The following is a 72,089-nucleotide window of genomic DNA, read 5'->3' as shown; positions in this document are numbered from 1 at the left end:
ACACTTGACGGTCATGAAGATTGTTGTTTAAGCCTTCAAAAATGGTACACGAAGTATTTTGTGCGTGTATGTGGTAAGTGCGCTGAAAAAATCAAATCAGAAAATAATTTGCTCATTTTGAGTTGATTAGTCTTGATGTGGTGGTTTACCAGTATGGCCCAATTGATTACTGCCAAACGTCATGAAATGTGACCAGTTAACCATCACACAACACTTTAATTCAATAGCAACTATTGCGGAAGAAAGAAAGAAGTAATTTAGTGTTAAACGTCCTATCGACTGCAAGACCATAAGAGACAAAGCAGAATCTACAGCACTCAAATGTGGGAAAGGAAATAGTGGCATTTCAAGGGAAAGGTCACAGCATTTGCATTGATCAGTTTAAGAAAAAAAAGGAAAATGTAAACCAGGGTGGTTGGGTGGACATTTGAGCCATTGGGCCTTAACTTCAAAAAACGAAAATGTATGGTCCTGAGAAAAAAATGTACAATCAGAGGCTAATGAGTCCTCGGAATGTAACAGTATGCATCTGGTGTGACAAAGGTCTTTTGTGCTAAGAAATTGTTCCCAGGGATATGTCCATAGTAGTTAGCATCTGTTGTATTCGTGGTTGTCTGCAAATAACTTCATTGTGTCATTTGAAATAGTAATATGTGCTCATCAAACAAAGGAGAAAAGTAATTTTGATTTTTATCGCCTCTACGTGTCTTGTCAACAATGACAGGTGGTGTTGATTTCAACTGTGTCACACACAACTTTTCAAGCCATCATTTCAAGTTAAGACATGTCACTCGTAGCAACTGGCAAAAAGGAATTCGATAATAAACATTTTCTTGTGTGCAGTCAACAACGATGATGCATGCAGGCATGCAGCATGCAGGCTTAGATTCCCACTCCACACACAACTTTCTGTTAAGTTATTTCCGTTTCAGACATGTGCACATCTCGCTACAGCTAAAGTAAGCAGATGTTTAATGTGTATTTGTGGTTAGAAAACAATATGTGCTGGATTCAAATCCCAGTAAAGGTACAAAATTCTTTCTCAACATTTCAGATTCTCATCTTGCTATATTTGGATATGTAATGTATTATTGCCCTTAGTTAACAATCCTATTACTTGCTGGGTTTGAATAATCTAACACAAAACTTTATGCTATGTCATTTCAACAATTGCACACACATGCTTACATGTGGCCAAAATGATATTTAAGATCTTTCATACTTACTTAACAGAGACAGTAGTTGATTAATTGGAATCCTGGATGCTAGTCTAATACAAATGTCTTCGTCATGTAATTTCAAGTTGAAACTTAGTTTCTGGAATGACATTTATTGCAATAAACTTGAGTTTACAAGTGCTGAAGACTGTCACCTAATTATACCAGGTTTCGTGATATTTACATTATCGTGACATTAGTCTGATTGTGGACTCAGTGTTACAGATCAATTTCTTCAAGCAGTGTCTTGTAGTAACCATTTTGTAGAGTGAAATGCCCGTACCGAAAAGAGATCGGAGGGACTGTAAGACTGTAACATTATGTGGGTGCATACAATTTAGGTGGAGTGGAATTCAGGCCATTTGGATAGATTTGATGGTGATAGTACCTGAGCTGACCCCTCCAGTAATTCTGTAATTGAGTTTTTGCAAATGTTGGGCATTGTATGTACCTTCTGACTGCACTTTGTTTTGAACTACCTGTTGTATCATGTTCGGCGATTGCCGTGGGAAGCTCGGGTGGTGCAGCTGATAGTTACTAGCTTACTGGTCATTCATTTGTATTAACGGGAGCCCTGTCCCCATATGTGGCACATGTCGTCCATATAGTTGCCAGTGTGTGGATGGTCCCTCAGTAGTGCTGGCCATAGGGAGGCACCCCCAAATCCCCACGAGGAAACGCCAGCCAGCTCACATCCTGCCTCTCTGTATGTGCAGCGCACCAGTCGTTACAGAGCTGAGTACCACAACCAGAACCACCACCACCTCCGGCGCTGCCGCTGCCGCCAACTCTGCCAGCGCACCTCGCCAGACACCTGCTGCTGCGCGGCCCACGACTCCTCCACCTGATGAGGCAACTGTCTCTCGAATGCGGTGAGTTCCATCATCACACACACACACACACACACACACACACACACCATTATATGGTAGATCAGACATAAATACTGAAAAGCATCAGAACATACATTCATGGGTGGTATCCTCAGGACTAGATCATTGTATCATGGGAGAGAGGTTAATTAAGAATAGGTTGGTAGAGAAAATAGTTATTGTCAACAGCTCAGTAACTTATTCTCATCAAGATCAGCAAACCAATGCCAACAATAATTCATGCAATGTCATACACAGAAAATTTAGTGGCAGGTAGAGTATGAGTGCACTGAATGTGTGACACTATGTCAAATGAGATAATTGTATGTTACTCTAGATGTATTGCAATGGTCTAGCAGAGGTCACACATAAACACATATTTATGAGACCGTTTTTGGTTCTCGTCAGGAATGAGACAGGAAAAATAACCCAATAATTTGCTATAAAGTTTCTGTTAGTAACAAAAAAATACACTCTGCAAGCACCAGCCAGAAGCAAACGTCAGCAGAGCCTTAGCTTGTCAGGGAGTGGTCCACCTTGGTTGCCCCACTGCTGTAACACCAGTCCCAGTAACCACAGACATGCAAAGGGGAAACTCTGCCTCCTGTTGACAATGTGTCTGTCTGTGTGAGCAACAGATTTATAGTGCCATGAGCACCCAGAATCCAGTCATTTGTGGTAAGCATTCCTCTCTCTGTCTTTCCCTTCAGTTTTTAACCTCAACAACTACCTCTAGTGCCACAGCAGTTATTCCCTGATGCCTTCAAATATAACTTACTATGCTGACCCTCGTACTTGTCACAGTTTTCCACATATCACACTATCCTCACCTGTTCTGCACAGACGTTCCACAGCTCTGTTAAGAGTTCACCTAGTTTAAACATCCTTCTATAGCACCGAATTTAGAATGCTCCGATTCCCCTCTTGTTTTTTTTCCATAATCCACGATTAATTTTTATACAGTATTGTGCTCCAAACATACATTAAGGGACATCCAACACAAATTAAGGCCTATCCTTGGTATTACTAACTTTGTTTTACAAGGAATCTCCTGCTTTCCCATGCAACGTTACTCCTTATAACAACCACGCTCTGTCCCTCAGTGTAAATTAGCTTCATGTGTAATAGTCACTACAAGCAGTCTACTGTGTGGTCCTTAATTCTGATGTAAACATTGCCACCAATGTTATTTCTGCTACTCCGCAATACTTTCCTCTTTCTTCCATTCATTAAACCTGAATCAGTGTTCATTCAACTATTTATTACATTCATAAACTCTCGTGATTCATTCGGACTTTCAGTGAGCACAGAAATATCACCAGTGAGTTTTATTAAACGAAATCGTTTTCACCTTCAGTTTTAATTAAATTCCTGGAAGTTTCTTCAATTCAACCAGTGATTCTTCAGTGTTCATCTGAACATTTGTAGAGACTACCTGCATCCTTTTCTTTAATCATCTTTGATTCAGAGTACCAATTCTTGTTGATTATTGCTCATATTCTGTGTTATCTGCTGTTCCATATACGTAGCTTTTAGAAAAAAAAATTCACTGATTCATGCTGTCAAATGTCATGTAAAGATCGACAAATCCAATAAATATCTCTTGATTTTTCTCACACATTCCTGCCACTATAAGGTTGAAGTTCGAGTTGACCTCCCTGGATCCATTACTCCAAACTTAGCATCCTCAAACAGATCATCAACTTTTGTCTTCCATTCTTCTGGATGTTGTTATTTTTGTCAGTAAGTTGTATTCATGAGCTGTTTAGCTCGTTGTGTGTAAGCTATCGCACTTACCAGTGCTTGGTCACTTCTGTAGTGTTTGGATGTCTTTTTCTGGCTGTCTGTTGTTATGAATTGTGTCTCATCGATTATATAGACAAACGTGAAAATTCATTTGATCGCCATTCATTGTCGCATTATCTAGAGACTCATAGAAGTTAAAATTCACATTCCATTCCTGTGTACTTCAGTATCCTATTTATTTACACACTGAATTCTCGTAACAACTATCTTAAAATTTACTTCACTCATTGTCATAACTAAATTGTGATCTGACTGTGTGTCTGGTCCTGGTTACACCTTAAAATCCAATACCTGATTCCAGAATGTGTGTCTGGTTGTGATGTACTCCAGCTGGAAGTGTCTTTACCAACTAAAGCTCTGACTCCCTCCTTAAGAGCTGAAAATGCCAAGATACAGAATGAGCCATACAAATGTCACAGAATATAGGGCACAGCCTTGCAGCAAGTCAGCCATCCACATGTGGTGGAATGGTGCAGGAGGGCTCCTCCAAAAGGAGTGCTTGTAATGGTAACACAGACCACCATAAACGACAGTCAGTGATTACATTAAACCTCTCTGAGGAATTTTTGAGAAAGTTGTGACCGTGAGATAACCTAATGGGAACAGTATAATCAATCTGTTTGACTGGGATTTATTTCCAAAACACTCCAGCAGAGTATAACCAACACTAAAAAGATGGGTGAGGAACAGATGTTCTCCAGCACAAAAGCAAGTCGTAATATTACGTATTAATATGTCACCAGCCTAATTAGGAATTTTTGTCAAACAATGTAATAAAGCTCAAGGCAGTGCTAAGGCTAACCTAAGTTTCCTTAACGCCTACTAAACTCTTTCTTGATATCTGTTTGCACTACAACACAGTAACCTAACCTTGCAGATAAATGTGGTACTAACTTGGAAGTCAAGACGATGTACCTTGAATGAACTAGATGCAGCAGTCAGTACAACCAGTCACCAACACACATGAAACTAATAGCATTACTAAAGAGGGCAGAGCATGAAATGAAATGATTCTGATTTAAATCGGGGTTTATTATGATCATACTCTATAACATCATTGCTTAGTACAGTTTCTCTATGCCATTACACGAACCAGGTTGCATTAAAATAGCTAACACAGTAAATATTTCTTTCTTGAGCTCAGTTTGAAGCAATTAAACAGAAAGCAAATCTAACTACACTGGCTCTGGAGGGACCTTTGCTTTGCTTCATTAACCAACTAACCTAGCACATGAGGGCTATTAAACTTTAATGGTTTGATGAACCATGCTCATTAACAAAACTACACAAGTGTGTATGGGAAATGGTGAGTATTCTCATGAATAATTATTCATTAAGTGAAGCACAACAAACTATAACTCTTCAAATAATAACTGTGCTTTGAAAAGCAGTCTTTTAACCTTCTCAAAATATGGTTGTGCAAATGCCAACACAATATTAAATTCAAGTTCGAACACCAACTCATAAAATGAACAGTGATAAAGCCTTGTAATTCTGATCAAAGTGCATAATTAATAATCTTTTTTTACTTCTATTCAATACTATTATTCTTTTAACTAACAACTTTACTATTTACTGGTACCTTTTTAAGTAAGGCAAATTATTTAAGAATATGATTGCAGATCGATTTAAAAACGGCCTGGCAGTGTAGTATTTCTCAAACTATAAAACTGAACTTTAAACACATCTCCACACATCAGAAAGCAATCAAAACTATTTTTACAGCTGCTGAATAGTCTTTTCATAATCAATTAGCACACTCGGAATTAAATTCACTAGGGTAGGATTCCTGGTGAGGTTTGTGATTTGGGATAATCACAGGTGCAAGATAGAGCTTTTAGCAATACCACGATTATTATTAAAATCGACCAAATTTCACAAATACCTGGTCCATTTACAGAGTGCCAAATATAAACATTTCGGTGGAAAGCTGGTGGCACTGGTGGCATGATTTGCAGTGGCTGTTAACATGGCAGTGATGTAGTCATGGCAGTAGTGTTGGCCTCACCCTGTTATAGATCTTCTTGGCATCGGAATTATATTTTTGCAGGGCCAAAAGCAATGCCATTATAATGATATCACCAAATGCAGCATCCAAGGTCCATATATAACACTCTTAAGTTCCTCTGCCTCAACACTCCAAGAATATGAACTACAATGTTCCGCTACTGCTAGCGAGATATTAACCACAGCACTGCTCTGGCCAGACTCCTTAGCCGTCGCAAGGGACGAGTTGCCGCTTGCGTGAATGACACCTTTTACATTCTGCCAGGCTACTTCCGTAGCTGCAGGGATTCCCCACACTTTTTACATTCAACCCTGCATTCCCTAACTATGGACAAAGTCATTTACAGTACATCACATAATAATAATTCCAGTAGTTCTTTACATTAACAAGCTTAATTTAAACTTTGTTCCAAAAGTTCACATAACTGAAATATGTATACGTTATCAAAGAATTTCCATGACAGATAAAACACTCTACATATGACAGATACAGCACTCTACATAAGCAACTCTACAAATAGAAATATCAATACAAAATAGGTCAAAAATGGATGTTACATATGCCCCATGGTTCACTGAAGATTCCTGCTAGGCAAACATCAATAACACCTTAATGGTACCAAGCAGTCGAAAATAATAATCACCTCATCCAGAGTGGAGCATGAAAAGAATACATTGCAAAACACATTAAAACACTATACTCTCTATACACTTCATTACCAAAACAAGACATAAGCAACATTATTCAATTATGTACACCTGTCATAACTGACTCTCATTTTGTGAAACAGTGAGTGGAGTAGTAAGCAAAATTTATCTGTATTGCCGAGCATATTGAGTAGCATTTTGTAAGCATTCAAGAAATGTAGGTATACACACACAAGTATACCCCCTACAAATATCACAAGCAATTTGACATTGTACATGCAACACATCCTATAGTATGATTTTGAAGTTACAAAGGAGGAAACTATCAATTCTGATTCTAATAATAGTAGTCCATTCTTTAATATTTACATAAACAAACATATTTAAACTGAACCTACTATTCTTTTCTTACTGCATTTAATTAAAACACAGTCCCTCTTTGAAAACTGTAGCAAAACACATACAACACTAACAGATATGAAAATAAAATAATTTTGTTACCTGCAATAGCAACTTGCACTGCATTTAACAACATTAACAAATTACATATCACATTAATCAATTGGCTGCCCATTTTGGGTTTTGGCAGTCTACTTTAGACAGTTTTTTTGCCCCCCCTTGGCAAGTCTTCAGTGCTGCCCATTCTGTATTTAAGGTATTCCACATTTCTTTTCAATTTGGCAACATTTGCTCTGTAGCCCTTTCAGTACAGGGTTTCACATATTTTACAACAGGTTTTAGAATCTGAAACTTCTAAGATAATAACAGCAATTTTACATAGTTAACAACATTTTTATAAGAACATAAATTACAGTTAAATACAGTATAGTAGCTTCATAGGATAGATACATTATTTCATCTACAGCATAATATACATTTTTAGTCTGGTATGATTCCTTCATTTATTTATTCCTAGGTACATACAGTTTGAGATCCAGTACATTATGGACATCAAGGAGCTTCTTCGACTCTGGATATATTAAATAGTAGGCATTGTTGTGATGTGTGTCTTGTACTGTGAATGGCCCATTATATATACATCAATTCAGAAATTTCGTGGTTAAGTTCACTTGATTATTCATGGGTCTTCAGAAGAACATAGTCTCCAATTTTGAATATGGCAAACTTCAGGTTGCTATTGTGCCTTTTAGATCTCGTTTCGGCTTTGTTTTTTCTTTTACCAATTCTTTCTTCTGGGTTAATCCCAAATCTGTAAACGTTGGGAACTCTAGTTTTTCCTCAATTAAACATTTGCTCTTAGTATTGAGCAGAATTTCCCCAGGTGTAAACTCAGTAAACCCATGAGGCAAGGTCTTCATTAAACTCTCAAATTCACATACAAATCTGCCCTACGCTCAGTGGTTGTGGTGACAATAGGTCCTACATAACCACCCTATTTCCCTCGTATACCGTTCAACAGGGTTGCTGCCTGGATGGTAGGCCGAAATATATTTAGTTTCTACACCATTCTGCTCCATGCCATCTTTCCAGGTTTTGGAATTAAACTGGAGCCATTATTGGGCAGTACTGCACTGGGTTTTCGAATGGTTCTCAAATACTGAGTCAACCTATCGAATACTGACATTGCTGTCACCTTTTTCAGGAGATACAATTTTATGAATTTAGAAAATACTTCCAAAATCACTAAAATACATTTACAATTACCAGAAGTTGTGGGGAGGGGTCCATACAGGTCCACAGACAGTAAATCCATGGTATCTTTAGGTAATGTGTTCTGCATTGGGCCTTGATTAGTTCTATTGGTTACCTTAGCTCTCTGGCAGATGTCACAAGACCTTATACGTTCAATTTCCTTTCGACTCGTACTATTGGCAATCACTATAACACTAGCCAATTTATCTAGACACTCCTTTGGCCCAATGCTAGTGAAAATAATCTGACATCTGTATCAAATTGGGTAGGCCAACACACCATCCATTCTTCAGTAATGAAGCCTTTCCTCTTATACAAGATACTTTTAAAAATCAAAATTTACTTTCACAGATTTCCAAGTTGGATGCTCATTTTGATGATATCGCAACGTTTTGCAAATCTGTTCAAATTCATTTTTGCCTGAACTTCTTCCTGTAATTAATTTGGAAAGTTCCATCTCCATTGCATTCCTTGGGTACATCAGTACCATTGGGACAATTCATTGCCACCTAATTTTTGGTACCCTTTACATAGCAGATTTCATAATTAAATTGTTGCAAGTATAAAGCCCATCGGGTGAGCCTGCCGTGTAGAAGGCAACAATCTTTAAGGAATGTTTGAGCTTTGTGGTCAATGTGTATTACGATCTTAAAACCCCACCAATAATCTATAAATTTCTTGAGGTCCCATAATATGGCCAAGGCTACCTCCTCTGATATGGTGTAGTTCCTTTTGTTTCCTGTCAATGCCCTGCTGGCAAAAACTATAGTTCTATGAGCTAAATTTCCTGTACCATTTATCTCCAGGAAAATTTCAATACCAATCCCATAGGTGCTACTGTCAGTATTCATATTGAAAGTCTCTGACAGTACTGGGTGATGTAAAACATTATCATGTCAAAGTTTAATCTTTCAAGATTCACAATCCTGCCGACTCTCATCTGTCCAAACAAAAGCACTAAATCTTTTTATAGATTGTTCAAGTGTGGATTATTCAAAGGTTGCCCCCTTAACAAATTTTCTGTAAAATCCACACCAACCTAAAAAGGCTTACAACTGTTTCCTATTTTTTGGTGGGGGAAATTTTTCTAAGGCATGTAGCTTTCTCCAGGTCCCTATTAATGCCGGCTCAAGAATTTAATTTCTAATTTTACAAGTTCATATTCACTATAATTTTAAAGTGATGCCTCCTGCTTGAAGAGCAACAGTTTGGAGCTTTTTTTGCAAGTTTTCATTGGATATAAATAAATCATCTACATAAATAGTTAACCTGGAACTCAACTCCTCCCCTAACACAAAGTCCAGAGCTCTAATAAACACTGCCAGAGGTGTATTCGGTCCAAATGGAACTACTTTGTATCGATAACATTTCCCGGTAAACAGGATTGCTTTATATTCATACGATTCTAGACTTAGTGGGATTTGCCAATAGCCAGCAGTCATGTCGAAGCTGGTTAAATACCTCATTATGAAATTTTTGCAACATTTTGTCCAGATTTTCAGGCCTGTCCACCTCTCTTTTTACTTTGTTTCGAGTTTGTGCATCAATGCCAACATGTACTCCTCCATCCTTGTTTACAATAAGTGGACTGATATATTTGCTGTTACTGTGTTATATCACTCCTCATTCCATAATCTTATCTGTTTCATTCTGTACGGCCTGTTGTTTAGAAAAAGGTACCGAATACGGTTCCACAAAGATTGGATCATGATCGAGAGTTGCAATACAGTATCCAAAATTTCGAGCCAGTCCGGGTTAGCCGAAAATGATCTACTGTTGCTTTCTAAGATAGTAATAAATTCCGCTTTCGCAGGGCCAGCAAGAAATTCTGTACACGTGCGGTGCTCCTGCACATGTGCAACTTCTGGGTCACAGCGTGCATGCCGCAGTCAGCGTTCATGTAGTGCATGTTTCTATGCACAGATGTTGCTTTATCCACATGCTGGGGTACTCTGTACCAGCGCATTCTAGTGCTCTTTCCACAATTTGCAAGCCAACCATGGGAAGGTAATTTACATATTAAAATATTTAAAATACTGTCACAGTCTACTCATTGAGATGTCTACTTTTACGTTACCAGTTTAACCCAGTAAGACAAGAATACAGTTATCAACCATGGGTTTTTATTAAAGCAGCTTGACTGACGGCACGCAAATACGCGTAATGTTTTCGATCTAGTATTTAAGAAAGAGAGCAGTCAGCGACTTCCAGCGAACCTTATTCATGATTTCAAATAACATTAAATTAATGCAAGGTTTTCTATAACTAATTCTCGGTGCCCTCAGTTACACCCACAGAATTTCTGTCTCACTGACCTCTGAACAGAATGATAATCGCAGACCTCTCGATCACCTGCTGTTTCAATACCATTATCAGTTCCGTCTAAAATCTGCATAATAACAGACAATTAGATGAAGGTTATTGTTTATCTACTTCAGCTGAGCGTAGCCCTTCACACATTAAAAAAAAAGCACTAAATGTAAGTGTACATTGGAACAATCGGTTTAATGAGCAATTTTCCTGATAATAATGTACCATGGAGCAGAATGATGCAATAATGCACAGTTAATAAACAATAATTTTTAATTATGAAAGGAATAAATCCAAACACGTTTATCACTGGTCATGAGGAATGATATAGTTAATATCGGGCATGAAAGCTCAGCTCGTTGGCGAACGCAAGCAGTTGTGAAGATTTTCATCACTTATGCTTGATAGAAACCTTGATTTATTCATTTTCATCACGCTGAAAAACATATCCCAAACATATGTCAACCCGAACATGGACATACGTCTCGCGGCACCTTTGTGCAAGTATGGAAATTCTTGTTGTGAAAAATGTTCGTAGAATTCTTCTGTACTTTGCACTGCAAAGAACTCGTCCTTCAGTCTTGCACTGCACTGTAGGTCGATCAGTTCCATCTGTAGATCATTCGGAGCATCTTCAACTGACGATGAGAACGGTCGAGCAAAGAGGCGAATGGCAGGAGACAAACTCGTATCATCTGCAAATTGTGCTCGAAATTGTTCCTTAATTTTTACAATTATTGATACGTATTCTTGAAATCTAGCACTTTCATGGACCTGTTCAAGAGTCTGGAAATGTGCAGTGTTTTCTGTTGTTAGCTGGCGCTCCCAAAGCGCAAGCTTCCTTTCAAAGTCATTTACTCTTTCCAACATGTCAGAAATTAAATTATTTTCACCTTGCAAACTGACATTCAGGCTGTTCATGTGAGACGTAATGTCCACAAGAAATGCAAGGTCTGATATCCAGCAAGGGTCTTCCAACATAGGTTCACTTTTTCCCTTGTCGTGTAAGAATGTTACTATGACCAAACATAAATCAAAAAATATTTTCAGCATTTTTCATCAACTGATCCAGCGTACTTCAGTATAGTACGCTATGTCGCCGTACTCCGCTCCTAATTCCTCCAAGAACTGCCGAAACTGGCGATGCGTATGCCCATGTCTCTTCAGGTTGTTTACAGTATGCACAATAATTTGCATGACATTTGCTAACGTTACTGATTTTGCACGAAGCGCCTCTCGATGCTGAATGCAGTGAATTCCGTATGTCTCATTTGTGCGCCCTAGCTTTTGGCTCCATCTGTGGTCACTGAGACTCACCGATTCCAATCCATACCGACACCATCAATCGCTTGCTCGACAGCTTGGAGTAAGTCCGCACCTGTAGTAGTCCCTTTCAAAGGTAGTAAGTCCAAAACGTCTTCTGTTACACAAACTGTGTTATCGACACCTCGTATGTATATCACAACCTGGGCTGTATCTCTAAGATCTGTTGCTTCATCGAGCGCAACGGAGAAAGCACCAAAGACTTTAACCTTATTTATTAGCTGCCTGTGCACATCGCCGGCCATGGCACTGGTACGTCGTGTCACTCTTTGGATAGACTCATTTCTTGAAACCTGCTAACGTTCGTGGGAGACACAAGCTCTGCAGCATCAGTCAGACACCCTTTCACAAACTCCCATTGGAAAAGGGTTTCCCAGATTGTGCAATTCTGATTGTGCAATTCTTAATGCAATCTTAAACCTTGCCCACAGTGAAGATTTAGTGTGTTTGTCATTCTGGAAAATTGAAAACAGTACATTGTACAGCATACAGTAAAATAGACATAAATGTAACACAAGAAACTAAGAAGTATCAGTTACTTTGACGTACTGTAAAATCGAGTTGATGTGTCTCATCCATTTTCTTCAGGACATTTAATTTTGCTTGACGTTCTTCACTGTTGAGTACGCTACACTCGTCTTTGTGATATGTATTGTAGTGTCTTTCAATTGAAAACTTACGCTGGCTGCCTATATTCGGTGGCACACTGAGTTTTCACCAATGGCTACAAAAAAGAATTGCAGTACCCAGTCATTTTTAAACAACTGAGAACATAGATCTACATCTACATCTACATACATACTCTGCAATCCACCATACGGTGCGTGGCTGAGGGTACCTTGTACCACAACTAGCATCTTCTCTCCCAGTTCCACTCCTAAACAGAAAGAGGGAAAAAGTACTGCCTATATGCCTCTGTTTTTTTTTTTTTTTTTTGTCATCAGTCTACTGATTGGTTTGATGCGGCCCGCCACGAATTCCTTTCCTGTGCTAACCTCTTCATCTCAGAGTAGCACTTGGAACCTACGTCCTCCATTATTTGCTTGACGTATTCCAATCTCTGTCTTCCTCTACAGTTTTTGCCCTCTACATCTCCCTCTAGTACCATGGAAGTCATTCCCTCATGTCTTAGCAGATGTCCTATCATCCTATCCCTTCTCCTTATCAGTGTTTTCCACATATTCCTTTCCTCTCCCATTCTGCGTAGAACCTCCTCATTCAGGCAACACCTGCACTTTTTTCCAGTCGCTCGGGACTTTACATTGGGCAAGAGATCTGCGATAAATGCAAGCTAAGTAAGGAGCCAATGGAGTAGAGTACTCTCTGTAGAACCGAATTGGAATCCCATCAGGACCTGGCGATTTATTTATTTTCAACCCATTCAGCTGCTTCACATCCCCATGGATGTCTATCACTATGTCCTCGACACGGGAATCTGTAAGAGACTCAAACGGTGGTATGTTTGTACGATCCTCTTGCGTGAAAGATTTCTCAAATGCTAAAGTTAAAATTTCAGCTTTCGTTTTGCTGTCTTCGGTTGTCAGGCCAGACTGATCAGTGAGTAACTGGATGGAAGCCTTCGACACGCTTACCGATTTTACGCAAGACCAGAATTTCCTTGGGTTTTTAGCAAGATCTTTTGCTAAGGTATGACGGTGGTAGTGGTTGAATGCTTCGCGCACCGCTCTTTTTACAGCAGCACGAATCTCTAACTAACTTTTGCCTGTCCTCATTCTCCTGATCTTTCTTGTACCGTGAGTGCAACTTCCTTTGCTTCCTGAGAATTCTCCGAATTGCGCTGTTAAACCACGGTGGGTCTTTTCCGTCCGGAACCCACATTTTCGGCACATACTTGTCCAATGCGTGATTTACAATGTGTTTAAAATTTGCCCGTAATACTTCCACATCCATCGTACCGGAAGTCAATGAAGTTGGTTCATTTACTAAGTGGGATGCTAACAACTGCTTATCTGCTCTTTCTAGCAAGAATACTCTGCTAGCCTTCTTGACCAACTTTTTAACTTTCGTAACCATAGTTGTAATGACATCATGATCACTAATCCCTGTCTCCACACTGACACCGTCGATGAGATCTGGTCTGTTCATGGCTACCAGATCTAAAATATTTCCATTACGCATTGGCTGTCGATTTAGGTGCTCCAGACAGTTTTCGGATAATGTGTTCAAAAGTAATTCACACAACAGCTTGTCTGTACCACCTGTAATGAATCCATAGACATCCTAGTCTATACTAGGTAGGTTGAAGTCGCCTCCGACTAATATAGCACGATCCGGGTACTTCTTTGATACAGAATGTAGACTCCCTTTGAATGATTCTAGAACTGTCACGGTGGAACCTGGTGGCCGGTAATAACACCCCACAATTAACTTTATTTCCCCTATCCCTGTTAAATGTGTCCAGATAACTTCACTATCACACCCTACTTTGACCTCAGTAGACACAATATTTTTGTCAACTGCAATGAAGACAACACCTCCTACGGTGTCTAATCTGTCTTTCTATTACATGTTCCAACCCTCACTAAATATTTCAGAACTTCCTATCTCAGGGTTCAGCCAGGTCTCAGTTCAGAGAATAATTTGCGCGCCACACACTTCCTGGTGGGCAGTAAATTCAGGAAATTTATTCCTAACACTCTGGAAATTTACTGCTAATATCTTGATAGCTGAAGTGTCTTTACACAGAGCGCGTCCTGATTTCTCTGCCTGCACGTAGACTGGTGAGTGTTCATCAGGACACCTCGCACTACTGCCTAGCCTAAAAAAAAACCCACGTGCATGCCACAAGTACTCTGCTATCCGAGTAGCCACTTCCTTTGTGTAGTGCACCCCTGACCTATCTAGAGGCGTCCCACAATTCCCCATCCAATAGCGCAAGTCCAGAAATCTGCAGCCGAGACCGTCACAGCCGACGAAGCCTCTGGTTGAGACCTTCCACTCGGCTCCAAACCAAAGGACACCGATCTACTCTGGGAACGATGCTGCAAATAGAGAGCTCTGCTTGCACCCCGCGTGGGAGGCCAGCGGTCTTCACCAAATCCGCCACCCGCCCGTATGAACTGAGTATTGTCTCGGAACCCAAGTGACAAATGGCAGGCATCATTGGTGCCAACGTGAGCAACTACTTGCAGGCAACTGCACCCCGTACGCTCGATAGCCGCAGGCAAGGCCGCCTCCACATCTCGGATGAGGTCCCCCAGCAGACAAACAGAGTGCATGTTGGATTTCTTTCCAGCCCTGTACGCTAGTTCCCTAAGGGACTCCATCACCCGCTTAATGTTAGAGCTCCCAATAACCAGCAAGCCTTTGCCCCCTGTGCCTGCTTGGGCCCTGCTGAAGGAATGGTCACCTGCCCGCTGACAGGACGAACGGGTGAGGCCAGCCTCCACATTGGCCCTCCGCCTCGAGCGACGCGAATGCGTTGCAGTCCGCCACTCACCCTGAGGTGAGTCCTCTGCTTTTTCACAGTACCTGCCATTTCTCAGTACTTCTCTGTTAAGGTTTCGGACACCAGGGGTAAACGGGACTGGGTATGTTGCGGTCTTGCTTGTACCACATAGCCGGCCAGAGTGGCCGTGCGGTTCTAGGCGCTACAGTCTGGAACCGAGCAACAGCTACGGTCGCAGGTTCGAATCCTGCCTCGGGCATGGATGTGTGTGATGTCCTTAGGTTAGTTAGGTTTACTTAGTTCTAAGTTCTAGGCGACTGATGACCTCAGAAGTTAAGTCGCATAGTGCTCAGAGCCATTTGCACCATTTTTTGTACCACATAAACAGGGAAGTGGAGCCGTCGCCGTTCATTTAGGACACATGTCTAATAACAGATGTCACTGTCGTTTGCTGTCGCACATGTGCGCACATGATCAGCACGTCCGCATGTCTGCAGTCATTTCCACTTTGACCACCTTAATACATGACACATGGTCGTGTGACTGTTTTCATTTATGAAGAAGTCCTAAGTACGATACATGTGAATGCTAGGCTTTCAGTTTGTCTTGTTCTCATCGTGAAAGCTGGTTAGTCCAAAGACTGTGTTTATGTATACATTTTCTGGGAATTACCTATCATTTTGAGTAAAGAGGTCCACGTGACAGTTTTCGATTGTGCTCCGGTAGCGCCGAATATAACCTGTTGCGATCCCGCAGTTGCTTCACTCAAATTCGTATGTTTCATGCTGTCCATCCACCCTACACTTTTCGTCAAACTCTTTTTCCGCGCCGTTTATAATGTTGTTGGATGGCAAACCTGGCTCAACCAGCACTGCTTAAATTATTCATTTCTTAGGTACGTTATACATTATCACTGAATGACCGTCAACCCGGGCGTCCACCTATATTCCGCCAAGTGTCAGCAGCTCGTGGTCTTGCCGTAGTGTTCTCGGTTCCCGCACTCGGAGTCACGGGTTTGATTTTCGGCGAGGTCAGGGATTTTCTCTGCCTCGAGACGATGTGTGTCCATCATCATGTCGTCATCATTGGCGTCAACTGAAAGGGATTTGCAATACGGCAGCCTCCCGCCCAGCGCTGCCAAATGATCATTTCATTTCATTCCGCCATGTCACTAGAAAGCCAGCACACTATCTACAAAATCACGAAACCAGCACCATACTTGAATAGTGACACATTACTGATTGTGAGCACATTCAGACATTAATCACAAATTCACGTGGTAGTAATGCAGAAGCCGAGTTGACTTTTCCGTTAATTCCCCGTCTAACGCAGCCCACAGACCTTTGTCGCTAACTCGGCGAATGATTGTTGCCGCTAGCGCCGAGGAAAGTTGGAATTTTAAACTCTCCCGCAAGGACCAAAAAAACTCTTAAAGTTAGTACATACTCTTAGCACTGCGTAGGACGAAGTTCGAACATAATGTAAGAGGTACGACTGGCAGCTTGCATTACCAAATACAATTTTTTCTGCTGTTTGACACAGTTGCACTCAAAGATTTTGATTTGTGGGGACAATTTCTACATAACATTGTCCATCTCAAACACGTGCCTCAAACAATTTATAGCTGTTAATGTGATCTTCACAAAATTTTTCATTCCAGAAAAATTAGACGTTTCCCATTGGTGTAATTAACATTGGACTCTGTCGTTGGAAATGCTAATGTACAAACCAATTAGGGCACGCGTATATAATAGCAATAACTGGTATTTTAATATTTGTACGGATTAGTAACGCTTATTCAGGTTTCAGTAACGTTACTAAGACAACTGGTGTAAGTTTCATCTAAACGTACTTGTTATACAATATACTGCGTACGACATTGCAGAGCCCGTGTTATTCCGAATCACAGTACGAAGTTCCGCTGCATATGCTTGTGTCTCCAATGGAACAGGCACTACGGCGACTACAGCGTGTACTCGTACATCTTAAAACGTCCCCTTTGAACAATTATACATGACTGTGCTTAAACTGACACACAATATTTTGTTAGCGCAACGCAATCTGACTTTCAAAATTCCCTACAAAAGAATGGCCCTAACTAACATTAAACTATACCTTTCACAAATCACTTACCTCACAAAAATCTTCGCTGCTCAAGCTACTGCAATACAGCGAGCGCCACTACTGCCAGCTAAATAAAAGATTCAAACTATGGAAGGCACTAACTACTGATAGGGATAGTTAGCAAATGAAAGATATTAATAGAGAACAAACAATGTATTTACCTTGATATCATCATATATAAATATAGCAGTTCATGACAAATTTCAAAACTCCGCCATCTGTCTCCCCACATCCACCACTGCTGGCGGCTCACCTCCAACTGCGCAACGCTACGCGCTGTTCACAGCCAGCTGCCTAACACTACAATGGCGAGTATTACAACAATGCAAAGCAGCCACAGACTGCACACAGCGCAGCCAGTGATTTTCATACAGAGGTGGCGTTGCCAATAAAAAAAACTTAAACAGCCTACTTACAATCTGTACAGGTGAGACATTTTACCTGGAAGTCGTTTGCTTGATGTCGGCGAATAAATACGATATTGCGACCGGTCGCGATAAGCGAGAAACACGGCTTCGAGTCCCGGTCCGACACAAACTTTCACTGTCGTCATTCCACTGTACATCTGATGGTTGTCCGTATTCGCGACTGCGGAAACGTTTCTCGTATTTCATAGCACCTGTAGTCGCCGCTTTGCCCGTTCCTTCGGAGGTGCACAGGAACTTTGCATCGTAATTCGGAATACCACAGGCACTGCAGTAACGCAAGTAAATTCAATGTTAGTCTGTATCCGTAAAGATAAGATTGTGGCGGTAACTCTGTCATTGACGCAAACTTCCGATTACCCTTCCAGGAAAAAAAGTCAAATGTAAATAAATACAGCCCATCGAAAGGAGGAGAGCAATGGGCAATTCCGTTGAGTTCTTACTACTCAAAGTGAAATCAGTGAACCGCTGTATCGTAGATCGTATCTCTGCTTAGCAACATAAACAGACGGGGTCGGGTGTTCCTTTATTGTCGGGGCACAAAGTTTCCAATACCGGCTCCATGGCCATTGTTCGGTCTTCACAGCTGAGCTCTTTGCCCTCTACCAGGCTGTTCTTTACATCTGCCGCCACCGACATTCTGCTTATGTCATCTGCTCAGATTCCCTGAGCGCCATCCAGAGCCTCAGTGATCCGTACCCGGTTCACCCTTTTGTACACCGGATCCAACGCTCTCTTCAGCAGCTGGTGGACGTCGGTACGCCGGTTAGCTTTATGTGGGTTCCTGGCCATGTCGGTATCCCTGGGAACGAAGCTGCAGATGCCGCGGCCAAGGCTGCGGTCCTCCAGCCTCGGACAGCTTCTTGTTGTGTCCCTTCGTCCGATTTTAGCAGGGTCATTTGTCGGCGCGTTGTGTCGCTGTGGCATGCCGATTGGGCTGCACTTACCGACAACAAGCTTCGGGCCTTAAAACCTCTTCCCGTGGCTTGGACGTCCTCCTCACGCCCTTCTCGGCGGGAGGAGGTCGTTTTAGCAAGGTTAAGAATTGGACACTGCCGGTTCAGCCATCGCCATCTGCTGACGGCTGCGCCGGCGCCGTTCTGCCCATGTGGGCACTTGCTGACGGTTAGACACATTTTAATGTCCTGTCCTGATCTTAACACACTGCGCCTCGATCTTAACCTGCCTAATACTTTCGATGCCATTTTAGCGGATGACCCACGAGCAGCTGCTCGTGTTCTTTGTTTTATCAATTTGACACACCTCGCTAAGGACATTTGATGATGTTTTTTAATCCTATGCCTGTCAGTCTGTCTTTTATTGTGTTTTCCCTTTTAGTTGTTGTCAACTTGTGCCTCGCGGTGCATTCTTAGAGTAGTCAGGGCGCTAATGACCATTGAAGTTGTGCGCCCGAAAACCACAAAAAAAAAAAAAAAAAACGTAAACAGAGATCGCAGTTTGGTTCGCACTGCTAAATAATTAAAAAAATATATTTGTATTACGGACAGTTGTGCTTTGGGCGGTGTCCATTATCGTTCATAGCCTTTCGACAAGCAATTACACAAACGTTTCGTTTGTCTGGGACCAGAATAGCGGCTTTTGCGGCCGCCCTGACCGGGCGCGCTGTGGCGCTTCTGTTTGGGTTTTAAGACTTTACATCCAGTCTCTGCGTTACAGTGTTGTGTAAAACTGATTCTGGTGATGCAGCATTTTAGTTTCCTCGTTTTCGCGAGCTGTTAACTGCTGACATGGCAACCATGTTTCCCAGAAAGCGTACCCCAAGATTTGGATTTGACAAAGCAGCCCGTAATGTTCAGCCAAGTTAACTGGAAACTCATGACTGGATCGTTGACGTTATTGGCGTTACTTCGGACCAGACGCACACTGCTTATTATAACTTGGAGCAATACTGCTTTTTTGTGAAGCTGCTTTCCTCGTTGGTGCTGGAACGGGTTTTGCAGAAATTTGAAGGAAAAGCTGAATTCCGCCATCGCGATAATTCGGTGAGTAGAGTTACCATTTCAAATGCTGATGTTGATTATAAACAAGTCAGAGAATGTAATTTGCCCCCTGAGGTAGAAAACTGCTGCTTAAAAGACGTATTATCTAAATATGGTGACATCAGACAAATTTGAAATGAATGGTGGTCAAGCCAGCATAGATTTGTTCTGTCGATATGCATGTCAAACAGAACATTCCATATCATATTTTGGTTTGTGGCTACAAAGCGCACGTTATATACAATGAACAGACTTTGATTTGTCACATATGAAAGTGATCATCTCCGGCAAAACTGTCCAAAAAAAAGTTTGTATTGCAGAATAATTTACAACAGCGTGAAAGGTTAACACTGGCTGATCTTGTGACCGAAAATCAATGACGGGTGGCGATCTTTCCAGCATTACGGGAAACGTGGACGACGGGCCACAAAATACTTGAAGCATTTCCACCTTTACTCAGGAAAGACACTGCAGACAATCCGGCTGGAAAAAGTAGAATAGCCACTAACAAGAGACGTCGAACTTGTAACGGCAGTAGCACAGATGAAGAAGATATCAGCCTGTCGCTGAAAGCTGTAGGTGACATTCAGAAAACAGTACTGGAAACTACTGTTTCAGACAATATTGTCAGCATGGATTCAAACTCTTGAGTCAAGTGCATCAGTAGACAAATGGAATCCGCCACCATCACCCGAACAGGTCAAAGTGACACTACAGTCCCACTCTGTAGCGCTGGCCGCGCCAGTAGATGGCAATGCGCTCGTCTCGGTGACGCGACAGCCCCGCGCTGCAGTAGCCGTACGTCGACCAGCGCAGACAGATTCACTCGCAGATGCAACTGAAACCAAACGTGACGAGGTAGCGAGTGATTGTCAACAACAGGCGACGTCACAGCCCAAATCCCAAGGCGAAGAAACGGAGTTTTACAGCAATAGCACACAAACAGCAAACGAAAGTGATCATAGAAGTGACGGGGCATTGGAAGAACGTTTGCAAACTGCGTCTGCGCCGCCTTTGGCAGACGAGATGAGATGGTGGCACACGACTGCCCCTCAGATCCACCGACACCGCCCTCAGTGGAAAACTGCTCAGGGGGTGGGCGTAACAGACATTCGGTGAAGGCCAGAGTCAATGCAAATCGCAAGAAAAGTAAAAAGAAAGGGTCTAATGCAAACCGGGACGGTGGTCTCCAGTCAGATTCTCAGGAAGTGTCCGGCATGGAGTGGCATGAAATGAAATGATAGACCAGCGGGGAAAAAGGTCACTTCCCTATGTTAGTCATATACGATTACCATGTTAAATATTAATAGGATACAGTCGGATGTTAAAATAGCTGCTCTGAAACAGTTTCTGTATGAGTCAGCGACGGATATTGCTCTCCTACAGGAAGTGGTATTCCCACGATTAAATTTGTCCAATTTCGTCGATTTTTGCAATATTTCCACTGAAAAGAGTGTTGCACGGCCATTTTACTTAGAGAAGGCATCCCCGTACATAACGTTGATAAATTGGAATCGGGGTGAGGTTTTGGAATAAACGTAGCAGGAGTCACTATAGTCAGTTTATATGCTCCTTCTGGCAGCAGTAATAAAGCTGCAAGAGCCACATTCTTTAATGAAAGCGTAATTTCTTTACTGAGGAAAAACCCCATCCAACTTAATAGGGGGAAATTTTAATTGTGTATTGAGTCGAAAGGATCAAATCCCCAACTTCAATTACTCAACTGACTTGAGACGTCTCGTTGTAAATTTAAAAGATGCGTGGGAAATAAAATAACCAACAATGGTGAACTTCACTCATATTGTTGCGAATTCATGTAGGAGAATTGACAGAGTTTACGTATCGGAAAATTTAGCAGATAAAGCACTGAAAACAGAAACTGTTCCCGTTAGTTTTTCCGATCACAGTGCGTTGTTGACCTGCGTAAATTGAACACCACAACCTACCAGAAGAGTAAGAACCCAGTGGAATCTAAATATTTCGTTATTATCAGAAGAAGACTTAGAAGATGCCCTAACCAGAGCTTGGCAAATGTCTCTCCATTCACTGAACAACTTTCCAAGTGAGATAGAATGGTGGACCCAACGAGCGAAACCGAAGCTAAGGAAAGTTTTAATATCTTTCTGTGTAGATATGGCCAGAGAATGGAAACAGACTGTAGAAGTCTACTACAGCGTGCTAAGGGAACTCTACGATCAGACAGATGCAATTCCTACAAGATTAAAAGACATCAAGAAAATAAAAGCAAAGTTAATAAGCCTGAAACGTAAGAAAGTGGAGGGACTTGAAATGAAATCCAAAGCAAAGTCAGTCACTTGTCAGACACGCCAAGAATAGAAGTAGTTTCGTGGATAAACTTCAGATCGATGATGGTACCATAATCACCACCCAGAAGGAAATAATTACAGAGACCTCAGCGTATTACGAACGTATGTATGCGTCAGGGGAAACAAACGAAGACGAATACGATGAGCTCTTTGGTGCATATCTTCCACGAATATCGCGAGATGATAACATTTCTTCAGACATCACCAAGGAAGATGTATTAGAAATCGTGCGCAGCTCCCCCACTAGGAAATCTCCAGGATCTGACAGACTGCCCATTGAATTCTATAAACGATTTTGGACCCTAATAGGAGAAAAGTTCACCGAAATTGTCAATGAAGTCTTACAGGGGAAGCCAGTGCCTGCAGAGTTAAACAATGCAAAATCGTGTTGATCCCGAAGAACAGAGGCTGCAAAAAAATAAACAACCTACGGCCGATTTCGCTTTTAATTTCGGATTATAAAATTATAGCTCGAGTAATTAACAAGCACTTTACACCATGCACCGCTGACAACATAGGCCAACAGCAGACTTGTGCTTTCAGAAGGACGATTTTACAAACTGCGGCTTTGTATCGCGATGTCATTGCGCTAGCACAGGCAAGTAACATAAAATGTGGACTGCTTTTCATAGACGTCCATAAGGCATTCGATCAAATTAATCACAAATACCTGATAGAGACAATGCGTCGAATGGGCTTCCTGCCAAGAACCATCTACATCCCCGAGAACGTGGCTATGGGTGTTACTGCACAAATCTCCGTTAGCTGTCAACTGACAAAACAAATTGACATAAAAAGGGGTGTTACCCAAGGAAGCCCCTTATCCATGCTCCTGTTCGTTATATCGCTGGAACCTTTCTTGAGACAGCTACAGCACAGGCTCACAGGCATTACCATTCGAGGAACAAAGACTGTGGTAGGCGCTTACGCTGGCGATGTGGGCGTAATCATCAGAGACCAAACAGATGTGACGCAACTAGAGATGGTACTCGCAAAATACTGTTCCGCATCAGGTGCGAGGGTAAATGAAAACAAAAGTAAATTTCTAGATATAAAGCGGCTTGCTAACTTGCGCATTGAGTGGGCGAACCATGTTAATGAACGCAAAGCTCTTGGAATAGCATCGACAACTCCCCTTTTAAAAATGATAGCAATAAGTTGGCGGGAGGTGGCAAGAAAGATCAAGGGAGCTTTGATTGAAAACTGTCAACGTAGCATAGACCAGTTCCAGAGAATACTTTTCATCAACATGTATATTTTATCCAAGGCCTACTACATAGCACAGGTTCTCCCCATTCCATCAATGGTGGAGAAGGCGATCATGTCCACCTTAGCAAAGTTCTTGTGGAAAGGGGAATTGTTTCGAGTGCCGGTGAAGACAGCAGTTTTGGATCCAAGCAGTGGAGGAATGGGTCTGACATAAAGCGTAAAGCGATGGCATTGTATGTTAAACGAACATGGGGCATAATGTGTAACGATCCAGGGTGCACTACAGCAAAACTATACGAGATTGTCAGGCCAGAAAGTGTAGAGCCGCCGATAAATATACAAAAAATAAGTTTTAAACTAAAACACATTAGGGAGTATAATCCGTAACTAAGTTATCTCAGCAAAAAGCTTTTAAACTCCAAAAAAGTTACAGCAAAGGTGATTTTAGCTGAAAGACGGAAACATGAAAATATGGAAAATGAATTCGAGAAAATACTGAAATATCAGAATCACAATAAGAAATGTAGTAACATGCTCCGAATTGTCTTCAAAAGAATGGGTATTGGTTAGGAACTGGATTCCTAGTAGAGAGGGAATGGGTTGGGTTCACGTTCCCAACCTCACCTGCAAGTCGCACATGAAAAATAAATCAGTAGTACAGCAGATACAAGAATATGACGGCAAACATCTGGTGTCTGATACAAAGAAAGATCTTGAACTCCCCAAGGATGCGTTTAGAAGGCTGGAACTGACAAACATAAAAGGCAGTGAAGGATTTTGCGATGTCGCTGTTCGGGACTGCTCCTCTGTCCACGTAATTTACCCTGGAAGGAACACACGTCAAGGATTTACTGAATGATTAATTTGGGTCCGGGAAATGATGATGAGGAACCTCAGGCTGCAGAAGAAGAAAATGTGCGTGCTGAACTGCCACCGGTTGAAGGTAACAGTGAAGGTGCTAATTTGTGCTACTGCTAAAGACTCATTCTTTGAACACTGTAATGTATGACTGCAATTATCTGTCACCTCATTTATGTCATTCCTTTCTTCTTGTACAACAACACAATTCATGGCAGTGGGTTTTCCATCTTCCATTGTAAAGTATTTGAGGAGAAACATTGGTTTTTTAATCAGAATAACAAAGTCGATTAGGAAGCATTCAATTTTAATACATATAATAATTATAAACCGCGATGGTAATTATCGTAAAAACAAACAAAGCAATAATTTTTGCGACATCTTGCGCAACATATAAAAACGGGCGTTTGCAATAAATCTATACAAAAACATGCCCCATTAACATTTACGAAAATGTTTCTAGTTTCTGATAATTTTGAGGCAAACCAGTCATACTGAATCATGTCTCGGAATCTTGGTGACGATGATTGATGGAGAATTATACAATGCATTTTGATGCAATCTTCTCGGGAATTAATTTCACGATTCTCCTGTTACAATGCGCTGCAATTTTGCAAGCGCTTTACGAAATTTTTAACTTGCCTGTAAAAGTAAACATCACAAAGAAGTGCATTTTTGAGGTATGACTTTTAGAGACCAAGTTGGCATATTTTCGTCATCTTGAAAAATTGCATCATATGTATCCGGAATCGTTTGACCCACCCAAGAGTCAATGAGAAGTAAATATTTACTCTCCCCGACGAAAGATTTTAAGCATTTGCGGAGAAAATCCATGTATAAAACTGTTGTTCCTTTTCCGGACTGTGATGATGTTACAATGACGTTCGTATAAGTATTGCCATAGCCATCTATTAATTAGTGAATACGAGGTCCGAAATGACCGGTCGCATCTTGTAAGCATATGAAGACATGTGGGAGCAGTTTTCCGGATAATGTTACTGAGTATTGTGCGGTGTACGAATGCGTCACTTTATTCAAATCCGACTTTTTCACGAAAACTGTTTTACTTACTTTTTCAATGAGATTGATATTGGTATCCTAAACCAATAGTATTTTTAATATTAAACAACATTCGAATGTGTATGTACATATCTTTTTCTATAATTGAATTTGAATTGATATATTTTACATCGGTAAAAACATTCTGTACGCAGAAAACATGTATTTACCTGTTTGGTCAGTATTTATCGCACAATCCTCGTATTGAGGGATTAACCGGCACGTCTGCCGACGAAAGGCCTCCGCAGACGCCTGGATGCCCTTCATTGACGCCGCTTCTTTTTTCGAAACCAGTTTCGTGATCTTGCGTTGTGAAATTTTGTGCTTCTGTTTAAATGCCGTGACCTATCGATCAGACGCCTTGAATTTGAAATGGACGAATTGTGCAGCCGCAGCCAATGTCCATTGCTGTAAATTTCTTGTCGTAACTTGCTGATATTGCCTGTCTTGCTTCCACAAAATTCACGACTTTGTAGGCAATGGGAATCATGTCACTTTTAAATCTTTTCGGTGACGGTTTATGTTCGTCTGGAGACGAATCATTGTGTGGCACTTCGAACTGTTCGTCGTTCTCCTCACATTCTTCACAATCCTCATGAGCGTGAATTTAGTCCTCTTCAGTTACGAATGTTTTTGCACCCAAAAGTTCCAGTGTATTATTATAAAGTTCTCCGGCCAATAACATAGCATCGAGAGAGATTTCTTCCGAAGATGTCGATGCAATTAAAATATTTTCCGTCAACAGCTCTTCATAATACACCACTGCGCCCTTCAATCATAATTTTGATAGATCACTATGAACGGACTCTTCAGGAATTTCTTCTCCTATTCCAGATGAGCCAGCAACTTCTTCAGTCGACGTGTTTAACCTCGGATCGGAATAACACATCGAAATTTGAAACAGGCATGTCTGTTCACGACGAAATCGAAAAACAAACTGCCGTTTACTTCTCACGGCTCGCGCACAGTCCTATGCGCGGATGACCATTACAATCCCAAGGGGACCCTTACAAAGCCCCTTTAAACCTTGAAACCCCATGAAACGAAATAGAACAACGAGCACGAATATTTTTCAGTGAATGAAAAACTTTACATTCTTGAGCTAAAATAATATCAGTTTGAGAAACTTTTTGAATAATTGGTGGAATAACAAAATGAAACAGAAGAAAAGGAACCTAAGGCCTCTGGCATAAGAGTCCGAGCCCTAACCATTTTTTTTTAAATTGGTCATAACATTCCACAGTAGTACATAATTTTCAACTAACATTTAAAAATAATAAAACAAACGAAAATTAATTACAGGTTCCTTCACATTTTAGAAGAAATCAAGGCCTAAACCAGATAGTGATGTTCGTCACTTGATAGTATTTGTTTTTCAAACATTAAATCGTCTCTCGTTTCATCCATGTTCTGAATCGCATAATCGAAAATGGAGTTCACATGACGCTTCTTCTGAAGAAGTTGGCGCATGTATCATAGTAAATATTTATGCGCAGTAGCTTGTGATGCTGGTCGGAGATGTACATCCAAAAATCTCCTTTGCTCCTTTCTTTACTGGACAGCAGGTAAAATAACGCGTGTCCCTTGAACCAGCTGTCGGCATTCTTCTTTGAGGTGGGGTATAATTCTTCTTCCGGGTATAAAAGGCACGTTGGCGTTATCAAATACGGCGGTTTTCTCTGCATAGTTGCTAATTTTTTTTCTGATTGACAACCATATATTATTTGCATTTCCACAGACAAATTGATGCTCATCTGTGTCAATCAGGTTGCAAGTGGTACGCGAAGGGGAATCAGCCAGATTAATGGAATGTAGTCTGGAGTTCGTTGAAAATTTCCTATTCACAAAATAATACCACAATGACTAGGCCAAACGGCGGCTCGGCACTGGACCAACATTTTATACTCATAAGGCACCTGAGAAACTTTGGATCGGTTTTTCACGGGATTTTCCGAGTAGTGCGTCCTAATATTTTAACCGCTTGGTAATGGTTGTCCCAGTTCTCTTACCGCATTATATCCAACGCTTCCACAAGCTAATCGAATTATGAAAGCCTTCTTAATAGCTTCCGGTGACCACTTTGTCCCTCACATAGTTTTTTTTCTGCAGTGCCGAGATATGATCGTCGTTTAAAAAAGGTTTCACAGATGCCGCCATTGTATCAATTTTACCACTCGCACTGTGTAGTTGCTTCTGAAATAACTGGATTTTCCTTTTCAAACTTTCCAGTTCCGTTTCAGTGTCATTCTCAGGAGGTAATCCGACCTCAGAACTGTGAACATATGGCAAAAAGTCTTGAGGAAGTACGCAAACTTGCTCATTGCCTGAAAAGAAATAGTATTAATAATAATAGAAAAAAATGTTTTGTCGAACTACAACGCGATAAATTTAAGTTTCATAAAAATTTAGTAGTGAATAAGATAGTTAAGTCTGTCTTTAGTTACATATATATATTTAAACAGTACCTGGCTCTGTCTGTGTAGTGTAAGTGCACTCAGGTTCCCTTTGCACACCCCTGTCCTTTGGTGGCTTTCGTCCCTTAATTTGAGGACGATGGCTAAATATAGTGGGTACCGCATTAGGTTTCAGTTTTTAACACCATCCTTACGATTTGTTTCAAACTGATCAGGTGTGAAGTGAAGCTAAAAATGACAATCCAAATTACACTGTTAAATAAAGTTCAAAACTAATACCTGTAAAGAAGTAAAGATGGCACTATGAATAACTACCAAAATAAACCTTTTCAAATTTCATATACATGAAGCACATCCGTATTTGAAGATTTGATTTTCAGGTTCTGTCTCTTATTCAATGGTGATCGTAGGGATTATTGTAAAAATGATGTGGATGTAGCTTTATTAATACTATCAATAACTTTTTTAATGCATTCAGAGCTATTTCTACATAAATATTACAACAAAAATGAATAAAGTGAAAAAAATTTTTTTGGTTTCCAGGTGGAACTGAACCCAGGACCAACATATCATAAATCAAATGCTATACCGACTTTTTTTAAAATTAAACCTCTTTTTTCTTTTGTTCGTCTTCTTTTGGTGCCTCTGATCGGGGCAGACGTCCTAAAACACCCGTTTATGTTCGTCGTTGATCCATCAACTCAGTTTTTTCTTATTACAGAGGGGAGCTAACCCTCTGACCGAACACACTGAGTTACCACACCGGCGACTGAGGTATACTTGCACTCTCCCATTGTGCTTTGTAATATGTAATTCACATAATTATCTGCTGCAAAGATAAGTTTCCTTATCTCTCACAATTTAGCTGTTTCGTATGGAAAAGTATCTTTTCTTCCAATACGGTGTAGCCACAGTTCGCGTATTTTCGCATTCCTTTTGCGCTCTGTGGAATGCGGAAAAGCTTGCTACCTCGGACTGGTTTCGTATAACAATTTACAGCACAGGACTGCGGCATTTTCACTACAGAACAGTGGAACATGCCTCGTTAAGCTCTTAATTTAATACACAAAGAGTATATATATTTCCAACACCTGCAAATATCGGCTAGTTAATTCAGATTTGCCACTTACGCTCACGTATTGCTTAGGCTCGCCTCAACCGACCAATAGCAGCCGCCGATTGTCGGCAATCCGCACATAAAAGGTTGGTGGCGCTCTCTCTCATACCCAAGGTGGCTTCCACCGACTCCCACTTCCTGATGATGCCTTCCTCCCCTCCATCTACCCCTCCTACCAACTTTGAAAATCCCTATCCACCCTCCAACCCTGCCCGTCGGGGTGGCCGGGCAGTTCTAGGCGCCTGCTTCAGTGTGGAACGGCGTGACCGCTATGGTCGCAGGTTCGAATCGTCCCTCGGGCATGGATGTGTGCGATGTCCTTAGGTTAGTTAGGTTTAAGTAGTTCTAAGTTGTAGGGGACTGATGACCTCAGATGTTAAGTCCCATAGAGCCCATTCCCCCCCCCCCCCCCCCTCCCCTGTGCTTTTTCCCCAAGGGCACACTCTCTCCCTTCTCTCCGTACTCCCTTTCGCCCTCCCTCCTCTCCCCCAGGCCTCACCTACCCCCCCTACCTTCTTTCCTCCCCCTCCCATCTCCTCTGTCACTGGCATCTACGCCCTCCCCTCTCCCTTCTCCCACGCCTTTTCCCCTTTTTGGCAGCTCCCCAGACCCGTACACGTATAGAGAACTTTCGCGGGCCGGAGATCGTCGCCTAGTGTTTGTGTGTGCTGTTGTGTTCGTGTTCCAGTGTTTCATCGCTTGTGCTCCATCGTTCGCGTGTGTCATCTCTGTCTTCTCTGTGCATGTCCACGTTTCTGAACGTTTCTATTTTCGACACTGTGGCCGTGTACGGCTCCGTGTGTTTTAATTTTGTATGCCTACGTTTTTTATATCCACCATGTCTGTTCTGCAATTGTCTCCTTTTGTATCATTAGTCACATATGTGGCTGAAGAGCGGCGTAATATGCCGCTGCTGGACTACCTGTATCAGGTGTCAAAATAACAATAAAGGAAAAAAAACCGCTCACGAGGGCGGCTCACCTGCCCGTCGACACCGACTCCCTCCACATGTATAGTCTGTGCGGGGCTCGGCCGCAAGTGAAAGTGACGTAAATGGGGGTTGCAGAACGTCAAGCGTTTAGCAAATGTTAGGTTTTATGGCGAAGGTCAGACGAGGAGTGAGTCATTTATGTCAGCAAAATTCCCAGCCGGCGGTTGGAGCACCAGAAAGAGATCAGAGCGATAATCCGAAGTTCCTGGTGTCGAGTCTCTACCTCCAATGTTTTTAGTTTTGTTGATTTTGTATCACTTACACTGCAAATAGACCGGGATAATACTCCAGACATTGTATTTATTAATACCTTAATAAAACGCATGAAAACGAATGGGAAAGTGAAATTTGAGATTGCGAATATTTGAGCTAGCCGAAAGGTAATGCCTCTGAATTATTTTTATCTGAAAACTCTTAAAACACTTTAAGTAAATCAAAACTTTATTAACATTCTACATATCTACACACATGTCTATGTATCTATTAGTCAACACGGCCACCCTTGTGATGAATACATTTCTCCCAGAAAGAGACCGGTTTCTCGATGCCGTCACTGTAGAATGTTTGACTCTGTTGACGAACCCACAACCTCAACTTTCCACGCACTGCTTCAGCACTACCAGAGTCCACACCTTGTGGTCTAGCGGCTAGCGTTGCTGCCTCTGGATCACGGGGTCCTGGGCTATTCACGATTGCTGACGCGCTGCAGTGTTAAAAGTTCGAAAGTTGTCACGTTGCTCAGCGAGGTGGGAAAGTCGACCAAGGAACATCTTTGTCGTGTCATACCTCAGCTGATGTTGAGAACAGATGAAAAAATTCGGAGGTGTTGCTTTTCAGCACGGTCTCATACATTTCCTGGAATTGATTGTAAGGCATGCGCGAGAAATTTGGATATAAAATTACATACCTTTATCGTTTTACAGTGATGATTTATACGGGATGGGGTGATATTAATCAGTGATAGTCTCAGCGTCTTACATATGCTGCAAACACAGAATTTTTTCAATTGCATAATTGTTTTAAGGATTCCCGAGAAAAACAAGCTTGATTTAGATACTGTGCCTTACACACATTGTCGAAATAAGTCTGGACTGTAGAATGACTCACACCGTAGAACAGTCGAAAAGTGACACCAAATCGATAAGACAGCTCACAATCACTCTGTCAGTTTACCCACTTGCAAACATTCCAGTGTTCCAGATACATATGTGGGTTGTCTTGGCGTAATCACAATCCTAGATCGAAGCATTAACTGTGCAAGTGTAGAAAAAAAAGGAAAATGTCGAACATAAACAAACCCCTCAGGTAGCATGACTTTGGGTCTGTGAAGGAAGTCACACGAGATGGACAGCAAAGTTATAAACTGGTACAATGCCTGCTAGTCATCTCTCAGAACTACTTTCGTTTGTGTATTATGTCTATGTGACACAATTATCTTAATTGGAAATTAGTGCAACATGGCATTAAACGCCAAGGTCCTGTGCTAATAGAGCTAATGGTACCTCCAGTAAACTAAACCACACGTTCTAATGTCCAGTCTATGAACTGGGTCCTGCGTTACAGCAGTAGTGTTGCTGAACAGGCATAGCCCATCACTGGAAACTGTGAGATATTGAGTCAGAAAATTATCATTGGTCGCAAGTTTGCGAGTTCCTTATGAGTGTCTTGAAGAACATGTGATCTGACGCTGAGACAGAAACAGTTTCCTATGTTTATAATTTTTTTGCTGTTATGTTAATTACCCACATGGAGAACAAGGAGTAAAATTTTGCAAGATGAAAGCAGCGTCCAGTGCGCTGCACTGGCGTTCATTAAGACCTGTCCGTTCGAGGTGATGGCCACTCAGGGGTGGGCAGATGCGATGCTTCATCAACCAAAAGACTTGATCGAAGTGAGCCAGTTGCTGTATGATCCACCACCACAAAGTAGGTAAGTGCGAGACAACCCACTCAGTCGTGTCCCTCAGTTCTCGATGTGTGTGTGTGTGTGTGTGTGTGTGTGTGTGTGTGTGTGTGTGTGTGTGTATTTCCATGACTATAATTTTTGCCGCTGAATTTCCTTAGATGTGTCACTGCTGTAAGATACACAATCATAGACCGTGATTTCCTGCTAGCTCACGATGTTATCATTGCCCTCTTGTAGCAAGTTAGCTGAGTCCATAAGCTGAGTACACTTCATTAACAGGTATGTTATCTAGCAAAAATGATCAGACAACCAATTTGTAGTCATTTCTCTGTCGAACTACATGTGTAGGATAAGTGGTTCTTTAGGTTTTGGCATCAAGTATCAGGAGAATAGGACACATTCACTGTGTGAATGCAGCATGACCCATTCTGCTGTGCACACAAAGCTGTATTGCCCAACCCAGCCTCAAACACAGTGATGTGTGTAGTTTGCAGCCGGCAGCCCTTAGGGTCGCTGTAAGCCTGTTCACATAGAGCAGCGTTTAAAGTTGTTCAGTGCCTCTGTGGCTGATGACAATGAGACACCTCTGAATAGTGTCACACTGCATGAAGATGAGTACCAAGTACGTCACTTCTGGCCGATGCCTCGAGCAAGGAAGCGTACTGCCCAATGGTTCGAGGAGGGTGGCAACATATTTACAGTATTCGACAGCTGATGACCTGTGGAATTCTCTTTGTGTAGTAAAGCAGACTATGAGAGTAATCGCTGTTCACGCCACAGTACTACAGCTTCGTTCTGTCTCTTTCTTCATGCAAGCCATATGCCAGTAACCTCCCCAACAAAATTCTTTGTTCTCTCCAAATCCAGGCAGTACATGGAAGATTTTGAATTTCTCTAAAGGAACATTATATGACAGAATAATGGTTCACTGTCAGGTCTTGTATGGAAGATGATCAGAAAACCTGGTGAAGTAAGCATTGGTGCTCCAGTGTATGGCTGCTCACACCTCTCGCAGCCTGGGACCACCTCACAGGAACACAAACCAGTCCTCGTGGTGGTTCCAGTTCATTCCATAAAATTGAGACTTTCCACCTCATTTCCTTCTCCTCTCTATTCAGTCGCTATATGAAGCTCACACAGTACTTGGATACATTCCCTTCTGTGCCATGCTTTACTGAGTCTTTGATGAACCGTTACCCCACACCTCTCTGCCTGTTTCAGTTGTTCTATGGATTTCTATAGCCACCCAGTGAACACCAAAGACTTGCATTCCACTGTGGCACTACCTATGATATTATCTACCCCATCTATTACTGTTGCTATTACACCTCTCATAGTCTGAACATGAAAGAGTTTCTGAGACCAACATTCCCTTTTTTCTGCACCATCTTACAGTTACATATGTCCATACAAGTCTAGTAGCCATTAACACTGATAAACCGTCATTTATTTTTCAGCTAGATTCTAATACTTAGGTAATATTTTGTGTGGTATTTGACATACTGGTGACCTTGTGTTCGAGATGACGCTACTTGCATTCCCTCAACCAATTGCAATGAACTTATAGCCTGTATTGTAAACCATTCAGTGTGTTTATCTTTTGTTCAATAGACTTCAACATGAAAATTCATGTTTGAAACATCGATCATGTTACAGTCATTAGTTACGTTCTTGAAAAAAAAAATTTAACACATTGCACCGAAATATATTTTTCTACATTACTCCAAACTGCTCCTTTTAGTAACAGTAAGCTCTGTGTACATTGTCTGATGATCGATGTGCCCTGTTAATTAAATGAAAATGTCCTTCACAGCCAGGAGAGTGCCGTTGCTGTCCAGTTGATTTGTTGCACCACTAGCGAGATATGCACGTCTCTGAACTAGAAGTTACGAGAGGAAAAGCTCTGTGCTGACTGGGATTCTAAACCCGTACATACTGACGACACATGAGGAGACGTTCACTGTCAAATAGTTTTCCACCAGTAATTACAAGTTGAATTTATAAACCTCAAATGATGTGATAAAAACTTCTGTGCCTGATTGAGAGTCGAAACCGGTACGAATCGTTATTGTTGACAATGAATGTAGAAATGTAAAAAAATTATTATTGCCTTTCACCGATGATTTGCAGTGCAAATGCTATGACTTGAAGTCACCTGATGAAAGTTTTTGCACCCACCCACTATTTAAAACCACACCTGCACCTTTCATGGAAACGCTGAAGAATTTGTATTGCTGGGGAAACAACAAAAGGACGGAACTGTATAGTCCAGAAAGGGTCGAAACAGCGAAAAGGGATACCTGAGTTGAACTCCCTGCTCATCACCAACACTCTCCAACATCTCAAGCTGGAATACGTACGCTGTGACGTTACATGGCGATTGGTCCAGTAGTGAAATGCATACTTTCGACTTGATTTTGTAATTGCTGAAATGAAATCACATAACAGTCAGCTACACTATTGACATTATGGAATGATGCAGAAATTTCTGTAGGAAGTGTTGGCCCCTAGCTGAGCAGCTGTGATTTTGTACGAGTCTATGGTTACACTAATACTGGATCATACAAAATAAACTCGGCGACAGGTATCAATCAAATTTCCAGAAAGTTCTCCGGATAGTGTTGTCACATTTATTGCTGCAGTAGTGTGTCATTGTGTCAAGACCAGTTAATTATTTCTTACTGCTTAATTTTTGCGCTAGAGGTTTATATTTTTACTAAAAGAAGAGATGTATTTGGTTTATGAGGATGTCATTCATGTTGTTTGTTGTGGTCTTCAGTCCTGAGACTGGTTTGATGCAGCTCTCCATGCTACTCTATCCTGTGCAAGCTTCTTCATCTCCCAGTACCTACTGCAGCCTACATCCTTCTGAATCTGCTTAGTGTATTCATCTCTTGGTCTCCTTCCACAAGTTTTACCCTCCAAGCTGCCCTCCAATACTAAACTGTTGACCCATCGATGTCTCAGAACATGTCCTACCAACCGTTCCCTTCTTCTAGTCAAGTTGTGCCACAAGATCCTTTTCTCTCCAATTCTATTCAATACCTCCTCATTAGTTATATGATCTACCCATCTAATCTTCAGCATTCTTCTGTAGTTCCACATTTCGGAAGCTTCTATTCTCTTCTTGTCTAAACTATTTATCGTCCATGTTTCACTTCCATACATGGCTACACTCCATACAAATACTTTCAGAAATGACTTCCTGACATTAAAATCTATACTCGATGTTAACAAATTTTTCTTCAGAAACGCTTTCCTTGCCATTGCCAGTCTGAATTTTATATCCTCTCTACTTTGACCATCATCAGTTATTTTGCTACCCAAACAGCAAAACTCCTTTACTACTTTAAGTGTCTCATTTCCTAATCTAATTCCCTCAGCATCACCCGACTTAACTCGACTACATTCCATTATCCTCGATTTGCCTTTGTTGGTGTTCATCTCATACCCTCCTTTCAAGACACTGTCCATTCCGTTCAAATGCTCTTCCAAGTCCTTTGCTGTCATTCATAGACAGTCATTTATAGACAGTCATTATTATGTTCAGACACTGGGCCCATTTTTATGCTGGAAATATCGTTCTTTTACTGCAATTTCAAAAGTAATGTATTTTTTACCATGAGGCGGTATTAAGCTACAAAGCAGCTTTGTTTATCCAATACAATAGTTTTTCGAGGAGGTCGTTCGTTATTATTCTGTTATTATTCACACCATTGATCTTGGCCAAGATGAGGCATGTCTTTAGTAAATGCAGCACAGGGGATCCCCCTGGATAAATTCCGTGTGGAAAAATTTACCAAAGGCTGTAGGGGAGTGGAAGGACGCCTAAAAAAAGTATGACTCAACTGCCTAAGGAAGTGCATACTTTTTCCTCGTGTTGCAGTCAACATTGATGCTTATAGCCTGAAAGGGCATTATTAACTGAAACAAGCAGTCATGTATAAGGTTGTAGAGATTTTGTTTGATGTGTTGGCATACAGGCTGCTATAAGTACATTTATCAGTCGTCATTCCTTATTTGAAGTTATAAACTGTTTTTGCAGTGATGTGTTGAATGTTGTACATTTGAAGGTTACAAGGATGATTGTTTCAACATTCAAAAACGGTGCATTAAACATTTTGTGAGTGTATGTGGTAAGTGCAGCGAAGAATTCACATCAGAAAACAGTTTTCTCATTTTGAATAGTATTCCTCCGATGTGACAGTTTATCAGTACGGTCCAATCGATTACTGGCAAATGTATTGAAATACGACCGTTTAACCTTCGTGCAATACTTGAATTCAATAGGAAATGTTGAGGAAGAAAAAGAGAGATTAACTTGGGGTCAAACGTCCCATCGACTGCTAGACCATGAGAGTCAAAGCAGAATCTCCAGCTCCGAAATGCGGGGAAGGAAATCTACAGTAACCTTTCAAAGGAAAGGTCTCAGCATTTGCGTTCATCGATTTAAGGAAATAAAGCAGAACGTAAATCAGGATGGTCAGGTGGACATTTCAACCACTGGGCTTTAACTTCATAAAAGGAAATTTTGTGGCCCTGAGAAATAATGTACAATCAAAGGTTAATGTATGTCCTCGGAATGTAACATCACTCATCTGGTGTGACGAAAGTGTTCTGTAGTAAGAAATCCTTCCAAGCAGTATGCCCATAGTAATTAGCATCTTTCGTAATCATGGCTGGCTGCAAAAATTTTCATCGAGTCATTTCAACTGCTAGTATGTGCACATCAAACCAAAAGAGAAAAGTAATTGTGATTTTATCGTCTGCGTATGTCTTTCATCAAAGACGGTTGGTGTTGGTTTCGACTTAACCACATACCAAAGTTTTCAAGGCATCATTTCAGGTTAAAACATGTCACTCCTAGCAATTGTCGAAACAGAATTCGACAATCAACATCTCCTTGTTTGCAGTAAGCAACGATGCTGCGAGCAGGCTTACATTCCCGCCCCTCACAGAACTTTTCGTCGCCGTTATTTCCAGTTCAGACATGTGCACATGTCGCTACAGGTCAACTACGCAGATGTTTAACGTGTGTTTGTGGCTAGAAAACAATGATACATACTTGATTCAAATCGCAGTAAAGGAACAAAATTATTTGTCTCACCGTTTCAGGTTGTCATCTCGCTAACAACCAAAAATTTGGATATATAACGTGTTATTGTGCCTAGCTAACAGTCGTATTAAGTGCTGGGTTCAAATTGCCATCCAACCCAAAACTTAGTGAAACTTCATTTCAAGATTTCAGCGTTTAAACACGTGCATGCTAGCTTACCTTTGACTGAAATGATATCTAAGACCTTTGGTATTTAGTTAACAGAGACAATGGTTGTTCGATTTGAGTCCTGGATGTCAGTGTGAACAAACGTTTTCGTCACGTAATTTCAAGGTGAAAGTTAGTTTCTAAAATGTCATTTATTGCAGTAAACTTGAGTTTACAGGTGCTAAAGAGTGTCATCTAATAATAACACTTTTTCTGGTATTGACATTATTGAGATATTAGTGTGATTGTGGAAGTGGGTGCATACAAATCAGGTGGAGTGGAATTCAGGCCGTTTGGATAATTTGGAGGGTAATACCTGAACTGACCTGTCCAGTAATTCTGTATGTACCTTAATCCTGCATTTGATTTTGAACTACCTGTTGTACGGTGTTATCAACTGCTGTAGGGAGCTCAGGGGTGCATGTGAATTTAATTAACTCAACGGCAATTCATTTGTATTAACTGGACCGCTATCGTAGTATTCGGCACCTGTCGTCTGCCAGTTCCCAGTGTGTGCACGGCCCCTCAGCAGGGCTGGGTGTAGTGAGCCACCCCCACATCCTCACGTGGACATGGCAGCCAACTCACACTCTGCTCTCTCTCTGTATGTGCAGCACACCAGCCGTCACCACCACCACCGCCACTATCGCCGCCACCACCACCACTGCCAACGCACCCCGCCAGACACCTGCTGCAGCTGCACTTCCCACATCTCCTCCACCTGGAGTAGCCACTGTCTCTCGCATGTGGTGAGTTCCCTCACTACACACACATGCACGCACACATTAGCGCTACATTGTACAGAAGGTAGAAAAACAGAGAAAGAAATGTAAAGGATCAGTCTACATTCGGTGAGGGTCAGCAAAATGAAATGGAAAGAAAATCATAAAATATGGTCAGATGACTAATGGGGCAGTATCCACAGAATGACGAAGTTGTATTATGAGAGAAAGGTCAATTAAAACTGGTTTGGTAGGGAAAACAGTGATCTATTCTGATGATTTCAGTGATATATTCCCATCAGAACCAGTAAACCTATCCAACAATAGCTCTGGCATGTAAGGCGACGTCACACACGGAAAATCCAGTCACAGAGAGGGATTATGAGAGCACTTGATGCGTAACACTGTATTTAAAGAGACATAAACATCTAAAAATCATGGTGTGTTGGAATGCTGTAGCAGGGGACAAGTAAAGATAGATTTATTTATGAGACAATTTAGGGTCGTTGGTAGAAACAAGAGAGGAGAAAGGATCCTAGACCCTTGGATTAAACTTGTGCTAGTAACAAGAATTACTCTGTTCAAGAATCAAAACAAAACTAATAATCGGCAAAGGTGGTCTCTTATGCCTAAGCTCCTCAGGCTCTAGACCAACATGTTTGTACCACTTTATTTTGGTGTAACAGATGGTCAAATTAACAACAGACATGCAAAACAGAAACTCTGCCAACTGTAGACCATATTTCTGTTTGTCAACACACTTAGAGGGCTGAGATCCCATCATTTATTTCTTGGAAGAGTGGGTGCAGGGTCGGCCTCTTCACCACAGAGCAGCATTTGCATCCAAAGTCTTCAGTTATTTGTTGGATGTAGTATAATCTTTGTCTTTGTCTACAGTTTTTACTCTCTGCTACTTCCACCAGTACCATGGCAGTTATTCCCTGATGTCTTCAGATATATCCCACTTTACACAGTTCCTTGTTCACCTGATTCTCAACATCCTTTTATTGAATCCCAATTTGAATGCTCCAAGTAACATCTCTTCCTGTATCTCCCATAATTCATTATTCATTTTCATACAATACTGTGCTCCAAACGTAATTTTCAGAAATTCCATCACAAAATTAAGGCCTATCTTTGGCATCAGTAGCCTTGTTTTGCCTGGAATGATCTGTTTTCCTCTGTTACATTACCTCATGTAACAATCTCGCTCTGTCCCTCAGTGTAAATTGGCTTCCCAGGTAGCAGAATCACTTAAATTCATTTACTTTGTGGTCCTTTTTACATTAAGTTTGACACTGATGTTATTTCTGTTACTCCGTCTTTCTTTAGTTTAAATCATAGTTCTGTGCTCATCCAACTGTTTATTGCATTCAACCACTCAGGTACTTCTTTCTCGTCCGCAGCTCGTGGTCGTGCGGTAGCGTTCTCGCTTCCCGCGCCCGGGTTCCTGGGTTCGATTCCCGGTGGGGTCAGGGATTTTCTCTACCTCATGATGATTGGGTGTTGTGTGCTCTCCTTAGGTTAGTTAGGTTTAAGTAGTTCTAAGTTCTAGGGGACTGATGACCATAGATGTTAAGTCCCATAGTGCTCAGAGCCATTTGAACCATTTTTCAACTTCGTTCTCACTTTCAGTGAACATCGTAATAATGCCAGTGAATTTTATCAATGAAATACCTTCGCCCTCAATTTTAATTAAATTCCTGGAAGTTTATTCAATTCTGTTAACGATATGTTGATGTTCAAACTGAACCCTTGGCGATATTAATTCGGTCCCTGTTTTGCACCGTTTTAATGACTGAATTTCTTGCTTCAGTTTTTGCGGTTCCGTGTTGATTATTGCACATACAGTAATTTATATAATCTGCCTCTATTCTATATCTCATTTGTATTTTTTGAGATTTCACATGTGTTGCATTACTTTACATTATCAATCTTTTTAAAGGTGGCCTAATGCAATGAAGGCTGCGTGATTTTCTTTAAACTTTGCTTCCCTTTTGAAGTGTAAGATTAGATCTGCCTCTCTGGAACTTTTACCTTTGTTAAATCCAAACTTACTTTCTTGTACATATTAATCTTGTCAGCAATTAGGATTCATAAGGTATGTAGCTCATTGTGCGAAATCGTTCGTATTTAATGGTCCTTACTCACATGTGGAGTGTGTAGATGATATTTTTCTGGAAATTTGTTGCTATGTCTATAGTCCCATAGATTCTACAGATGAAGTTGAATAGTTGTTTCATTGCACCCTTCTGCAAGCATAATATAAACTGCAAGGGAATGTTATGTAACCATTCGCTTTGTTTTTGCACAAGTCATCCAGAGCTTTGTTAAACTCTGTGTCTAATGGCCAATCCACTATGTTTTCCAGCTCGACTTTCAATTTTCCTTCCATCATGTCATCCAATAGTCCCTCCCCTCATGGACGTGCTCATTGTACTTTTGTCAGCCACCTCTTTCTGTCCCCCTCTCCCCCCCCCCTCTCTCTCTCTCTGCACTTAGCAGCAGAATTCTTTTCTAACTCTTACACCCAAACCTGCAGGTGTCAGACACTCAGATCAGTACCAAAATTTGCAGGTCGATAGCGTATCAACAAAAACTGTTGTCCAGCAGAGAGTACATAAACGTTAATTAAAAGTAACACCAGGACTACAGAGCACTTCACAAGCATAACTGTGAGTAGGTAACGTATGTTGCTTTCATGTGGAAGTTAATAGAGCGTAAGACTCCTGTTTCAAAGATCATGGGTTCACAACCCAACGACCCATATTTTTTTTACTGTATTATGTGTGAAAGTGCTATATGAGACGACGGGCTTCTTTTTGGGTCATCAGTCTTCTAACTGGTTTGATGCGGTCCATTACTTAATTCCTCTCTTGTGCCAACAACCTCTTCATGACAGAGTAGCACTTGCAAGCAATGTCCTCAATAATTCGCTGTATGTATCCCAATCTCTCTTTCTCTGCAGTCCTTGGCCTCTGTAGCTCCCTCTGCTACCATGGAAGTCATTCGCCGATTTTTTAGCAGATGTGCTATCATCCTGTCCCATCACCTTGTCAGTGTTTTCCACATATTCCTTTCCTCTCCGATTCTACACGGAACCACTTCATTCCTTACCTCACCAGTCCACCTAATTTTCAACATTCGCCTGTAGCACCACATCTCAAATGCTTAGATTCTCTATTCCGGTTTTCCCACAGTCCATGGTTCACTACCATACAGTCCTCTACTCCATATGTACATTCTAAGAAATTTCTTCCTCAAATTAAGGCCTATGTTTTATATTAGTAGAATTCTCTTGGTCAGGGCTAGTCTGCTTTTGCTGTCCTCCTTGCTCCATCCGTCTTGGTTGTTTTGCTGCCCAGGTAGCAGAATTCTTTATCTTCATCTACTTCATGACCATCACTCCTGATGCTAATTCAGTTTCACTCAGGATAGGAATGTCATCAGCATATCATATCCTTTATATCCTTTCATCTTGAATTTTAATTACACTCCTGATCCTTTCCTTTATTTCATTGCTTCTTCGTTGTACAGATTGAACAGTAGGGGGGAAGGCTACATCCCCAACTTACACTCTTTTTAATCCAAGCACTTCGTTCTTGGTCGTTCACTCTTATTATTCCTTCTTGGCTCTTGTACCTATTGTATACCACACATCTCTAACTATAGCTTAGCCCTATTTTTCTCAGAATTTCGAACACCTTGCACCACTTTACATTGTCAAACACTTTGTCCAGGTCATCAAATCCTATGAACTTGTCTTGATTTTTCTTTAGTCTTACTTCCATTATCAACCACAATGTCAAAATTGCCCCTCTAGTGCCTCTACCTTTTCTAAAGCCAAAGTAATTGTCATCTATCACATCCTCAATTTTCTTTTCCATTCTTCTGTATATTATTCTTGTCAGTAACTTGGATGCTGGAGCTGCTGAGCTGATTGTGCGGTAATTCTCCCACTTGTCAGCTCTAACAGTCTTTCTATTGGGTTGGTGGTATTTTTCCGAAGTCCTAAGACACATACATTCTACACACCGACGAGAATAGTCGTTTTGTTGCCATTTCTCCCAATGATTTTAGAAGTTATGATGGAATTTTTCTATATGTTCTGCCTTATTGGATCTTAAGCCTTCCAAAGCTCTCTTATATTCTGATTCTAATACTGGACGTACTCATGACATGTAAAATGGCTGTTTGGAGTTCACAGCAATGTTCTCTCGGTAGTCCGCTTTCGGTTCGTTTCACTGAAAGCAGTAAAGCTGTAGAGTGCTTTGGTAGTTTCACAGAATATACAACCAGAACAGAAAAATAAAGTAACAATTGCATCGCACATGTGGAAATAACAGCAATAACAATAATCAATAATACACAACATAACAAGATCAATGATAAGTACATGATGTTCAACTAACGAAGCAGAAGAAGCAGACTGTCAAAAGAACATTGCTACAAACTCCCAAAAAGTCTTTGTACATGTCAGGAAAATGTTGTCCCATGTAACAGCTTCATGCCAACACAGTTGTCACTAGTGGTATTTGAACGTTATACCGTCTCATCCACGCGAGATCTAGGATGCAGTTACTCACTGATTCGCTCTTCCCGTGCTCAGTAGCTCTCGTGATACTTTTAACTGCTGTTTACACGTGCCCTGTTTTGGTTCATACTCCATCGACATAACGGCTTTTGGCACCGATCTGGACGGTTGGGTGTTGGTGTTGTCATCCTTGCGTTTAATTTCACTGAAGGATCTTTAGGCTTTGCTATATGCTGAATGTGTGCATTTTACGATAACTTTTTATTTATTTATCATGAAGCTTACTGCTGTCATTCTGCTTCATCGTCCCTCGAACTTAAGAGTTACGTTCTTTAGCGGCTTGTAATACTTTATTTCTGGCTTTCCCTGACTATTGTAGTACTTTCTTTCATCAATCATTTTATGTATTTTTTCCGTTTGCTAAGATTTCTTCAGAGTTGCCTTCCTTGCTCCAACATTTGTCGGTTCAATTTTCGTGTTTGGTGTTGTCAGAGACATCAGCTGCTGTTCACCTGAAATTCCAGCTGAGACATTCATTATCGCGTTATCTACAGTCTCACAGAAGTTGAAAAACCCATTACATTCGTCAGCTCTTCAGAATCCCATTTATCTGCACATTGATTGCTCCTAACAGTTTTTTTCAGTTTGTTCACCACCATAACTAACTGACCTTAGGTCTGCTCGTGCGTACCTCTTACAATTCATCAGATTCTCTGTCTGGGAATGATATAATACAGCTGGAACCTTCCAATACTTCCAGGTCTGTCTTATACATCAAGTATACACCACCACCTTCCTCCTTAACCTTCTTGATAGCCAGAGACGCTGAGGCGCTGAAGCAATCATACAAATATCACAGAACAGAGAGTGTAGACTTGAAGTAATTCCGCCACACAGAGCAGGGGGTCTCTCACACAGGGAGCGGTGTGGACAGAGCCAGCTGCGAACTGATGAGTAAGTCCCACAGAGGACTGTTCAGTAATGACTGCACATGGTAAGCCAAATGTCTTGAAATTTTTTTCTGGAGCTGCTGTCCTACAGGTCATACATATTTCAAAAGTGGTAGTTAAATAAGGAAATTTACTAGTAGCTCGAAATGTTAATGATGATACTCTTCAAAGTTTGGAAGTGTCCTTGCCATTTGACTGTCACCGTTAAAACAGCTATAAAGACAGGCCTCTACCTGAAGCACAAACTTTGGTCTGGACTGTTCTCTGATGCCACACATCAGGGATTGGCACCCAACCAGTCCTAGGACGTTTATTATGCATAGTAAAACGACAATATCGAAAAGGGAGCACATGAACTGAGAGCTAGTTCAGTTCTGTGGGTCACATACAAAGAGGCACAATTCAGTTCAGATCGTTCGGATACTTTTGGGGACGATAGTGCCTGGGCTGACCTGTCCACCTGTCCAGTGACTCTGTAATAAGGGTTTGTGTAAATGTAAGGCACTGTATGTACATTTCGTTTATGCTTGATTTTGAACCATCTGTTGTGTGGTATGGTGAGCAACTGTTGTGGGGAACCCAGGTGGTGCAACTGAATGTGATTATGCCACTGGTACTTCATTCCTCTTGTCGGCGTGTCTTCTGTGTGTGTGTGTGTGGGGGGGGGGGGGGGGGGAGGGCGCGCGTGCGCGCTGCAGTGAGCCGTCCCTAGGACCCCACGAGGACACGCCTGCTCACACTGTGCCTCTATCTCTCTGTGTGCAGCCCACCAGCCGCTGCACAGCTGAGGCCCACCACCACCTCCACCACCACCACCACCGCCGCCACCACCACCGCCGCCATCACCTCCACAACCACCACCACCACCACCACCGCCACTGCCAGCACAACCAGCCAGACTCCTCCTGCTGCTGCTGCTGCTGCTGCTGCTGCTGCACCATCCACAACTCCTGCACCTGATCACACCACTGCCTCTCACTTGCGGTGAGTTCCCTCACCACAAACACACACACACACACACACACACACACACACACACACACACACACACGACTATTATGTGGTAGATAAGATATAAATACCGAATGTAAATATTCAGTCTAGATTTAATGAGGGTCAGCAAAGCGAACTAGGAATGAAATCAGAACCATACAGTCAGATGAATAATGGGGATGTATCCACAGGTTTAGGAGGTTGTATCATGAGAGAGAGGTTAATTAAGAATAGGTTGGTAGGGAAAATAGTGAGTTATTATCAACAGTTCAGTGATTTATCCTCATCAAATCAAAGTCAGCTATAATTCAGGCACATAAACCAATGTCATACACAGAAAATCTAGTTACAGGGAGCGACTATGACTGCACTGAATGTGTAACTCTCTATGTAAAAAGAGATAAACGTCTAGTACGCTTGGCATATTGGAATGGTCTAGTAGGAGTCAGATAAACACATGTTTTTGTGACATTTGGGGTGGTTGGCAGGATTGAGACAGGACAAAAAGAAAAACAATTATTTGCCATAAAATTTCCGCTAATAACAACAAATATGCTCGTCAAGCACCAAAGAGAAGCAAATGTCAGCAGAGCATCAGCTTGTCAGGGTGTGGACGACTTTGGTCAACCTGCCGCAGTATGGAGTAACAGCCAGTCCCAGTAACAACATATATGAGAAGCAGAAACTCTGCCTGCTGTTGACCATATTTCTGTCTGTCTGACCAACAAGTTTAGAGTGCTGTGACTGCCCAGAATCCACAATTATTTGTGCTGTGCACTCCTATCTCTGTCTTGCCCTACAGTTTTTACCTTCTACAGCTATCTGTAGTACCATTGCAGTTGACCTCTGATGACTTCACATGTAACCTGTTACGCTGACCCTTGTACATGTCAAGGTTTTCCACGTATCGCTATCCTCACCTATTCTGGAGGGACGTTTCAGGGTTCTTCTGGTATGAGTTCAGCTAATTTCGACATCCTCCTATAGCTCAGCATTTAGGTTGCTCCTTCTTTTTTTCCCGTAATCCACCATTCATTTTCATACAGTACTTTGTTACAAACATACATTCAGAGGTTTCTTCCCCGGTTAAGGACTATCTTTTGTACCATTAGCCTTGTTTTGCGAGGAATGTCCTGTTTTCGTGTGCTAGATAACTTTTTATAACAACCTCGCCTTGTCCCTAAGTATAAATACACTTCGCACATAGCAGAATCCCTGCAATTTGTCAGCTTCGTGGTCCTTAATTCTGATGTAAACTTTGCCATCAATGTTATTTCCGCCACTCCCCAATATTTTCCGCTTTCTTCTGTTCATTAATCGTAATTCAGTGATCATTCGACTATTTATTACATTCACTAACTCCTGTGATTCTTTCTCACTTTCAGTGAAAGAAATATCGCCAGGAAATGTTATCAATGAAATGCTTTTTACCCTCTGTTTTAATTAAATTCATGGAAGTTTCTTCAGTTCCACCAACGATTCTTTAGAGTTCAGTCTGAACGTTTGTAGAGACTACTTGAATCCCTGTCTTTCCCCATCTTTAATCAGAGCACCAATCCTTCCTGATTACTGTACGTATTCTATGTTATCTGCTGTTCCCTAGCTCTTATACCTATTTTTTTAAAGTTTCATACACTTTCACTATTTCAGATTGTCAAACGTCATTTACAGATCTACAAATCCAATAAAGATCTCGATTTTTCTTACATATTCCTTCCACTATCTCGATCCTTTACTCCAAATTTAGCGTCCTCGAACAGATCCTCAGTTTTATCTTCGATTCTTCTGCGTGTTATAATTATTCTTGTTAGTAATTTGTATTAATGAGCTTTTTAGCTCACTGGGCGAAAGCTATCGCAATATCGACTCTTGCTCGCCTCTATAGTGTTTGGATGATGTGTTTATGGCAGTCTGTTGTTATGACTCCTGTCTGATGGATTCTACAGACAAACTTGATTTGTCATTTCATTTTCACCTTCCCAAATGATCATGTAAGTTCCGAGGCAACGTTAACTAACTATTCCAACTTGTTTGTGTGCAAGTTTTCCAGAGCTTTGTGAAATTATGAGTGTAATGGCCAGTCCCACACGTTTTCCAATTCGGCTTCCATCTCTTCTTCTGTCACGTTATCTGTTAGTTCCTCCCACTCACAGAGGTCTTTAACGTACTGTCTTCTGCCATCTGCCCTCTCCTGCACGTTTAACACTGGGGTTCCTTTCGAACTCTTTGTGTAGTCATCCTTGCATTTAATTTCACTGAAGGTTGTTGCGGCCTTTTCCATGTGCTAAATGCACCCTTATTATGTTCCTTTTCTTTTCGATTTTTTCTAATTGTTCCTGCAGTCATCCTATTTTTCCTTCCCTCAAATTTCCGACTGATTTCATTTCAGCACTGTGAACTCCGACTTGGTTCCTGGAGTGGCTGAGAATCGTCCTGACACATCCACCTGATATTTTCCTGTCGTTGTCATTGAACATTCTGAATGGTTGTTAAATAAGGGATGGTATAGATTAGAAGATTTATGTTTCTGAGTCCAGAAAGCTCGTTCCACGCTCAAACTAAAACCACTTTAACCTTTTACACCGACGGGGTCAAGGAGAGAGCTACATGAGATGGTTGTCCAACAGTTCAGCGTTAACCCACCAAAAGGGTGACTGTGGTAGATGTAGGCTGAAGTCTCGCTGGAAAGACTTTATTTCTTGTGTGGAAGAGTTACCCTCAGGTGGATCCACAAGCAGTTAAAAAGTCCTTAGAAAACTTTTTTTTCCTGTCTTGATTCAGTGCACTGTAGGTCTACAAGTGAAACCTTAACGATTTGAAAACGTAGTTGCTGCTGTTTCGTCTTGTACAGATATAATTTTTATGCAGAAAAAAGTGTAGAGATTTAGTTGGGGCACTGATTAACCTGTTAACTTGATTTAGTTATATGCCTGCACACACTGCTACTTTTCCACACATACTTCCGTGGCAGTTCTGCAACGCAACTTCATTATGACTGTGGGCTGCACTTAGTCACAGCCTGTTTTTGCACAGGAAGGGCACAATATCTCGCCAACTCATGACTATTTATGGGCGTTTGTGCTATGGGAACATTGTTTTATTGTAGTATATTTTTCTTGTAAGGTTAGCTTGGTAAGTTGCAGTTCCTTTGTGTTCGTAAGCATATACCTCATTGGTTTTTTTGTTGGTTTATTCAACACGCTAGCTAAATATAAGTAATGCGTTATCATCAGGAATGTAGTCTCCCACATTATCTAATGTTGTCGAACTTGTACTGTATTTATTCGATTGTTTCATTTTCCTTAACAGCGTTTTGAATGCTTTCTCTTTGGTCATTGATAAGATTTTCTTGTGCTGTTTGCTTTTCTGATTAGAAACAGTGTGTTATTCGAACCTTATGAAAAATCTTTTGTAATCGGTGTTACACTGTCTTTTGGTGATGCCAATGTACGTAGCTGTAAGGAAAATCGCTTTAAGTGAATAATATTAAGAATAAAGTTATCGAGTCATAATGTAAATAGTGTCAGGTGGTGCTAAAAAAGCGAATCACTCATGGTGAATGAGCTGCATCTCTACAGCACATGTAAGGCACAAAAACAGAAATAGATACAATAGCTACTGAAGAGTATGACTATCTGAATAATTACCTCTGCTCTCTATTTAAGACGTTAGATTTGCCGTCGGTGAGTCTGGATATTATTCGTAACAGTGCTGTGGATCAAAATATAAGTTAGAGAAATGCAAATGAAACTCTGGGAAATGCTTCATGTATTGTGGCCCCTGGTCAGTTCTGCAGCAGACAGTGTCTTCGCGTCTTCACGAGGCAAAATCACCAGTGATCATAGCATCAGCTGAGCCAACGTATTCTCCGTCTCGCTAATCTAATGCAGAATTGGAAACGTCACAGGATTCATTTGGCAACCATGTGATCATTGATTTACTTCTTGGTGTGGTTGAATTTGGTCAATTCAGTTGATATTTTGTTGTCACTTCCGATAAATAACATGACTGATCTCACTTCAGGTTGAACATAGAGGTGTCAAATTTGTTCCTTGATTCCAGAAAGATCTTTCCGCACAGAAGATGTAAGTAATCTCATATTTTAACATTACTGAGCCTCTCTATTGACGAAGTGTACCGCAGTGGGAGCACACTAGTAGCGGCCGTGGCTCGCCAGCTGAATGGAGACCCGGCTGCTTTGACTGAGGAACGCTGCACTAGCCGCAGGTCCTAGTCGCGCTAGCAGCCAAGTAGCCATTCTGTCTCCTGCCTACACCTTCTCTTAAAGAGTTACAGGCTTCCAGATCGAAAACCATCGAGAAAGTCGTACCGCCACCACCTTAAGCCTCATCACAATTTCAGTTCACTACCCAGTTGAACCAAAGGTCAATAATTCAAGAAACTGTGAATGTGTACCCGTTTAGAAATTATGTTTTCCTCCTTATACCATACACTGTTTGTGAATATGCACGGCACTTGTTCCCAGGCTTCAGCTGGCTGTAATGCAGCTAGATTTCGAGAAGGCTTTCAAGAGGGTGAGCCACCAGTGCCTTCTGAAAACAATGGATTTTCCCCAGTGTTTCGCTGACATCACTGGTAGATTTTCGAAGAACTGCACTTTGTAAATCATGATCACTGGTCAGGTGACCAGGCAACTTGCGTTCACAAGTTCGGTGCGGCAAGGTGGTCCTGTGTGGACGGCCTCGTTCCCTGCTAGCCGCTCTGCAGAAACAGCTACGAGGGCTGCACGCATGCACACACACACATATCGGCAGAATATCGTGTGTAGGCCATACACAGGTGATGGGGGTTTCGTGATCTCCAGCGAGAGTGAGTCGCAGAAGGCGTTACAGGTCACCAGCAAATACGAACTTGCATCAGGTGCGAAGCTAAGCAACATAAAATCACACAACCTCAATGTAGGGTGCCGAATTTGCGAAACACGCGAGACCTCAGTCCAAGTTCTGGCTCTGGACTACAGGTCTAATATAAATCGTACTGCAGCTGCAAACCCTAAGAAAGTGCTTGCCAGTGTGCCAGTTGGAGTCAAAGAACATAGAGAAGACTTGACGACATCCAAAGGCCACACTTTGCACATATGTACATGGTCTCTAAAGTCAAATGTGTGGCACAAGTTTTACCCATACCACGTGAAACAGCAGCAAGATTTCTGTCAGCTTTGGGTCATTTTCTAACTCGTAATATTTTTAAGATAAAGTTTGACACGTTGACCATCTCAGGCGGAAACAGGGGGGGGGGGGGGGGGAAGAGATTAAATCTCACTGACTTTGGGAGAAAGTGAGAAACTATATTCGTGTGTCCCACACACGACATGCGGAAGAAGACACACATGGCCCTCACGCCGCACTTACCAGATGAAATTGCTCCCACTGTCTCGAATCCACCCACAGATGTATGGCACGTCGCCAATGCCTTTTATCATTTTGTACAATTTTTATTCGAACTCAGTTATACTCAAACCAGAGTTGGCCATCGAATAAGGTAAAAGTCAAGAACACGTACGTAGAATTAATGAAAAGCAAAAGCGGAAACGTGACTGTACAAAAGTAGCCGCTCTACGGCTGGAGGGCCATCTGGACGAACATCGGCACCCCTCACCTACCAACAAGTGTGAAAACTACTCGGTAGAGGGCAGTAAACAGGAAAGTAGCAACCAAAGTGAAACTCTAGGCAGTCCACCTGGGTGGTCCACAGCACGTGAGAGAATTACGACCTGATGACAGGCGAGGTTCGTATGCGCTCAAGTGAAGTTCATCTTGTGAGTTATCACATAATTAATAGCCACAATAACACGAACTCTACTCCCAATACCTCGCCTTCCAATTATTTTGAATCGTAGCGACGTGCCATGTCTATTTACAATAAAGGAATGCTGTAAACTGGCTAAGAGGACAAACAACGTACCACCTGCCAGCAGAGGGAAACGAGACGGGCGGGCGCTGGGTGGGTCGCCGCACGCACGCCGGGCACAAGCGGACCACGGGGCGGCGCGTGCGTCGCTGAGGCGGGAAACTGCGAGAGGAACTTCGCAATATGTTTCAGTACATACAGTTACGTGGAGCAATGTGCAGAGTGAATAGAAAAAGGCGTAAACGCAAGAACATAATGACTCGTCCTTGAGCTCTTTTGTCTTAAACGGTGTTTCTTACTGACTTATTTATTTGTAAGGAAGCAGAAATCTAATTTGAAATACATAGGTCAGAAGCACTCTATTTTGTGTTGAAGGAATCTCAGAGGAAAAGCTGGTCCTCACGACAGAACACATGGTACTTTTTAGTACACTTTATTTTACTTCATTCTGCATGTTAAAACTCCTTTTAACCAGAAGCGACTGCACTGATTTCTGCTGTTTTGTGTTACACTCATTGTCACCCGCTGTATCAGGAATCGCAGCACGGAGCTTCCAGCGCGTGCAGTACTCAGGGATGGCAGAAGACCAACTGCGGGGACCGAGGCATTGGGCGAGTTACAAGATGTTGAGAAATAAATCGGAAAGCAAACCATCGTGAACACGGAACTTAGAAGGCGTCGCTCTCAGCTGAGTTAGTGTGCAAACATGGTCTTTCAGATGAAATGCTAAAAATAGAAAAAGTTAGAAGTAAAAAAAATAAAAAAAATTATACGCGAAAATAGCGCAGCGACTCTGTGACAGGTATGGGGGAGGCGTCGTGGCCAGACCTCGGATTGGTTAAAAAATTAAATTAAGGAAAAGGGGTTAAGGGCGCGAGTTTCTAGTCTGCATGTAGTGGATTCGAATACCGCAAGTCGCATGAATTTTAATTCGTGGTGATAGTTGCTAGTTAAGTAAAAGTTGAAATGATTCTTACTACATATGCTGACCTTTTCGTTTCACACAGCTGACAAACATAAGCAGCATCTCTCCCACCTCTGGTAACCTGTAGGAGGGTCGGTGCAGGCTCGGCCGCGACAGAGGAGGTGGTCACGCCAGGTCGAAACTTTGTAACCAGCTACGTTCCTTACGTGATGTATATATCTATCAATGAGCCAATCTCCTTGCAGGGCCACAGGGCACTTTACTCCTACTGTATTCGAGCCTGAGACGTGGAAACTATTGTCGCTGGGCTGGAATTCGAACTGAGATCTCCCTTTTTTGTCACGTTTGATCACTTTCACATGATGCATTTCCACCGCTTCATTGTCTCTTCTTGTCTGCAAAGTCATAAAGACATTCACAAGAGACACATCCCTGGGTTCGAACAATGGCATGTCACTTTAAGTTGCAACATGAGCACAGCAAAATACATGTGAGAAATTATTCTGATTTTACCGATTCTCTGGGCTTTGTTAACTATAATGGTGGTACTGGTTTCGAGTCCCAAGTAAGACGGGCAGCTTTTCATCCTGTCGTGTCAGTTTCAAACATGCCACTCCTAGCTACTGGTGAAAGAGAATAGTACAGTCGAGGTATCTTTGTATGTAGTCAACAACGATGTGTCTAGGGTTCCATTCCTAGTCAGCAGAAAATTTTCATCATTGTATTTAAAATTATGACATGTCCACATTTCGCTGCTCAATGTCTACGCGTTACTAGAAGTCAGTGTCGATAGGTGTTGGTTTCGAATGCCCATTACACAAAACACTTTCGTCTCCTGGTTTCAGTTTGTCATCTCATTGCTGGTTTAAAATAACGATTTCTGACGTTTCATTGTGCTTAGTTAACCATCCGATTAAGTGCTGCGTTCGAATCTCCGGAAAACACAAAACTTTATGGCAGATCATTTCAAGTTTCAAGTTGCACACTCTTTGTTACTTGTGACTGAAACCATACTTTAGATATTTCTTCTTTACTTGTTAGATTGCATTCCCGGATAGTAGCGCAGTAAGAGAACTTTTCTCGTGTCATTTAAAGGAGGATGCTGCTTTGTAAGGTTTCATTTATTACAATAAATTTGACTATGCAAGCGTAATGGCTGTGTAATGTCCAATAACACGTTTCCTGGCATTTGCATTATCGAAGTGTCAGTTTGCATGTAAACTGATAATCACACAGAGCAGTTGTCTCTTATGGCCTCATGCAGTGAACATTTTGTATAGGAAAAGACTATACCGAAAACAGAGCAGAGGAACAATGTTATGAGGATCGATTACAAATCAGGTGAAACACAATCCAGATCGTTCCATGAAGTTTCTGGCGTGCAGCCGCATAAATTCAGCCTCTTCTCCTAATATTTCGGCCGAACACCATCCCGCCATCTCCAGAGTGAGCTGTGGTGACTGACGCTGCCGCACTTGGTCCGTCCTTTTAAACCCGAGGACCGAACCACTGCGTAAAAGGACGCAGCAAGTCAGCTCGGCTACTCTGAAGATGGCTGGACGGTATTCGGAGGAAATATTGGGAGAATAGGCTGAATTTATGTGGCTGCACGCTTGAAACTTTATGGAACAGTCCCTATGCCGCAAAACATTAAGATGGACAACAACTGAGATCGTTCAGATCAATTTGAGCATGAAGTAGATGTTAAATACATGTGCATATGCTATCAGGCCATGAAATCTGACACACAGACAGGTTTTCATGTAGGTGGAGTTGCCAATTTGGTGTTCCTTATATCTGACATGTTTTGAATAAATTGTCTGTGTGTCAGTTTCGGTATTTGGTGAGACTGTGTCAAGAGAACTGCCGGTAAGTGCAGTGAAATTTTTTTGCCTGCATACCAGGAATGTGTCTCTTTGAAAATCAGGAGATGGGATTCTTCTTGTGTGTGACGTCTGGCAGTGAAGCTGCAGACAGAGACCAGTAGTAGCTGCAAGAAGCCTGTTCTGTAGTGGAGGTGAGCGACTGGTTAGGTGTAGCGTCCCGAGAGCAAAGGAGCTGACTTGCAGGAATGAGTGTGACAAAATGTGATAATGAAATTCTTTCAGAGGTTGTATAATGCTGTTTGTAATGGACGATGAATGAAGATTTTCTTATGAGGGGGATAGAACAGATGTACTGTATTTTAATACATACACACATTTGCGCACTGTTTTGTACTGTAGGAGGGGGAATATGGTAGGTTTGTTTCGGGACAGATTTGTATTCACATCAGTTGTTTCCTCGTGTGGCTGTTTTCCTCATTCTGTGTGTTGTGTGTTTGTAGCAGAGAGTGGCAGTTTGTGTGTTTTTTGCAGGAGCCTCTCTGCAGAAGAGAGGGGCAGGAAGCTGGTCCAGGCAGCTGAGGAGGGGGAAGTGGGGGAACTGAGGGCGCTGATCGCCGCAGGGGCCAACGTGGGGACGAGAGGCCAGTGGGGGTGGACCGCCCTGCACTGGGCAGCAGACAGGGGAGACGCCGAGGCGGCGAGGCTGCTGGTGGAGGCGGGGGCGGCGGTGGACGCCAGGGATGTCAGTGGGTATACGCCCCTGCATTACGCGTCAGTCCATGGCCGCGCAGAAGTGGCGGCTCAGCTGCTCGACGCGGGGGCCGACAGGTGGGCCACAACTGGTGGTGGGGAGACAGCGCTGCACCTCGCCAGGCGGTACAAGCATAGGCGGCTGGTGAAGATGCTGTCATGAGGCACAGTCCAGCGAACTCTGTGCAAAAAAACAGGAACTGAAACAATTTGTAGGAGAGCAATATTCATAATTTTTTAAATAAAGATCCAAAAAACTCAATCCTATTGTGACTCACTAATTTCAGCCCTCATTAAGTAACTTACAGCACACAAATACTCTAAGGAACGTTGCAGCAAAACCCAGACAACGCCAGATAACAGCAAAATAATTCAGGTAACAACGGACAATCCTCTCAAGAAAAAGTCTCGAGTACACTTCCAGACTAAACTTGGCAAAAGTCAACAGTTGATTGTGAACAAACACAACTACTGTATAATGTCTGATCGCCGAAAAGTATTTCACACCAGTCTACAAGGTGCTGCATCATTCTAATTTGCAACATACCGAGATTAGCGCCATATCAGTTCTATCACCAGAATTTTCACTCCTGATATCAGACTCAATTCACTTATCCATATCCAGCAAACATTGTACTCTACCGTACCTGTTGTATTTAATAACAATGAGATATTAGTAGCAGCATTCACACTACATAATGCGACTATCATCTGGAACCATACAGTCAGTCTATATTTAACTAAACACAATCAGACCACAACATGACACGCATACAAAATGTGAAGGAAATCCTCTCTATCTGGTATTGTTGTCTCTACTTGACGTAAAAGATTGCAACAAGCAAAGTAATTCTAGTTGTATTCGAGACAGAACACTGAACCCGAGTTTCGGCACACGAAAGCAATTTCCCAACGACGCACACGAGTCTCGACACTCATCGGTCACAACGGCAAAGCTGAGACGGTAACGCAAGTCGTGGAACTACAGGTAATAAAATTACTTACTTTCACTCATACATCGAGTAAATAAGTGTAACGGAGAGTGCATGCCTATCAACTCAGTTGCTATTACCTTACTTCATTCCCCCTTTAAATAGATCCGAAGTCGGAATAATTCCTCTGTATTTTTTTATTTTTTATTTTTTATTTTTAAGGGCAGCTATTCCATATTGAAATTGCAACTCTCGCAGTTTGCATAAATTCGGTACTTCATCAAACTGCACTACCTCTCTAGTTTTTGTAGGAGTCAGCTCTTTCACAATGCTAACATAACGCGACGACCGGCCAAACTGTGGCCGTGCTGCGGTCGCAGCTGACGCAGCTCGCCGCTCCCTACCAGTCCGTGACTCCTGCCACAACTCACAGCCGCCTCTCTGCTTGTGAGGCTCCAGCAGGCAAACGGCAGAACAGTGCGTGAGGCCGTCACTCAAACGTCACTCACAAAGAGTACTGAGATGGCGCAGAAGAAATGCTCAGACACAACATTGCCTTCACCAATCTTTTCAACAGTAAAATTTCTTCTCCGAGACCGTCGTTGTTAACGTCTACACTGTAGCAAGATTCGTCGTTTCCCACAAGCTCTTGGACCGGAGAATCGTGTTCGCTTACGTAGTTCCACAGGAAACGGAATGTCTCCGTGTTGCATGTGGCTGCATGCTGTACAGTCAAGTTCGCTACAGCTGTGTAATAACGTGGCAAACGTTTAGTTGAAAACTGTTCCTCGAGCTATGGTTTAAATCGTCCGCTGCTGCTTCATCAACAAAGCGTTTCCTTCTGCCTTGCCGTTTCTTTCCGTCATCAATCATTACATTCACTTCAGGTGATATTCCAATATTTTCTGCTACTTCGCAACTTCTGCGTAAATAGTATCCCAAGATTTCTCAGCTGATTTAATTCTTCTGCGAGACTCTTGTTAATACTACTTGAAACATATGTTTCTCTGGTTTGAAGTACAACTATATGTATGTTTATTGCGGCTAATAATTTCAAACACTTATGAATGCTCCTTAGTTTAATGTGTTGCTCCAAGTTATTAGCAAGTTCAACCGCCCATTGTAATCCTGGCAAATTCTCGGCAAATGGATGCATGGCACCTACCCACACAGACCCTCTCGTTGTCGATATTTTCTTTTAAAACTTTCCATAGCTGCCACTTTCATATTAAATGAGTTTCTTAGAAACAGCACCTGTCCTAAAAACGGAGGAGAAACGTCATGGCCGGCCGAAGTGGCCGTGCGGTTAAAGGCGCTGCAGTCTGGAACCGCAAGACCGCCACAGTCGCAGGTTCGAATCCTGCCTCGGGCATGGATGTTTGTGATGTACTTAGGTTAGTTAGGTTTAACTAGTTCTAAGTTCTAGGGGACTAATGACCTCAGCAGTTGAGTCCCATAATGCTCAGAGCCATTTTAGAAACTTCATCGGAAAGTATCGTAGTTAACTCGAGAGCTTCTTTTTGCCACATCTTCCCCACAGGTGGCACATGTAAGCTGACGTTTCGTTGCTGTGTGCAACTATGACTTCCATATCAGACACAATCTTACACACCGCCGTGATATTAAACGCTCTTTAAGGAGGTAACAGAGAGCCATGTTATGCATCTCGCCGAAAGTTCGGAACGCGCCTCACGCCCTTCGCCTGGTGTTGTCTGCTATTATATCTCACTGGAACCGTACAGCACGCTACAGCAGAGGGGAAACTGCCCAGAACTCCATCCCCTGTCCTCGCATCGTCAAACACGCCGGAATTCACTGCTCATATCGCTCAATAACCGGACGCCAAATAGTCTGAAACGCGTTCCTGTTCAAACTCGTGTATGTAAATGTCTGGTTGGTATCTGAGAAAATGGTAAAATTTATTTTGATTTGTAAATAGGTTAATCTCAGAGCAGGGCAGCAGAACTGTTTTAAAATTAAATTTTGAGCGTTAAGTATGTGAAGCACACGCTATACGATGCGAAATCCAGGCTAACCAGCACCTCAAACAATTCGCCTGCGAGAAGCATGGCGTTTTCAATGAAACTTACAAATGCTATTTGATTGCAAACTAATGACTCAGGTTAAAATGTTGGCCCTGAATGTTGTTAATGTTTATCTTTAGCCTTGCAAAGAATCACTGTACCAGCAGTTTTACGGTAATTACAGAGCAAATGAACACAAAATTTTACTCATCCAACTTCGTGTTAAAACTGTTTCAAATCTCAACAAGGTAACACCTGTCTCATATCATCTACCGATTTGAAACCTTTGAAATGATGTACTTTCACAGATATATCCTGACAGTTACACTATCTGACAGTGGGCAATGGTAATTAAATATTTTGGCCTACCTCTGAGAATGAAAGGTTCGTTTCTTCTGCAACCTATTTACTATTAATATAATGACAGAACTGTCAAAAACCAAAAAAGAGGAACTGAAGTTAACGACTGACAAATGAGAGAAAGGTTCCAAGTATAACTATGCTTCACTAAGCCACAACAGCAATACACCCTTTCATTAAGTTCTCACAACTACACATGTCAACACACTCACTGGTGCGACGCGCTTACATACTACGAGTAAAATACTGAAAACGACTCACCATGCAGGAACTGGAGAATTTATTGTGATTTTGCGCGCTGTGTTGATAGCTACAGTGCTGTGCTAAAATGCAAAACACATTGTCCACCTTGGCACCATGATTGTTACATCGTTTCATGTTTGAAATATTTTGTGGTATGTTATTAGTTTCGGGGTAATTTCTACATTTGGTGTTTTTACTGATACGTCTGTGGTTGACAGACTCCAGCTGTTCCAGCACAATGTCTCCAGAACTGAGTCTGAATGCAGTGCTGGACGACCCACACCCTACATGAGAAAATAATTACGAAATATTATCAGCCCTGTATATGTTTACTTACAGCTGCACAGTAAAGGCTGATATTAGGAAAAGTAATCTGTTTTTCTCCCATTGCCAGTTATAGAACAGTTCTTACAGGTTGCGATAGTCTCTAGGAGACTACAGAAGAATCAGGTGAAGAAAGGTTCAACCGTAATTTCGTAACTGTAATGTAATTCAAATGACGCAACGGATATCTAATTGTGCAAAAAAAGTCTTAGAGCTGAAGTGGAAAAATAATTAACATAATCGGTGTTGAGCGCACCGCCATCGAAGAAAATGGAAAAATCTACAAAGTAATGGAGCTAAATAACTACAAATATTCCAGAGTTTAGTTTTAGACCTCTTTCCTTTGGCAGATTCTTAAAATACAACGTTGTGTGTATGTCTGTTTTCACCTCTGCAACTGAATGAAGCGCAGAAAACTGGAGGTTGTCCCATAACGAAACAGCGGAACATCATTTCTCAGCGGTTCTATAATTAGGCCTACGTGTTTTGTGATGCTAAATCCAAATTTCGTGTTTGGTGCATTGTAGGAGATCGGCTTCACAACGAAAGAGCCCACAAATTTTCACTCTTTTCTCAGATTTTCGTTCGTTTCACGAAGACTATGCGTTTCTCGGAGTTGAAAAAGAGCGCGCTGAAGAACGGCGACTGCCGAAAATTCGGAACGCTCCTTTAACGGCCTTCGTCTGTTCTCTACCATTCCGGCGCACTGCAACGGTACGGCACGCTTCAGCAGAGGGGAAACAGCCCAGAACTCCATCTGCGTTCTTCCAATCACCAAACACAACGGCATTCACCGCATACATCCGGTGACGAAAGTAACGTCATATCTTTTGAAACGAGTTTGTATTTATTTAAACTCGTCGTTTAAAGAGTGTGTCTGGTATCTGAGAAATTGTTGAACTTTGATACCGAAATGCGTAAATCTCAATACAGTGCAGCAGAACTGTATAAAAATGTAAGTGAAGGACACGCTACACGATGCGAAATCCCCTGTAGCCAGTTCATCAAACAATTTGCCTGCGAGAGAGCAGGCCGTTTGGAATGTAATTTATATACGCAACTTGTCTACAAAACTAATGACTCAGATTAAAATGTTGGCCCTGGATACTGTTAATCCTTATCTTTAGACATGGAAACAATGACTGTACCAGAACTTCTTTTGTATTTATAATGCAAATGAACATAAAATTTAACGCATCTAAGTTTGTGTCGAACTGCTTAAAAATTGACAAATAACACCTTTCTGAAACAATTTACCGATCAAAAACGTCTGAAATGACGTGATATCTTCACAGATGCATTCTGGTGTGTGACGGAGGATAGTCTGAGTACCACAGGTGTTTCAGCCTTTTCCTGTTGCAGTCGCGAATGTGTTGTACTCTCATCAAAAAGTTTGAAATCGACTGAAAAACTTCACGTCCACAAGAGTAAACAGCTTTCATAAGTTTTAGCTCAAAGTATCAGTTCCACTTACGATTAGCAGAAGTATCGAGCGCATCCTTCACGTACTTCCGTTCAAAATTTAATTTTTATACAGTTCTGTTGAAGTGTATTGAGATTATGAAATTGCATTGTCCTCCTTTTCCAAAAAGCTCCTTCACAACTGTAGTGGACAAGATTCATTCTCACGCTAGGCACCGAGCGAGGTGGCGCAGTGGTTAGCACACTGGACTCGCATTCGGGAGGACGACGGTTCAATCCCGTCTCCGGCCATCCTGATTTAGGTTTTCCGTGATTTCCCTAAATCGTTTCAGGCAAATGCCGGGATGGTTCCTTTGAAAGGGCACGGCCGATTTCCTTCCCAATCCTTCCCTAACCCGAGCTTGCGCTCCGTCTCTAATGACCTCGTTGTCGACGGGACGTTAAACACTAACCACCACCACCACCACGCTAGGCTTACTGTAACTCAGGAACCAATCGAAAACGGAGCTGAAATTCTGCCGTTTGTATTGACATGCTTCCCATGTATCAATGATTTGGTAAGTAAAAGGCCGTGCCAGGTTAGTCCTCAGGGACGGTGCGAGAAATATCTTTGGACTACTCGTCTGTTAAGATCTGTGTCTGGTTTTTCGTCCTTTGGCGACAGATCGACGTTGGGCGGCCATTGCTCCCAGAATCCGCGCAACTCGTGACACGTTTATTACAACCGATCCAGCGCCGTCACGCATGCAGCACGCTGTAATCTGAAGAACTTGGCCTTGAATTGTTCTCACTGTCTCAACATGGTATTAGTTAACTGCAGGAGCGTCTACGGAAAGTTCTCAGAACTAATCTCGCTTATAAGTTGTGACAATGGTCAGACAGCAGTAGGCACAGAAAGCTGAGTGAAACCCAAAGTCAGTAGCAACGAGATTCTAAATTCCGGTCGCAACGTAGGTCGTAAAGAGAGGTCGACCGCTGGTGTTTAAAGCAGTGAAAAGTACGATTACATTAGAGAGATCAGTGGAGATCCCGAATGTAAAATGATTTGTGTCAAGACAAGCATTAAAGCTGGATCAAACGTGGTGATCGGACGCTTCTATTGACTCAGCAGCAACAGTGGCGCAACAGTTTGAGGGGAACCTGGACAATATTTCGCGTGAATTTGCTGTCCATGTTACAGTTTTAGGTGGAAACTTTATCCTGCCATCTATACGGGGAGACTGACGTGGCTAAGAATGGTGGTAGGGCCAGAGAATCATAATAAATTGATCCAAGTGCTTTACCCAAAAACTACCTCGAGCCATTAATCTGAGAACCGACTGGTGAAGATAACGTCTTAGGCCTGCCGGTAACAACGAGACCCGAACTTCTCGAATGTGTTAGGGTAGAAGAGGGAATCAGGAATCACAAGGCCGTTACAGCATCACTGAAGACGACTGTAAACAGGAATACAAAGAAAGGTGGGAAAGTCGTTCTGCCTAGCAAGAGCGACAAGAAACAGACTTCAGACTACCTGAGCAGTCAGCACCAAAATATCCTCTGCAGCACAAACAGCGAGGGTGTCAGTGGGAGAAGTTGAAGAGCATCGTACAGTACGCTGTAGGATCACAGCGATGAGTTTAAGGCCACCGATTTCCGTACAAGTGAGCCTCGGCGCACGCCAGAACACGAGAGAACAGCACAGATATGCCAGAGATCCGAATGTCAACAATGGAACTCGAGCCAAAGAAAGAGTTCTTTGTGGGAAGCGATCCACACGTGTAACATGTTGCGTTACTCTCTACGTGACGAAAACCTGCGTAAACATTCGGTCTGGTGGTTTAGGCAAAAATGCTTACGGCACTTTTATCCACGTACAAGTAGCTTCAGGGGGCGACATTTACGCCGCGGGGAAAGTCGTAGGTGGGGGCGTGACGCGGAATGTGGGCAGCGAATCCGGACGAGGGCCGCGCATGCGCAGAAGCAGCGGGCGGGGCGGGAACAGGCGGTAGGGGCGCTGCGAGCAGGGAGAGAGAGGGAGGGAAAGAGAGAGAGAGAGTGAAGAGCGGCCACACCACACCGAGGCCGAAAATAAATCGGGATTATCACTTAGTATCACCACTTTCACACGCAACTTCATTACCGCATGCTACACAATGCAGGGCGGCCATCCTTGCATGAAGTATTGCCCGGTTTCGGCCGACAGCTGTGAATTCTGCATGTCTGGAGAGACGCCCAGACGACCGTACCTTTCGAATACACCGATTCTCGTCTACCGACCCAAGTTAAGCTACTCTGGATGGCGAGCGCCTGTTGGCTCTAGTTTTGTTTTTTCGCGTCCTCTGCTATTTATACCCAACATTGCGATAGGAACTGCATTACTCATTTCGTATCATGTCGCACGCAATCTTCCACACCGTCGCCGTGGTACTGAACACCATGTGTAGAGGTGACACAGCGCACTCCTGTACCCAGTTGCCGGCTGTAGCGAGGTGTGAGAGGTTACAGCAAAACACACACCGTGTTCTCCAGAGCCGTTAAGTCGATCTCACGTCGTACACAATTCGCGCCACGATCACTGCTTACACGTTTCGTTATTTATCCACAGCCACAGCTACACTACGCCCAGCAGAGAATAAATCTGTACCATCACCTCATGAGTGTAATTAGTGACCAAAAAATTCTTCGCATTCAGTCTCGCCACCCAGGTCATAGGGAGTGACGTGAATGTTTCGCAGCTTGCTACGGAGATATAGGATTGGCGCCAACTGAATGCATCAAAATGAAACACGCATCAAAGGCAAACACCTGTAAGGACTGTGCGGAGAGCAAAATTGTTGTTAACCTCTCAGCTGAGCGTTTGAATAGTGCGGTATGTGGTTCGTTGGGACTGAAATGCTCGATAAAACCGACTGCTGGTTCTCCGAAGTGAAGGAATCGTAGGCGGTTACTCTCGTAAACAAACGGCCAACGATAGTGACGTAGACGACCAGCAAATGTCTCCGAAATAAATTTTAGAGCTAAAATTTCCATGCCGCAAGTACAGAAAGTGTTGGTATATGAGATGAAAGAGCGTGTTGAGAAGTGTGTGGTAAGGAATGCTTACATACTGGTAGCCCTGGTGGAAAGCAATCCGGTGATATCCTTACTGACTGCGAAATATGTCGGTGGAAAAAGGAAGATGCAGAATAACGTGAAATCCGGTCGTCAATAGTAGCGACGTTTAATGTACACACTTTGGACCTATTTCTATGAAGCCACAGAAAAGTCAATCAGTGTCAGCAACACCATCTTGCACGACATGGTTTCTGATATTGCTAACGATATAAGGAGTGAAAGAATTTGTAGCTTCACCAAGTTGGACTATCCGCTCCCAAAACATCGCAGAAAATCACGTCCAGAAAGGTAATAAAGAAGGTACTGCGAAGAAGGTCTTAAACGTATATAATTCAAATTTAGGTGTTGGTACGTTTCGTTTGATATGTAAAGAATAGGATCAGTGTTCACAGTGAGTCTACCGTGAACAGTGAAACCAGTCTCTGAATTTGGGATAAAAGGACGCTTTCATTGAGAGGCGTGAAGAGGCGGATTTGGAGTCAGTACCTCCACCCCCATTTCTATACAAGGTAATACACATTATCACTCTGAATGGCTCAATGTTCATTATTACCTGTGTCAATCGGCTGGAAAGTGCAGGACTTGTGGAAAGGTCAACGTTACCCACAGGCAAAGTAGTGTAGACTCATCGATATCTGGCAAAATGGTAACATAAGTGTTGTTACAGTTGTAATGCGTCACGCTTTTCCTCCGCTTTCAGGAAGCAAATCCCTCTTCTTTCTAGATTTGTGTTCAGTTGAACGGAATGAAACTAAAAAGCTACCGCCATTCACAACCGGAATTAACCATCGAAGTGTTGCCAGAAAACAGTTCCACTCTTCCGCTAAACAGCTACTCTGTACATTCCGCGTCATACGCTGATAAAAATTAAATTAAGTTCAGCCTGTAACGAAAAAAGTATTTTCTATTTCTGGCGACAGTTTTTTGGTGCCTTTCGTCCTGCTACGGCTGCTTACGTCCGTCTGAGCAGCTGCCAGGGAGCGCCAGGAAACAGGCGTCACTGCGCACGCGCGGCCGCGACTGCGTAGGAAGCCCGAGGTTCCTGTGAGCAGTTGCCAGCGCGTTCGTGCGCATGCGCAGAGCTGAATTCGCGTATGAGCAGTGCCTCCTCCCGCTCCTGCCTACTTGAGACGCGGCTGTTTGCCGTGTGAGCAGTAGCAGCGAGTAGCCAGATGCTGCCCAAAAAAATTTTCCTGGCGCGCCCAAGCTGCCAGATTCGCGCATGTGCAGAGCAAGCTGAGTTACAGTGGGGGGGGGGGGGGGGGGGTCATTCTCCACGTGACCCGTGTGTATGTTTCGTGATATTGCCGGTCTCTCTTCCTTTACAGCTTCCACATCAAATGAAAACAAAACGGATTTCTGTGTCTGGCAGCCATGAAGTGAATTAATATACATTCTCATAATAATGAAAGACCAAAATAAGTTAGTAGTTTCAATTTTCTGATATTATATTATTTCCAACTTATTAGCAATCAACCATTAATGTCTTAATGAAGCTATTTCTGTCGAAAGACCAAAATAAGTTAGTAGTTTCAATTTTCTGATATTATATTATTTCCAACTTATTAGCAATCAACCATTAATGTCTTAATGAAGCTATTTCTGTCAGTTCTGTGGAGAAATTTGCTTCTCTTCATTATCCGGAAGTCTCGGAACCGAGGTGATGCTTTTAATATATAGAACGTAGTAGTAAAAATGTTAACCAGATGTAATTACTTACTAAATGAAAGAAGGAGGTACTGATTTCTGTGTGTTTAAAAGCGTTCTTTCAGGCAGAGCATCTTCATTTTGCAAATAAAACACAGTTGTTGACAGAAAAAATAGTGGCAGCCAGAATAAAATCATAAATGTGCTGAAAAACAACAGGAGAACAATGCTATTAGTGCAGTTCATAAGGGAATCTGTAGACAGCATTTGAGATAGCAGAATGTAACGTTAAAAATGTAGCCAGATGTTATTACTTACCAGAGTAAAGAAGGACGTAATCATTTCTCTACATTTGAAAGCCAGCTTTGCAGCAGCGCGTCTTCCCTTTGCAAATAAAACGCAGTCCATGGCAGAGTAAGTGGCGGCACGCACAAGATGCTCATTAACCTGCTGATAAAGAGAAGGCGAACAAACCCATTGCTACATTTCATACAGGAATCGGTAGACAGCATTCGACGTTGCAGGATGTAATATTAAAATCGTTAATAAGATGTAATCGCTGTTATGTGCACTTCTGAATTTTGTACGTACTACGTGTGACTCAGGCGCTAAGAGACACTTCTGAACCGCTTATTATTCGCTCGCAGTCTTAGCTCAGAGCAACTGTGTCGCTGGAAGGTGTGCTCGTTTTTGTCATCGCTGCTGGGGTGAAGGTAACATTTTTTTATTTGGTGGCACTGCAGTCGCGCGTAGTTAGATTCATTGTCGAATTAGACAGCCATGTGAAGGGAATTGAGATTTTTCATTAAAGATTGTTTAATTTTCAGTGTAATAATTTTTTCGTGTCTGTCAATTACTTGTCCAACATTTGTTTGTGAGAGTAAACGTTTGATATCAATATTGCCCTTCGTCAATGTTAATGCGTGTTGTAACATGAATTTCAAACAATTAATTATATTTCAGATAATGTAAAAACAGTTTGTTAAGGTAATAGTTCACCTAAGAGCATTGTCCACATCCTCGGTCCAAGTCATTTTCATTTAAAGGAGTCTCTCACTCAGTGGTGTGTATAACATAGTGTACTTGCTGTCTGGAGCAACTGTGGTTAGAAATTTGCAACTGAAGTAAGAAATTTGCAACTGGCGTGCGCAGAGAAGCAACTGGACAGCAACTGGACCGCAGAGAGCAGCAAGCGCTGCGTTTGCAAGCACTTGCATTACGAGGTGAGACATTTTCCTTTCACGATCTGTTTGCTACGAAAATTATCAACGCACAGGGACAATTTCATGAACAACATTATTTGGCAGATCATTAAAGCACAGGGACAACTTTGTTTCATTCAAGAGATTAACAGTGCAGTTTCAGCAGAGCATTTCCATCGACGAACAGTAAATTAACAGATTGGAGCTTTTTTCACACACAAACAATACACAACGGTATACACAAAGTTTCACTGACACATCTTTTGCTCTCGACAATACAGGTGAAGAATCAAAGCCAAGGTAGACACTTGTGAAGCAGCAACAGACGAACCAAACAACACACTGAATGGGACAGATATTTCAGCACACCGTTAGTAGAGTTCCTAATGATACCACTTTGCTCTCGCCACATTTAGTTTTGAAGAATAAAAATCCACCAGACAAAGTAAAAGGACTTGTTTCTTTCCCCAAGTCACAATGTTTACGTCATCGTGAATTGATTAACATTGCAATTACTAATACAAAAAAGGCAGCTGAGAAAAGGAAAATGCTAAAAACGAAGGTAAGTCACACTAGGAAATTGAAAGTTGGACAAAATGTTTTAGTTCGAGCACACCCTTTGTCTTCTAAAGCAAAGAACTGGTGTCAAATATTTGTATTTCTGTATAAGGGACGATTTCGGAGTCGATGAATCCCACTTCCGAACGTAGTGCATCTTGAAACATTCAGAACGAAAGTTTCCAGAGGTTTCCATCACCTCACCAATATAAAACCTTTCATTGTATAATTATTTGACTTTCTACTCTGCCTTGAGATGACTAAACCATACGAATATACAACACTTATGTTATGACAACACGTATTTCATTTTCTTATGACGTCAAGCGTTTGCAAGTAGTAGTTAAGCTTTTCTATAGGTTTTCTTTCATTGACATGTATGTGTACATGAAAATAACAATTTTTTCTCATACAGTACCATAAGTACAAGCCACTTTGTATGTTAATTTTCACTGTCATTATTTTTATGTAATAGATACAACAGAACACATATCACGCATGCTCTAACATAGCTCACCCCGATCTTTACAGCACATGACTTTACAAGCAGAGATCACGTAAAAGAACACAGCAATGATTTTTCCCTCAGTGACAAAGGCATCACAGAAGATAAAAGCAACACGAGAAACAATAAATCGAATTTTGCGCGTCGTAAAGCATTTTCTCTTACAGCCTAACGTACAGAAGTATGCAACAACGGATTCCAGACAGTACTGATAAAACAGATAGAGTATATATTTTTTCACAGGTATAACACGTACTGTCAGTAATCGGAGGAGATATTCAATTTAAGCGCCTTGCACTGAGATACTCAAAGACTGAGATATAACCAGGATTTCTTCATTCACTGTTAGAATTTTATTGTAGGTGTCGTATGTGAAGTGAAGACTTGAGGCTTAATTATAGATGAAGTATGTGTAGCAATGATTTATAGATTTTTATAATGAGAATACGATGAGATAATAGGAAGTGAGAATAGCGAACTTTTTATGATTATTATGCAGACGCTTATTATTTATGACATGAAGTGGCATATTGATGCTAGGCATTGTCACGGACTACGTAATGATTTTGCCTTTGTTGCATGCTTTGTTGATTATGTTTTGGTGTGTATCTCTGACGAGTAGTACTTCTAATAGTTTGAGAAAAGGTGTTGCAAAACGATAATACAAGGCTATGAATTTACAGGAAGATAATCACATTGTTTCAAAAATATGCAATTTTTTGTGAACAGCAATGAGAAGGTTTGAAGACTCTTATTGCGATGCATTTGCTTTGATGTATTTCTGACTTTGCTTGCGCCAGCGTATTTTTTTCTCATTTACAGGATAATACCGCTTCTCATTCTTTTTCGCCTCTAGATAATAGACTTAACCGGAAAGAGATAAATTTTTAATTGTTTCCGTTCTGCACCTTGACTTAACTTTTTCACAGATATTAAGTACTCTTCCTGATACCACTTAAATTTTGCGTTTGGGGCAGTTATAAGTAATCGGCACGCGCATAGGTTAAGGTTTTGTGAACACATTTTCGTTTGCTTTATGTTTTGTGACTCAGAGGCAAAAGACAGATGTTATAATTTCTTTTTTTTCTCTGCAGAAGTAAAATATTGTTAATATTCCATTCCTTTCCTTCCCTTTAGCCTGTATCCTTATGGGCATCTACTCGAGTATGTAAAAACATACACGCTGCAGAAATCAGCATTGTACGCATGCATAACAACACGAGTGGCAGACGCATGCTCGTGTGAAAAGCAATAAGACAGACAACAATGTTTGCCTATTGATACTCTCACAACGCATTGTACGTGTAGTGGTCACTATATTTTAATGTTTCTTTTCTCTCACAGCGTGAAACCGATTTTGATTATGATTATTCTGTCTGACATGTCACTGCCAACACAGCAGTGTATATTGTAATTTGAATATTCGTAAGAAATGCTTGTTATTGTTTGTTTTTTAATCTGAGAATTCAACATATGTAGTTTTAGATAAATGTAAAAGATTTATTTTCTTTCACTGTGTTGTAACAGGATACACGTACTTTGCGAAAACAGCACATTCATGAACTCGAGTAGAGTTATTCTCTGCAGTGTGAAAAAAATGGACTTATTATGGACGTTTTCCTTACGACGGCATGCCAAATCCATTATGGTGATTTTAGAAGGCTTCACAGACATTTTGTTAAAGTGACGTGGAGGTGCCTTTTGTGAGCGGTCTGGCTCTGAGTTGTCAGCCGCCTCCCACACAGTCACGGTACGGCGCTTTCAGTTGGTGAGATATTACAACGTTACAAATGCTGGAAGACACTTCAGCATGCGCTGCGTAGCGTACTGTGTACACTGGTGCCAACAGCTTCGTGTATGAAAACCACGAAAAGACATTGCTTCGATACACATTTGCTACGACAAAAAGACTACGTAATCACAGCCAGCCTCACGACATTTTGTGCAGAATAACGACAAAGAAAAATGTCGTGAATGTCATTTTTCCCACAATTAATGACTTTATAACTAGTGCACACAAATGTAGTGGACAATTTCCTTCAACTTGTGCACACTGTTTCAAACGGAATGTAGCGTATTCTAAATACACAACATTTGTAACTTTACTTGGAGTGCACCTGAGCAAGAAATGGACGATGACTTTTGCAAATTTATTTATCAGCGACGGAGCACTGCCACTTACAAAACAAAAAAGTTTTTCATGACTTGTTTACACTGCATATATGCCAGTCACATGTATATATTGCATATTCTGTTATCTTTTTATGTTTATTTATACTATACTACACTACTTCCTACTTTACTACTATTTTTGTGTAATATTACGTAGACGAATTTTTCAGTACCATCTTTGACATGTGCAAACATCCGTGTGCAAAATTCTGGCTGGAGAGGCTGTGAGATAGCGAAATAGATTGTGAAATAGGTCTACTGTAAGTTTCTTCTTCTTCTTCTTCTTCTTCTTATTTCCAATAACCCATTTGGAGGGTACGATGAATCAACTGCGAGTACTCTTCATTGTATTAGATTTCCTTAGTTTCGACATTTCCTTCATCCTTTCAGAGTGTCGTTCCCTTTCTTCTTGAGCCCGCTTTCGTCTAGTTGTTTTCTTTCTCTCCTAAAATTCTGTCTTTTGAACTGCCTTTCTGAAATGTGTTCTGTTTTCTGTTGTGTGTATTGTAATTCCAGCGTTTTCCATGTCCTTTTCAGTCTCTATGAACCATGTGGGCTAGGATTTGTAGCTATAGAGTAATGTGAATATACATTTGGTTAGTCTGTTGTTATCCATTCTGAATATACCTCCAAAAAACTGTAGTCTTCTCTTCCACATTACATCAGTTAGTTTTTCAATTTTCAAGTACAGCACTCTGTCTGGTCTTAACCTGTACTCAGCATTAGCGTTTCTTTCAGCTCCCAGTATTTTCCTTAAAATTCTTCTTCCGACCTTCTGTGAGTTTGTCATTTGCATTTCATTATTTTATACGTACTATGTGTGTCTCGGCCGCCAAGCAACAATCTTGAACCTCTTATTCTTCACGGTCAGTCTTTGGCCAGAGTCTGCCTGGCAGCGAGGAGTGCGGGAGTTGTGTCGTCAGAGGGGTAGCGAGGCAGGCTCCGAGCAGGGGACTCGTGGCAGAGTAGCCGTGCAGGTGGCCGTGGGTGCGTCTGAGTTAAAGTGAACTGTGTCTGAATATTGTGAGACAGGGGAGGATGATTTGACTAGTGATTTGGAATGAAATTAGAGCAGGAAAGAGTATGAGGTGGAATGAAGGCAACATTCCTTATTTAGTGACACCGCAGTCGCACGTAGCTAGATTCATTGTTGAATGAGACATCCATATCAGGGAACTTCAGATTTTTCATTAAAATTCTGTGATTTTCACAGTGAGGTATTTTTCATGTTTATTGATTATCTGTCTAACGTTTGTGAGAGTGAGAGTTTGGTATCGGTGTCGTCCTTTGTCAGCGTTAATAAATGTTGTAATATGAACTGCGTACGAGTAATAATATATCAGATAATTTTTAAAAAATGTCGTTAAAGGCGTATTTCACCTCTTAGGCATTGTGCACATGCTCGGTCCAAGTCATTTTTATTTAAAGGAGTGTCTCACTCAGTCATGTGTATAAAATGGTTTACTTGCTGTCTGAAGCACTGGCAGTAAGGTCTCAGCAGCTGTTCGGAAACGTGAGGTACTTTGTCTCAGTGGTAACCACTCCGAATACAGTATAAAGACGCACACTGCGTGGAACAGAAATTGCAACGTAATATCGAGTACCCATATAACACAGGGGTTTCCAAACGTTTCCTCTGACGGAACACTTCGAGAATCTTAGTAATTTTACGAAACGCCTTGTTTGTTTTGAATGTTAATGAAACTTTAAAAAATTAGAACGATTTGTTTTATTCAGTGATTACTTCAACTTAGCTCATGACTATTAACACAGGAACCTTAATAAAATGAAATAAAAACTAATATCGTCAAGATGTTGACGAAAAAAACGCCATGTTATAAACATTTTTTCGTGGAGCACATTTTCTGTCCTCGCAGAGCACCAATGTTGCACAGGGCACAGATTGGGCAACCCTGCTCTAAGAAAATGCTCTGTGTTGAGTGCAGGGTGAAAGAGCACCGGTTAGTTTGAGACACACTGCGAATCTGGTTGTCATCCTCAGCAAACTAACAAAACACAGTTGCACAGGTGCGTTAAATTTGGCTTCCAGAATGAGATTTTCACTCTGCAGCGGAGTCAGCGCTCATATGAAACTTCCCGAGAGACTAAAACTGTGTGCCGGACCGAGATCTAATCTCGGCACACAGTTTTAATCTCCCAGGAAGTGTAATTTTGGCTTACTGAAAAAGACCGTCCAAAATACAGGGGCGAAAATTTCATTAACTGGATAGGATTGGAGTACCATTTTTCCCAATACGTATACTGGGTAACATGGGACTAGTACCATCGCCGTAGTTGTTTTCAGATCGACAGTTCGCTTAACTTTTTTGCTATGACTGACAGTAAACATTGAATGACGTTCGCTACGAGACAGTTTTCCCCGTCCTGGGCTACTTATCGTTACAACGCAGGAGCACTGTAACAGTGTGTGTGTGGTTGCGGGGGAGGGAGGGAGGGAGGGAGGGAGGTTTTGGTGCTCTGTTCCTGTATGAGCTGACTACATAGGGTTAACTGCCTTTGGATTACTTCGAACCGGCGGCCATTTGTGTAGCCATTCGACATCTGCCTTACTGCAGCTACGTTACAGTGTACTGTATTAAGCGAGGTTCGAACGACGACCCCGAGCTGGCGCCCAGGCAAGTTGTGCAATGCGATTAATTCGTTTTGCAAAAGATTTTGATTGGGATGAAAGTAATGCACAGCTAATGGCACCATTTGTAGTTGCACCGATAGCATTTTGCATGCAACAACATGCAGAAAACACGTTTTTCCAGGAATTTTTTGAATCGTGCAGCCTCAGTACTTTTAACTTGCATAAATGGGTTCAAATTTTGCACGAAGGTAGGTAAATGGATAAAGTCAAAACGAGCCAAGGTACTAGGTACACCTGGTTTCAGTTTTTATTTCTACGTGCGCCAGTTGCTATGACGTCCTATTTTGGTCGTCCACACGTGCATCTTTACCTATGTAAGTCAACGTGCGAGACTGATACATGTCCATGTAAACCCCACTTAATGTACCACTCTGTACCTCCCGAGGTCTTTAGCAAACTAAAGAGATACAAATACGGCGTAGTTTTTTAGTTAATGCCGATGTTTATTGTACTACATGCGCTGCCTCTTGTGAAAACTGTGTTGTAAGTCATCACACACGACACTACCCGCTCTCATCCCTTATCGTCTTCAGGAGTGCAGGTTACTGTCCGCTTGGGGCGCTGCCATCGCTGTGCATAAGGAAAACGGGCACCAGTGTGGTGAGAGTAACCTGTTAGTGTAGACTGTGGTTAGACAACACGCAGCCACTGCGACGCGATGTACACAAATACACGTCAGATGTGTCGTACGATCCTTAGTGCCTTCTGATCTTCCAGCAAACGGCCTTGCCGCAGTGGTAACACCGGTTTCCAACAGACCACCTAAGTTAAGCGCTGTCGGGCTTGGCTGGCACTTGGATGGGTCACTGTCCGGGTCTGCAGAGTGCTCTTGGCAAGTGGGGCGCATTCAGACCTTGTGAGACAAACTGAGGAGCTACTTGAGTGAGAAGCAGCGACATAGGTCACCAAAACTGGCAACAGCCTGGAGAGCGGTGTGTTCTCCACATGCCCATCCGTACCTGCATCCAGTAATGCCTGTGAGCCTCGGATGACACGGCGGCCGGTCGGAACTGTTGTGCCTTCAAAGCGTGTTCGGGCGGAGTCCTTTTTGTTCCCGTGGTCCGCAGATAAAACATCTTGACCACAAAAAATTTATCGCCGAACCATTTCTTGGAATAGCTGAATTCGTAAGAAATCACTCATCATTATTACATGCATAATAATAAAAAGATGTATTGTATGAACATAATGTGTTCGCTTTTCTGCATCTACGAGAAGTGGTCAGATGCAGTGGTGTGACGTAAGTTGGTGTGCCAAAGAGTCGAGAAGGTCGACAAACGCGGCTCTAAGAAATAGTAAATTTTATTTATTCCTTTTCAGCATTTGTCATGGTTATTCTGTAATAGACACCTGCATAAAAAGAGAATTCGAAGTTACTAGTTTCCTTTTAAAGAAATCGGTAACACGAAATTTGAATTTTAGTTCTCAGTGTGGACAAGGAAG

General features: G+C 41.9%; 2 protein-coding genes across 2 annotated transcripts in view; both read left to right on the top strand.

Moving 5' to 3' along the window:
- LOC126426470 (protein roadkill-like) overlaps positions 1–21,035 on the top strand; it is a 31,052-nt gene extending 10,017 nt beyond the window's left edge. The window contains exons 2-3 of the mRNA XM_050088382.1: positions 1,934–2,089; positions 20,816–21,035. Coding sequence (XP_049944339.1) covers positions 1,934–2,089; positions 20,816–21,035 — 376 coding nt within the window. The remainder of the gene's footprint in view (positions 1–1,933; positions 2,090–20,815) is intronic.
- Positions 21,036–31,603: 10,568 nt separating this feature from the next.
- Positions 31,604–53,671, top strand: LOC126426469 (ankyrin repeat domain-containing protein 65-like). The gene is made up of 2 exons (XM_050088381.1): positions 31,604–31,698; positions 53,290–53,671. The coding sequence occupies exons 1-2, from the start codon at positions 31,604–31,606 to the stop codon at positions 53,669–53,671; spliced, it is 477 nt and encodes a 158-aa protein (XP_049944338.1).
- The last annotated feature ends 18,418 nt before the right edge of the window (positions 53,672–72,089 follow it).

This window comes from Schistocerca serialis, chromosome 11, assembly GCF_023864345.2.
Source record: "Schistocerca serialis cubense isolate TAMUIC-IGC-003099 chromosome 11, iqSchSeri2.2, whole genome shotgun sequence".
In the NCBI taxonomy this organism is placed as follows: domain Eukaryota; kingdom Metazoa; phylum Arthropoda; class Insecta; order Orthoptera; family Acrididae; genus Schistocerca; species Schistocerca serialis.
Note: the sequence above shows the minus strand (reverse complement) of the source record. Positions and strands in the feature narration are given on the sequence as shown.

What these genes read in the sequence shown, in the direction of transcription:
- LOC126426469 (XM_050088381.1), top strand. Translation starts at nt 31,604, where the DNA reads ATGGCCACTCAGGGGTGGGCAGATGCGATGCTTCATCAACCAAAAGAC. An exon ending in GATCCACCACCACAAAGTAG is followed by an intron (nt 31,699 to 53,289) that starts GTAAGTGCGAGA and finishes TGTTTTTTGCAG; the next exon opens with GAGCCTCTCTGCAGAAGAGA.